This window comes from Hypanus sabinus, chromosome 7, assembly GCF_030144855.1.
Source record: "Hypanus sabinus isolate sHypSab1 chromosome 7, sHypSab1.hap1, whole genome shotgun sequence".
Taxonomy (NCBI): Eukaryota; Metazoa; Chordata; class Chondrichthyes; order Myliobatiformes; family Dasyatidae; genus Hypanus; species Hypanus sabinus.
The window spans coordinates 174,861,357-174,933,445 of NC_082712.1; the positions used below are offsets into that span (position 1 = coordinate 174,861,357).

At 43.2% G+C, this 72,089-nt stretch overlaps 1 long non-coding RNA gene across 1 annotated transcript; it reads left to right on the top strand.

The window, feature by feature from the left end:
• The first annotated feature begins 1,291 nt into the window (after nt 1–1,291).
• On the top strand, nt 1,292–10,585 carry LOC132396453 (uncharacterized). Its single transcript, XR_009512988.1, has 3 exons — nt 1,292–1,394; nt 10,306–10,351; nt 10,566–10,585. It is a non-coding gene; the product is annotated as an uncharacterized LOC132396453 (long non-coding RNA).
• The last annotated feature ends 61,504 nt before the right edge of the window (nt 10,586–72,089 follow it).

Consider the following 72,089-nt stretch of genomic DNA (forward strand, 5'->3'; position numbering starts at 1 on the left):
CTTGATTAGCCAGGGCATCAAAGGGTATAGGGTGCAAACAGGGAAGTGGGGATGACTGGAAGAATTGGATCAGCCCATGATTGAATGGCAGAGCAGACTCAATGGGTCAAACGGCCTTCTTCTGCTCCTATATCTTATGGTCTTGTATTAGCCATTTCTACCCAGGGAACAATCTTTGCCTGTCCACTTGATCTATGCCTCTTATTATCTTGTACACCTCTATCAAATCACTTCCCATTGTCCTTCACTCCCAAGACAAAAGACCTAGTTTGATCAACCTTTCCTAAGAGAGAAAATTAATTGACAATTGGAATTGATTTATTATTGTCAGATGAAAGACATGTTATCCAGGCAGGTCCTTCCTTTTATAAGTTCATTGAGGAAGTACAGAATTATAAAGAACACAGAATACAGAATAGAGTGGAACTGCAACCGAAGGCATATAATGCATAAAGATGAATAAAGATCAAGGGCCACGACAAAGTAGATTGTGAGGTCAGGAGTTCATCTTTATCATGCACAAATTCTGATTATTTGTTTATTACAATGGGACAGAACTATCCTTGAGCCTCTTGGTATGTGTTATCAGGATTTTGTACCTTCTTCCTGATGGGAAAGAGGGAGAAGAGAGAATGTCCGTGGTGGGTGGGGTACTTGACTGGGTTGGTTGCTCTACCCAGGCAGTGAGAAGCACGGGCAGCTCATGGTGGGAGATTGGTTACTGCGATGAGCTGAGCTGTGTCCACAACTCTTAGCCAGCGCAGTTGCTGTACCAAGCTGTGATGAATATGATTAGGATGTTCCTATGGTGCATCTGTGAAAATTGGCAAGAGTCTTTTGGGCTTGCTGAATTTCCCTAGCCATCCGAGGAAACAGAGGGACTTGTGTGCTGTCTTGTTTATAGTGTCCGTCTATCTAGATCAAGTCAAATCGTTGGTAATATTTACACCTCGGAACTTGAAGTTCTAAACCACCTCTGCTATGCTTTGTAACTTCAAAACATTAAACTAATTTGAAGGAAGACACGGGAGTCTGAAATACGGGTCTAACTTTGAGCTTGCTTTAAGCAAGGAGGACACGTATCATGTGTGGCATGTTGATGTGTGCAATTCATGTATTTATACATATAACCCATAATGGGCTATTTGAAACAAAGAAGAATGCTTAATCAACAACATATGTACAAAATTTCTCAAATATTATTTCAATGTTAAGCATACAACAACCTCAAACAAACAGGCTTGTGTTCTGCCCTGATTCCTGAAGTCAATGACCTACTCTTTGACCAGGGGAGAGATTGTTGTCCTGTCACCATGTCAGTAGGCTGTCTCTCTTCCTCCCACTGTCATGAGTCACAACCCACCGCAGTGGGCCATCTGCGAACCTATAAATTGGTAAGTTGTTTCATTACTGTCCTAAGTACCCAGGAGCAGTGTAAAACTTTGTTTTCTGTGCTATTCTTTTATCTCATTTGATTACAAAACTGGATTGAGGTAGGACAAAGGAAAACAATAACAGAATGAGGTATTAGGTGGCATAGTACCGTAGCATTAGCTTAGCATTATTATAATATCAGTAACCCAATTTGAATTCGCTGCTGTCTATAAGGTTTATGTATGCTCTCCCCTTGACCACATGGGATTCCTCAGGGTGCTCCGGTTTCAGCCCACATTCCAAAGACAAGCGGTTCAGCAGGTTAATTGTTCACAAGGTTGTAATTGGGCAGTGCGGGCTCGTTGGGTTGGATGGGTCTGTTGCCGTATCTCAAAATGAAAATAAATAACGCAGAAAGAAGGGTTACAGTTACTGAGAAAGTGCAGTACAAGCAGAAATAAGCTGCAAAGTTACCATGAGGTAGATTGTGAGGCCGAGAGTGCGGAGGACTGTTGATAGGTAACAGTAGGTCAGAGCCTGCCCTTGAGCCTGGTCATACGTTCTTTTCAATGTTTTGTATCTTCTGCCCAATGACCTTTAGCAATGTTCTCCTTGGTAGGCTGCTCCAGAAGACCAGTTCCCATGAAATTGAGGGAGATCTAGTTAGCTGGATTCAAAATGTATTTATTCATTTAGAGATACAGAGCAGAACAGGCCCTTCCAGCTCTTTGAACTGCACCGCCCAACAACACGCCAATTAAACCATTGACCAATTAATCATGGAATAATTTACACTGAGCAGTACTGTGGGAGGAAACCTGGGCACCCGGAGGAAACCCATGCGGTCACAGGGAGAACACACAAAATCCTTACGGGGAGCGGCAGGAATTGAACCCGGGTCGCCTGTACTGCGAAGTGTGTGTTAACTACTATGCTATGGTGCCACCCATGCGAGAACATGAAATGAACAGGACTTCCTTTGAGCAAAGGAAAGTACGTGCCAACCATGCAGAAATGTTTAAAATTACGAGGGGCATATATAGGGTGGATGATGTTTTTTCCCTAGGGCAGGGGAGTACAAAACTAGGGAGCATAGCTTTAGGATGAAAAGGGAAAGGTTTAAAAGGGACCTGAGGAGCAATCTCTCCACACAGAGGGTGATGATTGGATAGAACGAGCTGCTAGAGGGGCTGGTTGAGGCAGGTAGAGTAGGAAACACTTGGACAGGTGCATGGAGGGAAATAGGCGGAGTGCAGGAAATCAGGACTAGCTGGGTGAGCACCATGGTTAGCATTGACTGGATGGGCTGAAAGGTCTGTATACATGATTTGCTGTTCTGTGACTGTAAGTGTGATGACAACTCCTCGAAATGATGTTGATGTTAATAATTAAAATAATCTTAATTCTGTTTAAAACCCTCAAGTTGTTGGTTGGTAATGCAAAATGACATTCAAATATTTCAAAGTACACATGACAAATAAAGTTGAACCTTTGATCTTGAATATTAATTGGTGTGGGAGTGATGAAGTCATGAGTGTGTAGGGAGTACATTCGGGGGTTGATGACACGGCCTGGTGAGGCACCAATATTGAGGATGTCTTTCCAGTTGAACACAAGCTGAAAATGTCAGAACTTAAAGCTGATGTATTAGATCAAAGCATTGAGGTTCTCTGGTACACCTAGACATGGTTTAGCAGGCATATTCTCAGTATTATTTTTATTTTGCACAGTCCATTGCAGAAGCCAGCCTTTCCTCCATTGACTCTGTCTACACGTCCTGCTGTTTCTGGAAAGCAGCCAACACCACCACAGACAAAGGCTGCCCCACCACCGAGCACATTTACGCAGAGCACGGCCGCAAGGAAACAGCATCGAGGCCGTGCTCCCATCTCACTGCTGCATCAGGCAGGAGGTACAGGAGCTTAACCACCACGTTCTAGAATGGCTTTAACCCTACCAACATCAGGCTCCTGATAACTTCACTCACCTCAACTCTGAACTGATTTCACAACCTATGGGCTCACTTTCAAGGTCTCTACAGCCATTGTTCTCAATATTTTGTATTTGTATGGTCAGGGTTGACCATGGAGGTTACGCCTAGCTGACTACATGATAAGCAGGCCAGGGCAGTACAATATGGAGAGCAAGCTGTTGCCCATGCAGCAGGATTCCCACCTTCACACAGCCGATAAATCCAAAGGAACGGCAGAGACCAATACAGTTTGGCACCAACTACATCACAGGAGTTGTCATTCAGTTGTGAACACAACGTAGGACTGCCTTAGGGGATCCAGCTTTGAATTTTTCCCTCGGGGTTTACTTCCGAAGCCTTCCTCATAAGAGAGCATAGCCGCAAGGCAGCGGGGCTTTGAAATCAGAGTTTCCCTTCTCCTTGATGAATTGCCAACCATGGCTGACAAGTTCCATCAGCCTTAAGTGACTGGTTTTAAGGCAGTAACCTGCCTTTGCCCCTTCTTCTGTCAGGAGAAATGGTTCCACTGCACTTGGTAGCTAAGCCACATGTGAAGGCCAGGAGCTGGTCTCGGTTGTCGGGGCTATTTGAAGTGCACGCCATTGGGAGGATTTGATACGTTGTGGGAGCTTATCCTCACTACAACTCCCGGCTATAAAAACCTGAAGGATCCTTTATTGCACAATTTCTCTTCTTCTTTGTCACTCTTTGCTTAGATATGGTTTTTTTAAATTAAATTCAATTGTATTTCTGTAAATTCCTGCAAGAAAATGAATCTCAAGCTGGTATATGGTAACCTAGAGTTAGATTGATAATAAATTTGTTTTGAAATTTGAATTTAGAACTTTGATCGGACATGGCGTGTTTCTGTAGTTCTAAGCACTGCCTGGACCTTTCGTTCTTTCCATATACTTAAATAATTGATTCCTTTAGGGATTGGTTAATGGGAAGTCAATTCAGGTAAATAATAAATAAGTCTGATCCAATGTACGATCTGATGTGTCCCGTGAGGTGTTGAGCTATTTATGTGTGAAGATGTTGCATCAATTCAGAAAAGTAATGGAGGAGACAGAGAGCATTCTCATACAAGGTGCATTTCAGTTGCTAGATATGCTGGCTGCCTCAAATGGTTCAACTCGCATATAAATATCTCAATGTTGACGAACAGTTAATTATTGTTTTGGCAGCTGATTTTGTAACATTGCAGATTAAATATTATTAAATCATGAATTTAGCTTTGCCTATCTTTGAATTTGTCAATACTTTCTCTCTAAACCACTTTAGGGAAAAAGAAGATAGAACATACTGATGAAGTGTTTTGGCCCGAAACATTGTCACTACCTCCTCCCATAGATGCTGTCTGGCCTGCTGAGTTCTGCCAGCATTTTGTGTTTTTATAGAACATACACTCAGTGGCCATTTTATTAGGTACCACCTATATCCGAGTGCATGTCCTTGGACCTCTGCTGCCATATCCTGTTGCTGCATGAATGAAGTCACTGGAGAAAAGTACTGGCAGATGTGAAGCAGCTTCTTTATTTGACGAAACAAGATACAGCAGGCTGTCACATGGAGACGCTTTCGATCAAAAGGTCTGCCTATGCCCAGCACTACTTATTTTATGTGCTAGACCTCAGAGGACAATTCCATATTTACAATGCTTTATTTGAAATTTCACACCTCCTGATTTGCTTCCGCACCACAGACAAATAGATGAATTTTAATCAGCATTGTCCTGGTTTGTGACTCTCGACTTTTAGGAACCTATTGTTCATTTAAATTAAATTTACAATTTACATACAGGTTTGAAGATTGGTGGCTGAGAAGCCATTTGCTAAATGTAAATGTCCTAAACCCAAGAATTGCTCTAACAACACAAGCACTTCAAAATCTGGCGTGTTGTGTGTTCAGAGATGCTCTTCTGCATGCCACTGTGTTTAACTAGCATGCTTGTTTTAGTTGGTGTCGCCTTCCTGTCAGCTTGAACCAGTCTGGCCATTCTCCTTTGACCTCTCTCATTAACAAGGTGTCTTCACCCACAGTACTGCCACTCACTAGATACTTTTTTTGTTTATCATGGACCTAACCATTAAGCAAGGGATCCATGACCCCAGGTTGGAAACCCCTGCGTTAGACGCTGTTGTTCGTGAAATTTCCAGGAGATCAGCAGCTTCTGAGATACTCAAACCACCCTGTCTGGCACCAACAATCATTCCAAGTTGAAAGTTACTTAGATCACATTTCTTCCCCATTCTGACGCTTGCTGTGTACAACATTTGAACCTCTTGACCATATCTGCATGCTTTAATGCATTGAGTGGCTGCCACATGATTGGCTGATTAGATATTTGCATTAACGAACAGGTCCATAGGTGTATCTAACAAAGTAGCCACAGTGTTGAACAGTACAGCACAGTGCAGGCCCTTCAGCCCACAATTTGGTCACATGAGTCCTAGTAAAGGAAGAGGGAATTTCAGATGAGTGAAGTCAGCCCAATAATTTCCAGTTCTGCATTTCAAACATTTAAGCTTTGGCAAGGTAAGCAAGCATAAATGTGGTGGGAGGGTCAGCAAGGAGTGGATTATTCAGGCAAAACTTAGAACATTACAGGATCTTTGTTCACAGTGTTGTCTTGACCTTTTAACCTACTCCAAGATCATTTGAACCCTTCCCTCCCACATAGGCCTCTATTTTTCTCTCATCCATGTGCCTATCTATGTTTCTCCAAATATGTCCCTAACATATCAGAATCAGGTTTAATATTAATGACAGATGTGAAATTTGTTGCAAGGCAGCAGTGCTTTGCAGAGGGGTATATGGCACGTCCAGGGGGGGGGGGCAGCATGTTTGGATAATTGGTGAAGGGTCTTGTTGTGTCCATTCCAGGGTAAATTGTTCATCCTTGGTCCCCACGGGACACTCAGCTCTCACCTGTGGCTCCCAGTAGCTATTTGTGTGTGATAGCAACCATACCCCAACACACCTATTTGAGAGAAGGGGTAAACCAGGTGAGGTTAGCTGGTGACTTCATACCCCGGTGAGATAGGGACATGCCTGTCCTAGCATGTGAGCTCAACTCCAGTGGATTGAGCAAATGGGACCTATTGTAGATCCAACGGCCAAGAAGGCAGTTCTGCAATGCTCCGAGAAGAACGGAGGGCGTGACAGGGCACAGAAGATGACATGGTCATCCTCTACAACTAAGGAAAACACCAGTTTGTGACATACGTTTGTACCACTGGAAACTGAGAGAGTGAAACTGCCCCAGTGCAATGGCTTTTCCACTTTAAAAACTCGACTGCACAATTTTTCCGTCATTGCGGGACACAATGGATAACAACCATCACCACATAATAATAAAAATATAAATTACAGTAAGTATATATAAAAGGGAAAATTAAATTAAATAAGTAGTGTAATAAGAGAGGTGAAATACTGAGGTAGTTAGTGTTCATGGGTTCATTTTCCATTTAGAAGTCTGATGGTAGAGGGAACAGCTGTTCCTGGAACATCTGCCTCTATCACCTCCCTGACAGTGTGTTCCACGTACCCACCTCTGTTTCTGTAAAATCAGAATCAGAATCAGACTTTAATCGCCAAATATCTGTACACATACAAGGAATTTACTTCCGGCAGATGTTGTCTCTCTGCTCATAACAATAATAATGATAAACATAGATGAAAATATAGATTATACATACAAGTAGTGCAATCCAAGTAATAGTTAGCCGACAGTTAACCGGCAGTTAACTGTTCAGCAAAGTGACCGCAGTAGGGAAAAAACTTCTCCAGTGCCTATTAGTCTTAGTCTGGAGGGATCTGAAGCGCCTACCAGACGGAAGCAGTTCAAACAGTCCGTGGGCAGGATGGGAGGAGTCCTTTATGATGTTCCCCGCCCTCTTCTTCAACCTGGAAGAGTACAGGTCCACAATAGAGGGCAGGGAGGCTCCAATGATGCGCTTGGCAGTCCTCACTGTGCGCTGTAGTCTGGTTCTATCCTGCTTGGTGGCGGCTCCAAACCACACAGTGATGGAGGTGCACAGGACAGACTCAATGACTGCAGTGTAGAACTGCAGCAGCAATTCCTGAGGCAGACCATATTTCCTCAAGAGCCGCAGGAAGTACATCCGCTGCTGGGCCTTCTTCAGGATGGAGCTGATGTTTTGCTCCCACTTCAGATCCTAAGAGATGGTGGTTCCCAGGAACCTGAAGTTCTCCACGGTGGACACAGGGCTTCTGAGGACTGTGAGGGGGGACATAACGGGGGGATGTCTCCTGAAATCCACTATCATCTCCTTTGTCTTGAGCGTGTTCAGCTCCAGATTGTTCCGACTGCACCAGAGCGCCAGTTGGTCCACCTGCTGTGGATATGCAGACTCATCACTGTTCTGGATGAGTCCGATGACGGTGGTGTCGTCTGCAAACTTCAAAAGCTTCACATAGGGGTTGGAGGAGGTGCAGTCATTGGTGTAGAGGAGAACAGCAGTGGAGAGAGGACACACCCCTGGGGGGCGCCGGTGTTGGTGAAAACCATACTTCTGACACCTTCCTATACTTTCCACACTTCTCCGTGGATTGTCACCTTGTCGTAGTGGAGAGGGTTGTGTGGTCCTGAGATCCCGAGAGCGATGACGTCTGGAGTTAAGCTCCTGGTAGGGTCACCCATGGCGGTAAGGTCGAGGGTGAGGTCCCTGACAAAGAACAATCCGACCAAGACCTCAACGGTGGAACAGGCGGACGAAGTTACTTCGAACTCAATGGCTGTGAAGGCGGATGAAGGATGCAACAAATCCATCAGCTCCAATCGTCGTGGTTTCCATGCCATTGGAATCAGTTGGCTGATTTGTGAAGTATCGCGTGCTTCTTGGAGTGCAACATCAAGTACACATTAAACAAATACACGCACAGGTGTCTTTGCTCTGTGGGTTTAGATCAATGGAGCAAAGTCTATCATCTTCGACCTCGAGGGACAGCCACGACGACGATACTTTCCACCTATCTGATAACAGTGGGGTAGAAGCAGTCCTTGAGCCTGGTGAAATGTGCTTTCAGGCTTTTGTATCTTTGGCCCAATGGGAGAAAAGAAGAAAGAAAAAAAGATGAGCTTTATTTGTTACATGTACATCAAAACACACAGTGAAATGTGATGTTAACATCCAAAATTCACTGGATAATTTTGTATGTATGGTCAAATTTTGAATTCAGTTCATGAAGTGCGATTTTCACATTTCCTTTATATAGGCCTGGCTGGCCAGAGGAGATTTTAAAGGGAGTGAGAGAGATTATTTATTTAGTTATTTATTTAGCGATAGAGCACAGAACAGGCCCTTCCACCCATTGAGTCGCACCGCCCAGCAACCTACCTATTTAACCCGAGTCTAATCACAGGACAATGACCAATTAACCTACCAATCAGTACATCTTTGGGCTGTGGGAACAAACCTACGTGGTTCACTGCGAGAACAAATAAAACTCCTTACAGGTGACACCAGAATTGAACTCCAAACTCTGGAATGCTCCGAGCTGTAATTACGTGGTTCTAACAGCCATGCCAGAGTGGTAACCTAAGTGTAATGGAAGAGAAGCTTCTGTTGATCTCAAGTCATGGATTTACAGCTTTTGATACCGTGTAATAAGAGCTTGATGGTTTAGACTGTGAAACACGTTGGGGTATGAGGAGAAGACATAGAACACAGAACACAGAACGTAGAATATAGAGCATGGAGTGCAAGAAGAGAACTGTCAGCCCAGGCATTGTGAGAACTATTTAAACACATATATTTATCTTATATTTTAAGCTGTATCTAATATTATAAGATTAGTTTTATTTATGATAAGTACTTTGAAACATCGAAACATACAGTAACGTGTAATTTTGCATTAATGACCAATACAGTCCATTGTGTCACATTGCTTCTGGTGCCAGCACAGTAAGCCAGTAACTCACGAACCCAAACAGTCAGCCTTGTGTATGCCTGAGGAAACCACACACCCTACAGACTGTGGCAGTAATTGAATCCCGATTACTGGCTCTGTAAAGCATTTAATTACGCTAACCACAGTAATTGAAATGCTTCTTGAGGCTGAGGGCTGAGGACGAACCGGTGTACAATTTACTACTCTGCTTTTAACTCACCCCGTTGTTGAACTGACTGCAACTGTGGCCTAAAGCCACTGGGTCCCTGCACCAGCTGCACTTGCCTCAGCTCTGATCTGGCTCCACGGCCGTGGGCTCAGTTTCGGGGTTACTCTGCTTAATGTTCTGTGTGTTATTCATTTACTTTTTTATTGTTTGCATGCTTTGTCCTTTTTTTCACACATTGGGAGTTTGGTGGTCTGCGTTGTGTGTGGGGGGGGGATGGATTCTATAGTGTTTCTTTGTTGTGTGGCTGCCTGAAAGAAGACGAATCTCAAGGTTGTATATAACATGCATACTTTGATAATAAATATACTTTGACTTTTGCACTAACTCTATCATATAATTGATGGACAACATGGTAGCATAGCAGTTAACGTAACAGTTCTGCAGTGCCAATGACCTGAGTTAATTCCCACTCCTGTCAGTAAGGAGTTTATACGTCCTGTCCGTGACTGCGTGGGTTTCCTCTGGGTACTCTGATTTCCTCCCATATTCCAAATATTTATGGGTTAGGGTTTAGTAATTTGTGGGCTTGTTGGGTCTGAAGAACCTGTTACCAAGCTGCATCTCTAAATAACTTCTTTTAAAATACCATTGTATACATCAACATCAGATTTCTGAATGAACAATGAACCTCACTATCTTTGCTCTCTTTTTACGCTACTTATCTATTTTTTTATATATATTTGTTATCATAATTTATAGTATATTTTATGCATTGCACTGTACTGCTGCCACAATTTGCAGAACGTATGTTAAAGTTCAAAAGTTCAAAGTAAATTTATTATCAAACTACATGCATATAATTTATGTTTTGTAGCATCAAAACATTAAGCTAATTCAAAGGAAGGCATGGAGTTAAAAATGTGAGTCCAACTTAGTTTTTACTTTAAGCGCGTGTGCACATATCACACGGTAGTGTGATGATGCATGCAGTTCATGTACTTTTTCATATCACTATAATGAACTATATAAACAACAAACAATCCTTAATCAAAGGATTACACTAATTTGAATGAAATATTAAATGCACAACAATATATGTCACCATATATTACCCTGAGATTCATTTTCTTGCAGGTGTTCACAATGGAACAAAGAAATACGATAGAATTGATGAAGAACTTCATACAAAGATTGACAATCAACCAATGTGCAAAAACAGGCCAACTGTGCAAATACAATAAATAAATAAATAACACCGAGAACATGAGTTGCAGTTTCCTTGAAAGCGAGTGCATAGTTTGTGGGGTCAAGCCCATAGATTTTGGAGCCGTGATAATCAACCTGATTCTGATTTTGATCATTCAATCTGGAATCCATATCATCCCACTCTCTGACCAGGCCCAGTTAGATTAGATTGTTTAATTGTCATTAGCATCTGTTAGTCTCGTGAGACCATGGATTTGCACCTTGGAAGGTTTCCAGGGTGCAGGCCTGGGCATGGTTGTATGGGAGACTGGCAGATGCTCATGCTGCAAGTCTCCCCTCTCCGATGTTGTCCAAGGGAAGGGCAAGGGCCGATAGAGCTCGACACCGGTGTCGTCGCAAAGCAATGTGTGGTTTAGTGCCTTGCTCAAAGACACAACACGCTGCCATAGCTGAGGCTCAAACCAGCGCCCTTCAGATCACTAGACCGATGCCTTAACCACTTGGCCACGCGCCAACACACATTATCTTTAGAATTTAACAATTTATACCTGCTAGGATTTTTTATAATTATGTATATACATGAAATGTTTAGTATGTTTCCTAGTGGTCATAATATGTATATGCAGTTGCTCAGTGTTTCCCCTAGTGGCTACAGTTACTTTTAGCATTCTGGAGAACTCTAGGAGCTTCACTGATATTGTATTATTTGAAAAGGGGCTATCTGATTGGTTGACTCTTATCTACCAATTTGAATGGAATTTCTCTTAACTATAGGTATAAAAAGATGTGACCCCAAGGTTCCTCCAACTTTTTGCTTTCCCTTCTGCTACAAGTTTTTGCTCTTATTACTGTCAGCTTTCAATATTCTTTGTTCTGTTTACGCTTTATAAAATGAAGGGAAAGCAACAACTTTTGTGCCTTTTTTCTGACCTCCAAAAGAAACTTGGATCTAAAACATCAGAATTCACACCATTTTGGGTCATATTCCTGCATCAGGATCTTGGGTGTGGACATGGAGGTCAAGCAGTTTGAGAACTTCACATTCCTAGGTGTGGGCTTCACCAATAGCTTGTCAAGGTACATCCACATAGACACCAAAGCCATCACCTTTCCTTCCTCAGGAGGCCAGAGAAAGGTTATTGGAGGGAAGTACAGATTGGAGGCAAGATTTTAACATGGTGGGTGCTTGCAAAGATCTGTCGGGATGGTGATAGAGCAGATACATTGATAGGCTCATGGATGATAGCATACTGGAGGGCAATGTGGAAGGGAAGGTTCAGAATGATCTTAAAGTAGGTTAAAAGGCTGGCACAAGATGATGGGCTGAAGGGCCTATACTGTGCTGTAAGGTTTTACGTTCCATGTCCAGTAGAATGTCTAATTTTGGAACAGGCATGGAGCAGTTTGTTCCACTGGTGGAACAAAGCTCAGTCAGTGACAGGAGCAGCCTGGGTTTGATTGAGTGTGGAGTTTGCACATGATTATGTGGTTTGAGTTGTCTGTAATGTGAGCTCTTCACCAGGTGATTGACGTATATGGATCTGCCACATCTGACAAATGCATTTCTGTGCCTGCTGAGGGGAAGTATGAACTGTGCAGTGGGAGAGAGTGCAGATCAGCGACCCTGAAACACATAGATAGAGGATGCAGGTATATATATGTACACACACACACACACACACACACACACACACACACACACACACACACACACACACAAACACACACACACACACAGACACACACACACACACACACACACACACACAGACACACACTCACTCACAGACACACACACATACACTCACGGACAAACACATTCAGTGGTGCACACACACACACACACACCTCACACAGACACAGACACACATGCACCCACAACTCACAGACACAGACACACACTCACTCACTCACTCACTCACTCACTCACTCACAAACACACACACTCACAGAAACACATACACTCACACACATACACATACACAGTCACAGACAGACACACACCCTCAAAGACACACACACACACACACACACACACACACACACACACACACACACACACACACACACACACTCACTCACAGACACACAATCACACACAGACACAATCTATCTCACACACACACACACATGCATGCATAGGCACATACATACACACATACAGATACGTGTGTACAGACACACACACATACACATATGAGAATGCATGCACACAGACACACGTACAGTTACATACTCATACACATGTGTGCATAGACACACACACATATACACGTGCTAAAGGTATATTCAAGTTGCATTGGTGTGTCAGTATACCCCTTTTTCCTCTCTTTTTACACTACTATTTTAAAAATTGTTTATATGTATTGCACAGTACTACTGCCACAAAACAAAAAAAATTCATGACATATGTCAATGATTATAAACCTGATTCTGATTCCAAATCTGAGCCAGTCCAGTGTCCATTTCCGTGACTGCGGTGGTGCTGATGTACCCAGTGTGAAGCTTCTTCTCCCTGGATTAGAGAATTCATCTGAAGGTTCAATGGACAACTGTTGTAAACGTGGTAATATTTTGGTAGAAGCATTAAAAGAAGAGAAAATATTGAACATTTATGAGTTTAGCAGCTGGCAGATGGTGTAGAATGGTTACAGAGAGTAGGTTCAATTTTACTTTCAGAAAATTTACTGGATATCAGAGTGGGAGAGATGTTCATTATCGTATCGATTTCAAATGTATCCTGTTGTGCTTAAAGAAGTAAGCACCAAAATAAGTTTTGTTTTCAGTTACACACAGTTCCAATAGAATGAAGCATTCCAGTCACAGTGGCCATTGGCAAACATGAAACAACTGACCAACATGCAGACACAATCAGACATCCCAATCAGCCTTGATGGGCTGGACAGAATCTTCAGAAGATGAAGTGAGGGATCTTGAAGGATCTAATGTACGGTTTGCACACCTCAATCTTGCCTTCAAGTCCAAGAGGCATTGGTGTGCCCCACACTGGAAACTCAAGCAAACATTAAGGCTTGCACTCCGTCCATTTCTGGAGAGTGGCAGTATTGTACCCTGGTGTTATACAGAGACAGACCCATCCCCACCAGTATTGTACCCTGGTGTTATACAGAGACAGACCCATCCCCACCAGTATTGTACCCTGGTGTTATACAGTGACAGACCCATCCCCACCAGTATTGTACCCTGGTGTTATACAGAGACAGGCCCATCCCCACCAGTATTGTACCCTGGTGTTATACAGAGACAGACCCATCCCCACCAGTATTGTACCCTGGTGTTATACAGTGACAGACCCATCCCCACCAGTATTGTACCCTGGTGTTATACAGAGACAGACCCATCCCCACCAGTATTGAACCCCGGTGTTATACAGAGACAGACCCATCCCCACCAGTATTGAACCCCGGTGTTATACAGAGACAGACCCATCCCCACCAGTATTGAACCCCGGTGTTATACAGAGACAGACCCATCCCCACCAGTATTGTACCCCGGTGTTATACAGAGACAGACCCATCCCCACCAGTATTGTACCCTGGTGTTATACAGAGACATACCCATCCCCACCAGTATTGTACCCCGGTGTTATACAGAGACAGACCCATCCCCACCAGTATTGTACCCTGGTGTTATACAGAGACAGACCCATCCCCACCAGTATTGTACCCCGGTGTTATACAGAGACAGACCCATCCCCACCAGTATTGTACCCTGGTGTTATACAGAGACAGGCCCATCCCCACCAGTATTGAACTCTGGTGTTATACAGAGACAGACCCATCCCCACCAGTATTGTACCCTGGTGTTATACAGAGACAGACCCATCCCCACCAGTATTGTACCCTGGTGATATACAGAGACAGACCCATCCCCACCAGTATTGAACCCTGGTGTTATACAGTGACAGACCCATCCCCACCAGTATTGTACCCTGGTGTTATACAGAGACAGACCCATCCCCACCAGTATTGTACCCTGGTGTTATACAGAGACAGACCCATCCCCACCAGTATTGTACCCTGGTGTTATACAGAGACAGACCCATCCCCACCAGTATTGTACCCTGGTGTTATACAGAGACAGACCCATCCCCACCAGTATTGTACCATGGTGTTATACAGTGACAGGCCCATCTCCACCTGTACTGTACCCCTGTACTATTCAGTAAAAGAACTGTGTCAACTGGCACTGTACCCCAGTGTTATGCAGTAATAGATCTGTCACCACCAATACTGTACCCCAGTGTTATACAGTGACAGACCAGTCTCCACTGGTACTGTACCCCAGTGTTAGACAGTAACAGACCAGTCTCCACTGGTACTGTACCCCAGTGTTATACAGTGACAGACCAGTCTCCACTGGTACTGTACTCCCAGTGTTATACAGTGACAGACCAGTCTCCACTGGTACTGTACTCCCAGTGTTATACAGTGACAGACCAGTCTCCACTGGTACAGGGTTATACAGGGTCATACTTATTCCCACCGGTACTGTACCTTAGTATTATACACTAACAGACCTATCCCCACCAGTATTGTTCCTAGTGCTATACAGTAAACGATCTGTCCCCACTGGTACTGTACCCCAGTGTTACACAGTGACAGACCCATCCTCACCAGTACTGTACCCCAGTGCTATACAGTGAAAGACCATTCCTGACTGGTACAGTACCCCAGTGTTGTACAGTGACTGATCTATCACCTCTGATACCGTTCAGTATTACACTGTTCTCGACACTTCCATTATTTTTCTGAGCATCGTGATCGTTCTTTGGTCCAATGTGCTTTCCAATCAGAGGCACAGAGGCTGGCACCAATACCAGTTTGCTCTCTGCTGGGCAATGGTTCATGGTGTTCTGCATCATCCAGTACCTTTCTTAATTCATTTTCAGTTGATTCTATTATAGGGGAAACCATGCAAATGGAGGAATAGATCGCCAATCAATTTGTGGTTGTCTCAGGCAACTCCTACAAACTCCCACCTGTTTTTACCACATACGAGTCCAGTGTGGCTTGTTGGTTGTTCTATTTCACTGTTACAAATGTTATTCCCATAGGAGTTATCTTTTCTCCAGTATAAGTTCTTAATTAGATATCTGCAGGCTTCAGTTCAGAATCTTTGAAATGTCATTCAGCTTTACTGTTCACTTTTGGTATAAACTATATTGCTTGTCTATTATTGGTTTTCACAATGTAAATCTCAAGGCTACCCAGTCCTGTGTTACTCTCATTATTATCAGATTTTTCATCAGCAGCATGCAGATTAGTGCTCTTTTTGAAACTTCAACTTAACTTTTTATCTTTTTCTCTTCCTTGAGCAGTCTATTTATTTTCGTCTGCCTGACATGCTCTTTGTATACATCTTACTTGGTTGCATTTTTCTGCAAGCTTTGCCTTTAAACCTGCATTTGTCTGGTGTATGTAAACCTCTGCCACAGTTTGTTTGACCAGGAAAGTTTCTGTTTAGATTTTGCAGTTTAGTTCATGCTCACTTTCATTCTAACCGCAACTTAATTGCACCTCTGTCTGTGATTTCCATTGATAGAGCTTTTTCAACTACTTTTTTAAATGTATATTGTCCTTCAGTTAGGAGTCATGTTTGAAAACTTTCTTGTAAAATTCCACAAACTAAATAATCTCTTTGTGCACCAATAAGCCAATTATCAATCTGACAAATGACAACCTCTTCAATTCAGCCATATATGCTGAAATGGACTCCCCTTCCTTTAGATTCCACTAATGAAACCTAAAGCATTCTACAATCAATAGTTTTGGTTCTAAATGTTCCTGTGTTACTTTCACAATATCAGCACAGCTCATTTTGGCTGGTTTGGATGAAGCAGTTAAACTTTGAAGCAAACTGCATGCCTTTAAATGCGAGGTACTCAGCAAAACTGGAACTTGTTTCTCATTGGCTAACTCATTAGCATTAAAATATTGCTCGATCTACACCATATATAATATCTGGTTATCTGTTGTGTAATCAAATGCATCAATCTTCCCAATGTAGTCAGCCATTTCCACTCTGATGTTATGATCATAATCACCCGGTACTCATTGTTTATAAACCGGTGAATTTTTCCATTTTCTGCCTCTTTTTAAAAAATTTGACTATTTCTCTTTCCCCCTTGCAAAGGACACATGCAGCACTGCTCTATGTTTAAAACGCAAATGTCTCACTGGGCTTTTATTAAACTCAAACTTCTTGTTGTACTTCAACAGGTAAGAAGTCTTCTTGGGTTTGTTTTAACAATCGTAATGTTTTATAATTCCAAACTATTAGAACATATAGAATAGTACAGCACATTACAGGCCCTTCAGCCCACAATGTTGTGCTAATCCTCAAACCCTGCCTCCCATATAACCCCCCACCTTAAATTCCTCCATATACCTGTCTAGTAGTTTCTTAAACTTCACTAGTGTATCTGCCTCCACCGCTGACTCAGGCAGTGTGTTCCACGCACCGACCACTCTCTGAGTGAAAAACCTTCCTCTAATATCCCCCTTGAACTTCCCTCCCCGTAATAAACAACTTGAAAGCAAAGAAGATGGGAGCCCAGAAAAACTTGTCTTAGTTCATTTTTGCTTTAAGTGAGGTGCATATGTATGATGTGGTGGTGTGATAATGTATACCGTTCATGTGCTTTTACATATAACCTGCAACAAAGTATTTAATTGAACAACAATACTTAATTAAACAAAATATTTACAATCTTACTTAAAAAGTACTGACATATTAAATACACAATAATATGACACAGCTTTAAGTTTAGGACCCAATTTGAAGAGGAAAGGCCAGACCCAGGTTTTAGGCCTAGCCCTGGAAGTAAGCCCCAGCCCCAGGCCATACCTTTAACGTCCCGCTCCAGTTTTAAGGTGCAGCCCTTGTTTTAAAGCCCAGTCCCAGGTGTAAGGCCCAGCCTGAATTATAAGGACCAATCTTGGATGTAAAGCACTTAGTGGTTATTCTCCAAGTGTAAGGCCCAGTCCTTGTTGGAATACCAAGTTCTGCCTGTAAACCGCAGTTCTCCCATGGACAAATTACTGTCCTGGGTATAAAATCCAGTTTAACAGGAAATCCTACATTCACTTTAGATCCATTCTCCCAGGAATTCCTGTGCCTTACCCAGCATGCCAACAATTACCCCAGCCCTTGTGTTAAATCACCGCGGCAGAAGAAGTGGAGCAGTTTGAGAGAATATCTCATCACTACTCTCTCAAGGGTAGTTATAGCCAGGCAATAAAATCTGGCTTTGTCCACATGCAGAACGGGGAAAAAAAAATCACTGTCCCTTCATTTCCTCCTGTAGATACCAATTCCTTTTATTATTTCTAACTCTTCTCACTCGTTCCCTTATTATTTCCAATCTATTCGTCTCCCTTGGCAGTATACCTCAGCATGACATTTTAAATGAGGTAATGTTCCCTTTCGAACTTTCTCCTTCTATTTACAACCTCAATTATTCAGCTCCAGCCTCCCTCTGTTGAGGGAGCGGATGTACTTCGTCTGAATTGGACTGCTCGGACAATGCAATTAGTAGAAGATCTCAGTGTTTTATTGACTTGTATACATTTAGAATCAATCAGTTACAATAAAACTGTGTGACAAACTGCTTCACTTCAGGAGTGAAGATTACTGCAGCTCTGCGCAAGCTGGGTTTAACTCCTTCATTGCTGTGGGCTTGTGTCTTTTTCAGAATCAAAGTCAAAATAAATTTATTATCAAAGTACATATATGTCACATGTACAACCCAGAGATTCGTTTCCTTGCAGGCATTCACAGTAAATACAAAGGAACACAATAGAATCAATGAAAAACCACACAGGACACAGATGGGTGAACAACCGATACACAAATGACAAGAAACTACAAAAATTAAAAAAACAATATAATAATAATAATAAATAAATAAGCAAGCGTGTTGGTGCGTGGCCTAGTGGATAAGGCATCGGTCTAGTGATTTGAAGGTCACTGGTTTGAGCCTCAGCTGAGGCGGCGTGTTGTGTCCTTGAGCAAGGACTTAACCACACATTGCTCTGCAACGACACCGGTGCCAAGCTGCTTGGGTCCTAGTGCCCTTCCCTTGGACAACATCGGTGGTGTGGAGAGGGGAAGGCTTGCAGCTTGGGCAACTGCCGGTCTCCCATACAACCCTGCCCAGGCCCGCGCGCCCTGGAAACCTTCCAAGGCGCAAATCCATGGTCTCATGAGACTAATGGATGCCTATATAAATAAATAAGCAATAAATATCAAGAACATGAGATGAAGTGTCCTTGAAAGTGATTGCATAGGTTGTGATAGCAGTTCAGTGTTGAGGTGAGTGAGGTTGTCCCCTCTGGTTCAGGAGCCCAATGGTTGAGGAGTAATTGAGGTTGGTAAGGAGAAAGGTAGGCTAAATCCACAAAAAAGTTTTGACAAGCACATCACTGTCTCTACTTCCATAAAAGGCTAAAGCGATTCAGCAAGTCCCCAATTAGCCGCTAAAAGAGTGAACTGAAAGGCCAGACGGAGTTGGCATTCAAAATGATGGGCGTTTTATTAAAAACTGGTGTGCACTAGAGGACCAGCCAAAGTTATCTACCTGAGCATGAAGTTGGCACAGCTTTTACATTTTCAGTGGATGCAATTACTGGTTCAATGTCCGAATGGAGGCAAAAGGAACAATTAATTAAGTAAAGACTAGGTACTGATTGCAGAATGATCACAGTAAATCCAATTTTCTATTACAACAATAGATGCACACTCTAACGTCATTAATGACCTTCCTGAAAGTTCGATGTTGTTGCTGCTGCATTCCGTTTCTCTGCTTCTAAGCTTTGTCTGCTGTTCCATGCTTCCACATTAGCACAAGCCATATCACTAGTTACTAGTTATTAGCCTTCAATAATTATTCACTTATTGAGGTACAATGTGGAACAGGCCTTCCCGGACCTTCGAGCCGCACCGCTCAGTAATCCCCCAATTTAATCACGGGCCCAGTTTATAACAACAAATTAACCAGTCAACCGGTATGTCTTTGGACTGTGGGAGAAAACTTGAGCAGCTGGAGGAAACAGACACAGTCACAGGGGTAACGTACAATCTCCTTGGGATTCTTTCCACTAAAACACCCACAGCACGATTTCTGAGGTAAGTATTCTACCCCCATACATCACAGCTTGGTGCGGTAACTGCCTTGCCTCAGACTGATTAAGACATTGTAGAGTTGTAGATTCTGCTCAGCACATCACCATGAAGTTATTGCCTTATTGTTCACCTGCACTGCACTTTGTCTGTCGCTGCTACACCGTGTTATTTTAGCTCAGTATTCTAGCTCAATGTACTGTGTAATGATTTGAAATGAATGACCAATGTGCAAGACATAAACACGGAGATTCTGTAGATGCCAGGGATCCAGGGCAGCACACAAAATGCTGGAGGAATTGAGCTGGTCAGGCAGCATCTATGGTGAGGAATGAACAAAGATTCAGACCAAGACCTCCTTCAGGACTGGAAACGAATGGGGAGAATGCCAGAATTAAGGTGGGAGGAATGGGAAGGAGGACAAGCGAACCTAGAAGGTGATAGATGAAGCCAGGATATTTGATTAGAGTGGACCATAGGAGAAAGGGAACAAGGAGGGGCATGAGGGGGAGGTGAGGGCAACAATTATACCCAGTGCCACGGGCTGCCTTAACGATTATCATCCAGTAGCACTCACATCTGCAGTGATAAAGTGCTTTGAGAGGTTGGTTGTAAGACCATAAAACCATAAGATATAGGAGCAGAAGTAGGCCATTCAGCCCATTGAGTCTGTTCCACCATTCAATCATGGGCTGATCCAATTCTTCCAGTCATCCCCACTCCCCTGCCTTCTCCACATACCCTTTGATGCCCTGGCTAATCAAGACCCTATCTATCTCTGCCTTAAATACACCCAATGACTTGGCCTCCACAGTCGCTCGTGGCAACAAATTCCACAGATTTACCACCTTAAACTAATATATATATATAAAATAGGGATTGCTGCTGCTGCAAAGACAACAAATATCATGACAGTTCTGTGGGTGGAAGTTAGAAACCAGAAAGGGTCAATAGTTCTACTGTGTGTTTTTTATAGACCACCCAATAGAAACAGGGAAATCGAGAAGCAGATAGGGAGACAGATTCTGGAAAGGTGTAATAATAACAGGGTTGTTGTGGTGGGAGATCTTAATTTCCCAAATATTGTTTGGCATTTCCCTAGAGAAATTTCCCCAATTTCCCAAATATTGTTTGGCATTTCCCTAGAGAAATTTCCCCAATTTCCCAAATATTGTTTGGCATTTCCCTAGGTTGTATATGGTGACATATAGGTACTTTGATAATAACTCTTACTTTGAACATTGAACTTTGAGCACATTTTGCTGGCTCTCCCGTACACTAACAGTTGTGCTGACTTGTGCCCCATTTTCAGCAGACGAAGCGAAGGCTGACAGACGTCTATACCTGAACTAAATCAATAAGCAGCGGACCAGGCAGGAAAGGGAACTTTTCATAAATGTTTGTCCAGTATCTTACTGAAAAGTATTGATGTAATGGCAAAATGATTGAATTAAAAATCCAGAGATTTTAGTTCAAATCCCACCAGAGCAGTGGCAGAATCTAATTTCAATTATTGATCTGTTTTTATTCATAAAATGCTCGTCATTAGTAATGATGAAGACACAACTGCAAGGTTGATGTAAAAATGCATGCGTTTCAGTAATGTTCTGCAGGAAGCCATCCCTACACAGTCCGGATAATTGATCCGGAGGTTAAAGTAGAGCTGGCGAGTTGAAATTCATTGGAAAGTATTTAACCAAAGCTTGTCCTCTCAGTCTTGTCCATGGTGAAGAAATGTAATAGCTCTCAGCACCCATTCCCAAGGATGGGAGTTGCTGGCAGTACTACAGCACCAGCAGTCGCTGATCAGAGTTCGACTCTCACTGCTGGCTGTAATATAGAACATAGAACATAGAATAGTACAACACATTACAGGCCCTTCATCCCACAATGTTGTGCCGACCCTCAAACCCTGCCTCCCATATAACCCCCCCACCTTAAATTCCTCCATATACCTGTCTAGTAGTCTCTTAAACTTCACTAGTGTATCTGCCTCCCCTGCTGACTCAGGCAGTGCATTCCACGCACCAACCACTCTTTGAGTGAAAAACCTTACTCTAATATCCCCCTTGAACTTCCCACCCCTTACCTTAAAGCCATGTCCTCTTGTACTGAGCAGTGGTGCCCTGGGGAAGAGGCGCTGGCTGTCCACTCTGTCTATTCCTCTTAATATCTTGTACACCTCTATCATGTCTCCTCTCATCCCCTGTCCCTCCAAAGAGTAAAGCCCTAGCTCCCTTAATCTCTGATCATAATCCATACTCTCTAAACCAGGCAGCATCCTGGTAAATCTCCTCTGTACCCTTTCCAATGCTTCCACATCCTTCCTATAGTGAGGTGACCAGAACTGGACACAGTACTCTAAGTGTGGCCTAACTAGAGTTTTATAGAGCTGCATCATCAATAGTTTGTATGTTCTCCCCATGACTGCAAGAGTTTTCTCCAGGTGCTCCAGTCTCCTCTGCTGTGAATTTAATATTTCAATTATTTTTGAGAAATCTTGTATATATATATAGGTTGATTATGCATTCTTGTTTGTTGAAATAATTAATTACGGGTTATATGTATCAGTACATGGATTGCGTATGTCATCACACTATCATGAGATAGTTGAGGCTCGCTGAAAGTTAAAAAGGCCGAATTGAGGTGGTGGAGTCCTGACCCCAGAGAGTATTGAGATGATTGAACCCGATGTTTGGACATCGGTTTTGACACAGGGCCAGATTGAAAAGGTCAGGGTGTCAGGGCCCAAGTTGGAGGATGGGCCAGTTCAGATCGCTGCTCTGTGACCTGGCTCTGTTGAACTATGCTGAGCTTCGGGAATCTTTGTGGACTTCAGTTCACAACGCTGCTTGCTTGTGTTCTTTTCTCTCTGCACAATGGGTGTTTAACTGTCTTTTTTTATGTGGGTTCTTTTATTTTTTTATGTGTTCTTTTTTTACAGGTGTTATGATGAGTTATTTTTTTGTCTGCACAGTGAGTGTTTCTTCCTTTTTTTTATAGGGGTTCTTTGGGAATCTTCGATTTGTGACTGCCCGTTAGAAGGCGAATCTCAAGGTTTTATAATGTATATATACTTCGATAATAAATGTACTTTGAACTTTTGGACTTTCAAAAGGTGAAGTTACATCTGCATTCCTGGACTTCCAAGTCTTCCTTTGAATTAGTTTAATGACTTGAAGTTACAAAACATGACATCCTCCCACTTTGCAAAGACATCGAGTTAGGGTCGTAAGTTATGGGTGTGCGATGTTGGTGCTGGAACCATGGCCTACCACTATCCTTATGGTCTAACGACCAGCTTTTACTGTGCCTCTATACATAAGACAGTAATAAACCAATACTTAACCAACAAATCACAGGACATATTTTGGAAACAGTTTAGATCATAAAACCAAAGGAGAGCAGGAGCAGAATTAAGCCATTCCGCAGAGCTCTGAGTTAAGATGGCACTGGGGAACCCCAGCGACTTACTGGCAGCAAACAAAATAAAGAATACAACTATATCAAAAAGGCTGCATTCATCCTTGAATACAACCCAGACTGTTTTGAGTTAGTGGTGCAGAGGAGGTCACTAAACAAACTGTTATCCATTAGGGACAATCAGGCACATCCTCTCCATGACCAACTGAATAAGCGCCCTTTCGAACAGACTCATTCAGTTCCACTGTCACAAGGATCATTACAGAAAATCTTTACAGTTACAAAGTGAACAGAAACAGTTCCTCGTGACACTGTAGTTCCACTCATCAGCATCTTAGACAGAGAACTATCCAGCCATACAAACTGAGGTCTATCTGCTGGTAGTTAGTAATCCAGGAGATATTACAACATCATAGCACACCAGCCTCTGTTTTATTATTGCACATTGGTAAATTGTTATTGTGTATATTATTATTAGTTAAATCTGCGCACTGCTAAGTGTGTTTTTAAATGTTGCTGCTGTAACGGAAGAACTTCCCACTTGGGATCAATAAAGTGTTTATTACTATTATTGTTATGAATACTTAATTATTTAGTAACACTTTTTTCTTGTAAAATTTATGGTAAACAATTACCACAATCAACAGAGAGGCGAGGCAGAGTCAAGAGAAGAAGCGTGCCGGTGTGAGAAGAAGTCGAGGCACATTGGAGGCAAAGTCAGGGCAAGTAGAGCGGAGGAAAGGCAGATTCAAGGCCTGTCCACCTAAACTGAGAGCAACGACTGATCAATGTAAGTGCCAGACCAATGTGGTAAGGTTAGGGATGGGCCAACATGTGGTGACGGGGTCCAGGACCAGAGGGTATTGATGCGACAGAGCCCTGGTCCTAGTGTGAGGAATGAGCCAATTTAAATGCCAAGCCAGATGGATTGAAAAGGCATGGTGCCTGGACAAGAGGCAAGGGGAGGGCCAGTTTGGCCTGCTGCTCCACAATATTTACTCGGCTCTGCGCTGAACTGAGGTTGACTCTGCAGCCTGATTTGGTCATATCTGCGGGCTCCACAACATTGACTTGCTTTGTGTTGAACTTTGAGGCTGTCATCTGCTCTGGCTTCTCCAGGCTTTCATGTCTATGGAATAACTTTTGTTCTGACTTTGTTTTATTTATTTTGAGGCTGCCTGAAGGGAAATGGATCTCTAAGTTGTATAATGTATACATACTTTAATATTAAATGTACTTTGAACTTTGCATATTGATCTGCTCCACCATTCCTTCATGGCTGATTTTTTTTCCCATTTAACCTCTTCCCTTGCCTACTCCTTGTAAACTTTGATACCCTGACTAATCAAGAACCTATCAACTTCTGCTTTAAATTGAGGAAAGTCCATTTAAAACAGATGAGGGAAGATTTATTTAGCAAAAAGGTGGCGAATCTGTGGAATTCACTGCCACAGTCCGAGTCATTGAGTATATTTAAGGTGGGGGTTGATAGGTTTTTGATTAGCCAGGGCAATAAAGGTTATGGGAAGAAGGCAGGAAAATGGGACTGAGAGGGATAATAAATCAGCTTAGAACAAATGGCGATGCAGAATTGATGGGCCAAATGGTCTTATGGTCTTGTGAAGTTAAATATACCCTGTGACTTGGCCTCCACAGTCAGTGGTAATGGATTCCACAGATTCACTAACCTCTGGCTAAAGAAATTCCTCCTCATCTCTGTTCTAAGGGGACAGCCTTGTATTCTGAGACTATGCCCTCTGGTCCTAGTCTCTCCCACTATTAGAACAATCCTCTCTATGTCCACTCTGCCTAGGCCTTTCAATATTTGAAAAGATCCCCACCTCATTTTACTAAACTCCAGCGAATGCAGGTCCAGAGCCATCAAACACTCCTTATATGTTAACCCTTCCATTCCTGTGAACCTCCTAAAGCATAAAACTCGATATGTTAATATGCACTTGAGCATTGAGAACACAAGAGATTCTACAGACTGGAAATCCACAACAACACACACAAAACACTGGAGGAACTCAGCAGGTCAGACAGCATCCATGGAAATGAACATACAGTTGATGTTTTGGGTTGAGACCCTTCATCAGGACCCTTCAATGAATACTGGGTGGATTCTGATAATGTAAGGGTGTGGTTGAAATCTGGAACTCGTTGGCTGAGGAGGGGGATGCAAAGTCACAAGGTCTTTGGGATTAACCTGGTATCTGTATACATCATTGTATTTACCCTTGAGTTAGCCAGTGGACCGAGGCGGCAGAGTCCTGGCCCCAGAGCGTATCAAAACAACAGAACACAATGTGTGGACGATGATTTGGGCACCAGACCAGAGCGTCATGGCCAGAGGTGAGGTACAGGTGGGTTCAGCTCGCTGTTCCACTCTACACTGGGGAGTGGTCTGGGGACGGACTCTCTGTAGACCAGCTCAGAACTCTATTTGCTTGCGTTTATTGGTTGCATCATTTTGTTTTCTTTCTCTGCACATTTGATGGTCTTTTTTTTAATGAGTTCTGGGTCTCTTTGTTCCGTGACAGCCTGTTCGACTATTCCCAAGATTATAAGACATACACATACTTTGACAATAAATGTCCTTTGAACTTTGAGCTCTGTGTTAGTTTGGTTCGGAACAAGAAATATGTTAGAGATCTATTAACCATTTGTCCATTTCTTTGTTATTTCTAGTCTTTTACACTTTACTGCTCTATTCAGACTAACATCATTCAAAATCGAAACATGAGATTCTGCAGATGCTGGAAATCTTTAGTAGCATGCACAAAATGCAGGAGGTACTCACTTGTCCAGACAGTATTTATAGGGGAATAAACACTCAATGTTTCGTGCCGAGACCCTTCATCAGGATTGGTTTCAGCCTGCAATGTTGATTATTTATTCCACTCCATAGCTGTGGCCTGACCTGTTGAGTTCCTTCTGTATTTTGTGTGCATTGTTGGTTCAAATTTTGATGTTATAGTTTTTTTAAAATCAATTCATTGGACACAATCTATCTGGAGAACAAATTATTTTGCTGCATGTGTATCATATTGTTGTTGAACGAGTAGGCATTTAAGATGATGACTTTGTAATTAATCAATAAATAATTAGCTAGTTCATTCCTGGCTGTACAATTGGTTATGTCAGATATATAAAGAACAGTTTTATTTAACAAATTGTGTATTTGTCTTAGCCTGATAATCCAGCTGTCCCATCGATACAGGACTATATAATCGGTGCTGATGCTCACTGCGTACTGAGGAGGTTCTGGCATGGCAAGCATGCCATCCATTTACTGAGATTGTGTGGCCGGCCACGGCTGGAGTATTGGTCCAGCTGCAGGTTGATTTGACCAAGAAGAATAACAGGTCGGCAGGACTAGATGGGCTGAAAAGCCATCTGTGTACAGTGCTCAATGACGCTATGACTCTTTCTGGCCGTCTCTTGGACAGTATACAAAATTATGGGTGGTTTAGTTAGTATACAAAATTACGAGGGGCATTGTTCATTCGGTATGTACCGTGTCATATGGCATGGGCGATCGTGGTCTTTCCACGACCATGATTGTTCTTCTCAAATTTTCTTTCAGAAGCGATTTGACATTGCTTTCCTCCGGGCAGTGCCTTTACAAGACGGGTGACCACACCCCAGCCATTACCAATACTCTTCAGAGTTTGTCTGCCTGGTGTCAGTGGACGCATAACCAGGACGTGATTTGCACCAGCTGCTCATATGACCATCCACCACCTGTTCCCATGGGGTCATGTGGTCCAGATTGGGGAGGTGTGAAGCAGGTGCTACACCTTGCCCAAAGGTGACCTGTAGGCTCGTGGAGGGAAGGAGCACCTTACATCTCCTTTGGTAGAGATGTATCTCCACCCCACCATCCACGAGGCTATGCGCAAACAGGCTTTTTCCGCTGAGGTTGAGGGTGAATGGAGAAATGTTTAAGGGGAACATGAGGTGGAGCTTCCTCACTCAGAGGGAGGTAAGTGTGTAGAATGAGCTGCCAGTGGAAGTGGTGAATGTGGGGTCAATTTCAACATTTAAGAGAAATTTGAATAGGTACGTCGGTATGGAGGGATATGGTTGATGGGACAAGGCAGATTAATGGTTGGGCACAGAGTAGATGGGCAGAAGGGCCTGTTTCTGTACCGTGGTGTTGTATGACTCTATGAATCTGGGATGTAGAAAGAGCTTTATTAGAGTGGATCTGGGGAGAGGAGATGGAGCATTACAACACAGTAAAGGCCCTTTGTCCCACAACATTGTGCCAAACTTTTAACCAACTTCCAGATCAAACTAACCCTTCCCTCCCCCTTAGCCCTCCATTTTTCTATCATCCATGTGCCTATAAAAGAGTTCCTTAAATGGCCCTAATGTAATGCCTCTACCACCCACCTCTCTTTTTATAAAAAAACTACCTCTGCATCCAACCTATGCTTTCCTCCAAAATTATGACCACTTTTATTAACCATTTTCACCCCTGGGAAAAGTCTCTGGTTGTCCAATCGATCTATGCCTCAATCATGTCACCTCTCAAGCTGCTTTGCTCTAAAGAGAAAAACCCTAAACCTTTCCTCATAGGACATTCCCTTTTGAAAGGAGAAGAGCAATTGGCAAAGAATACAACATAGAACATAAAATACTACAGCACAGTACAGGCGCATTGGCCCACAAAGTGGTGCTGGCATTTTAACCTACTCCAAGATTAGTCTAACCTTTCCCTCCAATATAACTCTCAATTTTTCTATCATCTATGTGTCTATCTGACAGTCACTTAAATTTCCCTAATGTATCTGCCTCCACCACCACCCCCAGCAGTCAGTAAAACTGTCAAGCACCTCCGCTTCGACTGCCACAACAGACAGAATCTCTTGGTTGCCACCCATTTCAATTCTGCTTCACATTCCCTTTCGGATATGTCCATACATGGCCTACTTTACTGCCATGATGAGGCCAAACTCAGGTTGGAAGAACAACACCTCATATACCGTCTGGGTAGTCTCCAGCCCCTTGGTATGAACATCGAATTCTCCAACTTCCAGTAATTCCCTCCCTCTCCCTTCCCCCATCCCACTTTCACCCTGCCTCCTCTTCTAGCTGCCTATCACCTCTCATGATTCTGCCGCCTTCTACTACCCATAGTGCTTTCCCCTTACATTTTTTCTTCACCTCTCCTGCCTATCCCCTCCCTGCTTCCCCTTCCCTACCCCTTGATCTTTCACTTGGCACCTTCCACCCTCCCCCCACCTTCTTCAGTCCTGACGAAGGGTCTCGGCCCGAAACATTGACTCTCATTTGAACAGATGCTGCCCAACCTGCTGAGTTCATCCAGCTTGTTTGTATATGTTGATTTGACCACAGCATCTGCAGTGTACTTTGTGTTCAATGATTGCTGTTTCTAGTTCTGGGTCCCCTCCTGGCCAAGGAGGAGATACTTCCACCTAACAAAGCATATTAAACTCAGTTATATTAGTTAAAAAGAAAGCAGTCCAGCCTTCAACCTCATTGGATCAAAGTTTAGATTTATTATCGAAGTATGTATGCCATAAACAACCCTGAGATTCAGCTTATTCAACCAAAACTGTATTGTGAGTCAGATTTGCAATCAGGTTTTAATATCACTGACTTATGGCATGAAATTTGTTGTTTGGGGTCAGCAGTGCAAAGCAAAGACGTAAAAATTACTATAAATTTCAAAATAAATAAATAGTTGAGAAAGAAAGAATAACGAGAGAGTGTTCATGGATTAATGGACCATTTAGAAATCCGATGGTGGAGTGGGAGAAACTGTTCCTGAATTGTTGACTGTCTGTCTTCAGGCTCCCATACCCCCTCTCTATTGGTGGTAATGAGAAGAGGGCATGAGACAAGTGGTGAGGGTCCTTAATAATGGATGCCACCTTCTTTAAGGTACCCCTCTGGAGGGGGTTGCTGGGTTTAATTTCTCTGTAATCTCTCAGATTTGAATTTAAGTGTGAACATAGTTTTCTTAATGCTTAATTCTTCAGAGTGTGACTCAAGCCTACCAAATTGAAGACAAAAGTGTTACAGGAACACAAAGTTAAGAAAAAATCTGCTTTCATGAGGGAGGGATTTGCCTGCTGAAACCATTGTAAATGTCCTGAAGTCCAACTAAAGTTCAAAGCTCAAAGTCCATTTATTTTCAAAGTATATGTCACCATACTCTGAGATTCATCTTTTGTGGGCATTCAAAGTAAATACAATGAAATGCAGCAGAATCAATTAAAAACCACACAAGATGGGCAAACACCCAATGTGCAAAAGACAGCAAGTAGTGTAAATACAAAAAGAAAAAAAAACACACACCAGGTTTTCCCACCCAGCTAAGCAAAACTGGCACATTGCCCCTGGAATTTGATGGTGAGTGAATCTGCTTTTCAGGTACGGAGTTTAAGAGGAACGTTAAGGTGAGTCTGAGCATGTTTCTGTAGTCCTGATATAGAGCAACAGTCCAGCAGCAAACAACTAACACAGCTGAAATTCCAAGAGACACAAGAGATTTTGCAGATGCTGGAAATCCAGATCAACACACATAGAACGCAGGAAGAACACAGCAGGTTGGGCAGCATCTATGGAGGGGAATAAACAGTTGGCATTTCAGGCTGAGGTCCTTCAAGATTGTTTAACGTTTAATGTCATTTCCAGTACACAAGTGTAAAGGAGAACAAAATAATTGTTACTTCAGATCTGCTGCAGCACAAAAAAAATACACTAAGATAAAGAACACAATAAAACCTTTGGAATATTGAAAGGCCTAGATAGAGTGGATGCGAAGAGGGTGCTTCCTCTGGTGGGGAAGTTTAGGATGCAGACTCAGGTTAGAGGGATGGCATTTAAGGTGGAGGTTAATACATTCTTGATTAGTCAGGGAATAAAAGATTATGGGGAGAAGACAGGAAAATAGGGTTAAGAGGGAAATGGATCAGCCATGATGAAATGGCAGTGAAGTGTCAATGGGCTAATTCTGCTCCTTTATCATATGGTCTTATGGTCAATAATAAAAAATTCATAATAAATATAAATACACAAGGTAGTTTATATGCATATATTGATTGTATGTCCACAAAGTGATGCTGGGGATAGGAGTGTCTGTACATAAGGTGACTAACAGGAACTGATGAAGTAGTGGTGGTTGGGGGTGTGGAGGGGTGGGTTTGTGGGTGGAGATGTTGATCAGCCTCACTGCTTGGGGAAAATAACTGTTATTGAGTCTGATGGTCCTGGTGTGGATCCTATGTAGCCTCCTCCCTGATGGGAGTGGGACAAATAGTCCTTGAGTAGGGTGGATGGATCATTTGTGACATTATTGACCCTTTTCTGGCATCTTTCTATATGCGGGTAGGCTGGTGCCAGGGATACATTGGGCAGTTTCAACTACCCATTGTAGAGGGGGTCTGGAAATTAGGACTGGAAAGGAAGGGAGACAAATGCAATTGAAATTATACTGTTTTTGCAAAACAATTCACTTGGAAATCAGACAGACTACCTCGAAGAAGCAAGGGAACAAAACGCGGCTCATTAAGTGATGCATTATAAGTCACCGTACAGAATATTAGACGATGTACTTTGTCTCTGATGACTGTTCCTGCTTCTCCTGTGGTTCCTCTGCAGAGAGTAATTCAGGAGAACGGGTCGGTTTTCAAAATAAAGATCTCAAATTAACAAAGGTAATGTTGTAGCTCTATAAAACCCTGGTTATGCCAGACTTGGAATATCTCATTAAGCGAAGGATATGGAGGCTTTAGAGAGGGTGCAGAAGAGATTTACCAGGATGCTTCCTAGACCGAAGAGCATGCCTTTTGAGGAAAAGTAGAGTAAGCTAGGGCTTTTCTCTCTGGAGTGAAGGAGGATGAGGGGCAACTTGATCAAGGTATACACGATGATAAGAGGCATTGATAGAGTGGACAGCCAGAGACTTTTGCCCAGGGCAGGAAAGGCTAATACCAGAGAGAAAAATATTAAGGTGATTGGAGAAAAATATGGGACGGGGTTATCAGAGGTAAGTTTTTCTTACATGGAGAGTGATGGGTGTATGGAACACACTGCCAGGGGTGGTGGTAGGGGCAGTCACATTAGGGACACATAGATAGTAGAAAAATGGATGTGGGATGGAAGGGTTACATTGATCTTAGAGCAGGTGAACAAAGGGACTGTAGATATATTGCTCTATGTTCTAAGTGTAATGCGCCGCAATGTTCCACTGCTAAGGTAATGGTTTCTCTGTAGCAGCAATGTTTGGGTTATGACTAGAGATAATGAGGCCTTAGGAATGGATGCTATCCACTGAGAGGAATGTTGTTTTAAGAATCTGATTGTCTGCTCTACCTATGCCTCCCGTAACTTTATAAACTTTTATCAGATGTCCCAGCAACCTTTCTCACTTCTTTCTTCTTCGGCTGTCCATCGATTTCGATGTTGACTGTGCTGACAGTTTAATCTCTGCAGGCACGTTTATGGACCACAAGACCAGCATTGGATTGGCACTGTCTCCCATGTCGGTTGCATTTGTGATTTGGCTGGTCTAGCACTGAATATCTGCGTTCATGACCTGCTTCATATTTCTTCTGCCTTTTCTCCTTGATAGCTGGGATTGACTTCTTGACAATGCAGAGCCAACTTCTTCTGTCCAAAGCATCTTCCTCCCAGGTGTTGACATTCATGTCAGTGTTCTTCATGCTTTGTAGCGCAGCTTCTGACCACCATGCTTTTCTTTCCTTCATGTAGCTCGCCATAGAAACCAGCTTTGGGTAAACGATCATCGCTCATTCTGAGAAGCTGTGATGAGCGATTCTGCGCTGACTGTCACAGCACATTGGAGCACCTTCACATCTGGTACCCTCTCCTGCCACTTGATGTGTAATATTTGGTGTAATATACCCGAGTTGCGTCTTGGTCAATTTCTTGATGTGCTCCTGATACAATGTCATCGTTTTGGTTGAATAAAGCAGAGATGGTAAAGCAGCTGTGTTATACACTTTGACCTTGGTTGCAATTTTAATGTCGTGGCGAGACCAAAGTTGCTTCTGCAAAGCACCAAAGACTTTTGTAGCTGATTGTATTCTCCTCTCAACTTCCAGATCTGATGAGTTGGTGGTCACAGCGCTTCCTAAGTATGAGAAAGAGGCCTCTCTCACTACAGAGAAAACAGCACAAGTTTGTAGCACGTGCTCCTAATCCAGGCAGCATTCTGGTAAAGCTCTTTTACAATTATCATCTTGAGTTAGTTTATTTCTTACTGATGATTTCGCTGCGGAGAGATTTCCATGTCCAATGGTCATCAGCACTGACCACTGAAAGGAAACAGAGTTAATAGCTGGTGTAGTTGGTTGCTTTTCCAAAACACTGCTAATCAGGACAGACATCCATCCCCACTTTCCATTACAATATTCTGGCATTGAGTGCCTTGTTAGTTCTTAAATTATAATGGGATTTCTGCTCAGATGAAGAATTTTTACTGAAAACTCACTTTGGCTTTTTATTCTCTCTCTCTCTCCTCATCTCTTGCTCTTTCCTCTATCCTTTCTCTCTTCTCTCACTTTCTCTCACTCTTGCTACTCTTTCTCCTTTCTGTCTTTCCACTCTCCTCTCTTGTTTTCTCTCACCCTCTCTCTCCTCTCTCTCTCTTCTTTGTCTTTTTCTGTCTATCTCATTCCATCTCTCCCTCTCTCTGTTTCTCCCTCCTTATCTCTGTGTCTTTCTGTCTGGCTGTCTCTTCCTCTCTTTCTCTCCCCCTTCCTGTCTCTCTACAAGCCTCTTTCTCTCTGACTCTCTCCATCAGCTTCTCATTCCATCTGTCTATCTTTTTCTATCTTTCCTTCCCCCAAATCTTTGTTTAGACCATAAGACATAGGAGTTGAATTAGGTCATCTGCTCATCGAGTTTGAAATGTTTCAATGAGATCCCCCTCATCCTTTTGAATTCCAATCAGCACAGACCCAGAGCCATCAAACGTTCCTCATGTGATAACCCTAGTTAGGGGCTATCATTCGGTGCCTTAGGGCTCAGAGGACATTCCCAAGAGGCTGTGATAACCTCATTTGGCCTCTTTGAGTTTCTACACATGCACCACAGACTTTCCAATGGCTGCTGGAGTCTTACATAGAACATAGAACAGTACAGCACTTTACAGGCCCTTTAGCCGACAATGTCGTGCTGACCCTCAAACCCTGCCTCACATATAGCCCCCCACCTTAAATTCCTCCATATACGTGACTAGTAGTCTCTTAAACTTCACTAGTGTATCTGCCTCCCCCGCTGACTCAGGCAGTGCATTCCACGCACCAACCACTCTTTGAGTGAAAAACCTTACTCTAATATCCCCCTTGAACTTCCCACCCCTTACCTTAAAGCCATGTCCTCTTGTACTGAGCAGTGGTGCCCTGGGGAAGAGGCGCTGGCGGTCCACTCTGTCTATTCCTCTTAATATCTTGTACACCTCTATCATGTCTCCTCTCATCCTCCTTCTCTCCAAAACGTAAAGCCCTAGCTCCCTTAATCTCTGATCATAATGCATACTCTCTAAACCAGGCAGCATCCTGGTAAATCTCCTCTGTACCCTTTCCAATGCTTCCACATCCTTCCTATAGTGAGGCGACCAGAACTGGACACAGTACTCCAAGTGTGGCCTAACTAGAGTTTTATAGAGCTGCATCATTACATCGCATCTCTTAAACTCTATCCCTTGACTTATGAAAGCTAACACCCCATAAGCTTTCTTAACTACCCTATCTACCTTTCAGGGATCTGTGGACATGTACCCCCAGATCCCTCTGCTCCTCCACACTACCAAGTATCCTGGCCATTTACTTTGTACTCTGCCTTGGAGTTTGTCCTCCCAAAGTGTACCACCTCACATTTCTCCAGGTTGAACTCCATCTGCCACTGCTCAGCCCACTTCTGCATCCTATCAATGTCTCTCTGCAATCTTCGACAATCCTCTACACTATCTACAACACCACCAACCTTTGTGTCATCTGCAAACTTGCCAACCCACCCTTCTACCCCCACATCCAGGTTGTTAATAAAAATCACAAAAAGTAGAGGTCCCAGAACAGATCCTTGTGGGACACCACTAGTCACAACCCTCCAATCAGAATGTACTCCCTCCACCACAACCCTCTGCCTTCTGCAGGCAAGTCAATTCTGAATCCACCTGGCCAAACTTCCCTGGATCCCATGCCTTCTGACTTTCTGAATAAGCCTACCATGTGGAACCTTGTCAAATGCCTTATTAAAATCCATGTAGATCACATCCACTCCACTACCCTCATCTATATGCCTGGTCACCTCCTCAAAGAACTCTATCAGGCTTGTTAGGCACGGTCTGCCCTTCACAAAGCCATGCTGACTGTCCCTGATCAGACCATGATTCTCTAAATGTCCATAGATCCTATCTCTAAGAATCTTTTCCAACAGCTTTCCCACCACAGATGTAAGGCTCTCTGGTCTATAATTACCTGGACTCTCCCTACTACCTTTTTTGAACAAGCGGACAACATTCACCTCCCTCCAATCCTCTGGTACCATTCTTGTGGACAACGAGGACATAAAGATCCTAGCCAGAGGCTCAGCAATCTCTTCCCTTGCCTCGTGGAGCAGCCTGGGGAATATTCCGTCAGGCCCTGGGGATTTATCCATCCTAATGTATATTAACAACTCTAACACCTCCTCTCCCTTAATATCAACATGCTCCAGAACATCAACCTCACTCATATTGGCCTCACTGTCATCAAGTTCCCTCTCACTGGTGAACACCGAAGAGAAGTATTCCTTGGGGACCTCGCTCACTTCCACAGCCGCCAGGCACATCTTTCCACTTTTATCTCTAATCGATCCTACCTTTACTCCTGTCATCCTTTTGTTCTTCACATAATTGAAGAATGCCTTGGAAATTTCCTTTACCCTACTCGCCAAGGCCTTCTCATGACCCCTTCTTGCTCTTCTCAGCCCCTTCTTAAGCTCCTTTCTTGCTACCCTATATTCCTCAATAGACCCATCTGATCCTTGCTTCCTAAACCTCATGTATGCAGCCTTCTTCCACCTGACTAGATTTTCCACTTCACTTGTCACCCATGGTTCCTTCAGCCTACCATTCTTTATCTTCCTCACCAGGACAAATATATCTCTCACATCCTGCAAGAGATCTCTAGACATTGACCACATGTCCATAGTACATTTCCCTGCAAAAACATCATCCCAATTCACACCCACAAGTTCTAGCCTTATAGCCTCATAATTTGCCCTTCCCCAATTAAAAATTTTCCTGTCCTCTCTGATTCTATCCTTTTCCATGATAATGCTAAAGGCCAGGGAGCGGTGATCACTGTCCCCCAGATGCTCACCCACTGAGAGATCTGTGACCTGACCCGGTTCATTACCTAATACTAGATCTAGTATGGCATTCCCCCTACTCAGCCGTCAACATACTGTGACAGGAATCCATCCTGGACACACTTAACAAACTCTGCCCCATCTAAACCCTTGGAACTGATCAAGTCTTAAAAGATGGAGTATTAAAAGACTTGGATTGTCTTTTTGTTTACTTGGACGACAGACTATACTTGTCGCCAGTGTGTCCAAATCTGAACGCGTCTCATCTCCACACACTTTCAGGCACCTAAGCCAAGATGGATTGATTATTAACCTTGCTAAATGCCAGTTTGGGTTGGACTTTCCGGTCCATCACATCTTTACAGAAGGTGCAAAATCCCTTCCATCCACACTACTAAAAACCAACAGCATTTCTATTACCACTTTATTCCATGAGCTGGTGAGTTTATGCTTGCACTGTATGAGGTACTGAAAAGCAGTGGTCCTAATTGTGTGCTGGCCTAGTCAGCAGACATGACCAGGACATTTGATGATACCAAACCAGTTCTTCCCAACGTGACACTACTGGTGCACCCACTGCCCAACGCGCCCATAGCCATTACTACCGACGCTTCAGACTATGCTGTGCTCAAACCGTTGGTTGGAGGTGTGTGACAGTCGTTCACCTCCTTTAGCCGGCATCTCCAACCTCGAAAGGAAGTACAACGCATTTGACTGAGCTTCTCGGTCTTACCTTATCCTGCTGTCTGTCATTTTCATCTTCACTTTCTTCTAGAGGGTCGCCATTTCATAGTGTTTGTTAACCACAAACCCCTCCTGCACATGATAGCTAAAATATCAGACCTTTGCTCTGCACGGCAGCAACATCACCTGGGCTACGTAGCCGAGTTCACAACGGATATACAACACATCGAGGGGAAAATTAATGCCTTACTGGTTGCCTGTCATGGCCAGCTGGTGAGCCACACACATAGGGGTAGACTATGCCGCAGGGCAGCTGACCAAGCTGCTGAACCAGACGTCCAATATTACTGAATTGCAGTCACGAGCCTGCAGGTGGCTGACTTTCAAATCAGGAAAGCTGGGATTTCTCTCCTGTGCGATGTCTCGAACGGTTACCCTTGCCCCATAGTGCCGGCAAACCGGAGGCCGACTGTTTCTAATTCCACACGTGGCCTCTCACGTCCAGGCCGGATGCCTCACAGACTCACTGAAGTTTGTGGGGTACGCCTGCAGCCTGTGGGGAGTGCTAGTAGGCAAAATTTAACCACCATGTTCAGGTACCATCGGCACCTTTTGGGGTCCCCGGGCAATGATTTGGCCATGTCAATGTGGACTTTGTTGGTCCTCTTCACGTAGCTCCTTACCATGGTGGACCATCCCTCTACCATCAACAAAAGCCAGAGGCGTGGCTCAGCCGTTCAGCCATACCGGAGATGCTCGGTTCGACACCCCACCTGTTACTTCCGCTGACCACCATCCCCAATTCATTTCAGAGCACTGGGCAGCGATGGCCCAGAATCTCGGCATTAGGCTACATCACACCTGGTGTATCACCCGCATTCCAATGGCTCATGCAAATAGCTTCACTGCTCCTTAAAGGCTGCTCTTAAAGGCTTCTCTGACTGATGAGCGGTGGTATGATCATCTCCTATGGGTCTGGTGGGGTTCAGAACAGTCCTAAAAGGGAACCTGCAGTCAAACGTGGCTGAGATGGTATATGGACAGCCATCACGAGTGCCAGGCGATTTAATTCCTAATGTCACAAACACCTGGTTGGCCTCTCAATAAAGTCCTACCCTCCTCGGTAAACTCAATTCCTTTTCACCTACTCTTGCCTCCCATCTTGGCGTACAGCACTCTTGGGTTCCTGTTGACCTGCATTCTACCTTGCTAGTTTTCGTCTGCCATGATGCATATCAACATCCCCTTAGGCTCCCTTACAATTGACCGCTCCGTGTTTTGGAATGGGGAGAAAAGACCTTTATCAAGGATAAGAGAGGTAAACCGGAACATATTTCAGTAGATCACCTTAAACTGGCCCACCAGGATTTGGAGGATTCCATTACCCTGCCTCTGCTGTCATGACATGATCATGAGTGTGTCAACACACCTATGGACGAGCCAGAGTCTCCTGCTGTCCCTGCGCCTATGGAGCACAGGAGCCAAGCTGAACCGCTCGTCTGAGCTCCAGACACACCCACAGTGCTGGTTATGGTGAATTCTGGGAGACCTGTGGAGGGTTTTATAATTGGGAGGAATATACATGATTCTCACATGGGGTTTCACTTTAATAGGCTTTTTGATGTGATGATGTTAGTATGTAAAGAAAGTGTTTTGAGTGTGTTTTTATGTTCAGGTTTTGGAGTTCAATAAAGTGTGTTACAGATTTTCTTAAACATAAAACACCTCACTTCATTTTATTTGTGAAAACCTATATTGGTGACCCTGATGCTCTAGGATGATTCTGGAGTTATTCAGCATGTTGGCCAACGCAGTTGATTTGAAACTGCTGGAGTTTTAGGAGCAAAATCCCGTTGCTTAGTTTGCACAACCTGAGACCCAATTTGCTCTGTGAGAAATCACCGCTGAAGTGATTCCATGATCCTACATTATCTACCTTTACGGCACATTCTGTCATTGTTTTAGCTTATATACCTCAATTCTTGGGTGGCAGGGTGGAGATATGCCTCTACCAAAGGAAGGCTCAGGTTACCCTTGGGAAAGGAGTAGCACCTGCTTATTCCCCACCACCCCCACCCCGATAAGGGCCATGTGAAGCCATGGGAGCAGGTGGTGGATGGTCGTATGAGCAGCCGGATATCACAAATCCCGGTTATGCAATCACTGATGCCAGGCAGACAATCTCTGAAAAGTACTGATAATGGCTGGGGTCACCCATCTTGTAAAGACACTGTGATGAAGAAGGCAATGACAAACCACTTGTGTCAAAAAATTTGCCAAGAACAATCATGGTGATGGTGATGATATGCCCACGTCATACAACACAGAACATAACAAGTGAACAAGTCTCAGTTCAGTGTCGTGATATAATAATCTGTACGGACATATGCAAAACAAATTTTTCACTGTGCCTCGGTACTAGTGACAATAACAAACCAATTTACCAACAACTTCTCTATGACTCAATACAGGTGAAAGTATATCAGGTGCAGATGAAAATATGATATTGAGGATAGAAGCAGATTACCCATGACCTCACTGAGCTAGCTTGAAGAACTGAGCAGCCTACTCCTGTGTTCCTGGGCATAGTGATTAGCATCACACTTTACAACGACACCAATCAGATGATCAAGCTTCAATTTCTACCGCTGTCTGGAAGGAGGTTAAATGTTCTCCCCATCACTGTATGGACTTCCTCCATTCCTCCAGGAGTATTCATTCATGACATGTGTGTGTGTGGTGTGTATCTGCATGTTTGTGTGTGCATGCACGTGAACATGTGTGCAGTTGCTTGTGTGTGTTCAACAGAGCCAGGTTTCATTATCACAATGAGATTTTACTAAGACCTCACTCTGATAAACCAGCATGAGGCTGGTGTGCAATGACTCTCCCAGGGAACTTCACTTCCGTGTATATATATACACACGGACGGACGGACACACACACACCCTCCTCTCCTGCTGTGACTGTGCTTCACTGGAATCTACAGAATCAGAATACTGGTATCACTGAACATCCGTTTCCTTGATGGCAAGTTCACTCAACACAAAAGCACTGCTCACTTTCGGCTGCAGTACAAGATTAGGACCTGCTAGGTGGAGCCAATATGCAGATTTGACAGACCATATGGGATTGTGTGAATGATTCAGTGGTGAACAGTCTGTAACTCTGCCTTTGATAGCCACATATATAAAGTTCTGAAGTAAAATACATACTGAACATTTCATTTTGTCTCATCTTGTCAAGATCTATCAATGGGAAACTTCTCTTTTCTCCTCTGAAGGCTCCTTAAAATTTGCCTCTTTGATATCAGAACCAAATTTAATATCACTGACGATTGTCATAATACTTGTTGTTTTGTGGCAGCAGTATAGTATGATGCATAAATCACAATAAGTGTATTGGAGCAGAATTAGGCCATTTGGCCCATTGAATCAGCTCTGCAATTTCATCTTGGCTGATCCCATTTTCCTCTCAGGCCCAATCTCCTACCTTCTCCCCTTCAGCCCAAAACTAATCCAGAATCCATCAACCTCTGTCTTAGAAATATCCAATAACTCGGCTCCACAGCTAATTGTGGCAACCAGTTCCACAGATTCACCACGCTCTGGCTAAAGAAATGCCTCCTTATCACCATACTCTATCAAGGCCTTTGGCCATTCAATAGATTTTAATGAGATATCCCCCTCATTCTTCTGAATTCCAGTGAGTGGAGAGCAGAGTGAGTGAGTGTGTGTAATTTCAATAAGTAGGTCAAAAGAAAGCAGAAATAGTGAGATAGTGTACATGGGTTGGTTCACTGTCCATTCAGGAATCTGGTGGCAGAGGGGAAACTTATCTACAAGGGAATTATTTATTCACTTAACACGAGCTACTTAAAAACTTTTACATTCTAGGGATGGTAAACTGGATTTTTCAGCCTTTCAGGATTTTGGACATTTGTAGTGGTAATTGGTGTATTTCTTTCATATCTCCTGAGAGAGGGTGAAGAGTTTTGTTCTGCATTCCAGCCAGATCATTAACTACAGTGAGGGAGTGCAAATAGAAAATATATGGAGAATAAGCAATAACTTTGCAGTTACAATTCAGAGCACGGCAACAAATAAGGTGTAAGGGCCTTGATGAAATAGATTTTTGTACAGATCAATTCATTACAATAGTATACTTAGGGCCTAGAATTAAAACAATAACAGAACGCAGAATTAAGTGTTCTTAAGAATGTTCTTAAGAATTAAGAATGCAGAGCAAGTGAAGTACAAGCAGATAATATGATGCAAGATCCTAACCAAGTACTGTAGATTGTGAGTTCAAGAGTCCATCTTATCACTACAAGACCATTCTATAGTCTAATAAAGGTGGGATAGAAGCTGTCCTAGAGGCTGGTGGAACGTGCTTTCGGGCTTTTGTATCTAGTGCCCAATGGGAGAGTCCAGGGTGGGTAGGGACTTTTATAATGTTGGCTACTTTACTGAGGCAGCAAGAAGTGTCGAGAGAATCCGTGGAGGGGAGGCTGGTTCCTGTCACGTGCTGAGCTGTGTCTACAACTCGCTGCAGTTTCTTGTGGTCATGCGTAGAGCAGTGGCTGTACCAAGCCTTGGTGCATCGATAAAAATTGATGAGAGTTAATGGAGACATGCCAAATTTCTTTAGCCTCCTGATGAAGTAAAGGCATTCGTAAGATGGTCGGACGAGGACAGGATTTTGGTAGGACTGCAAAGGGTCTCGGCCCAAAACGTCAACTGTGCTCTTTTCCATAGATGCTGCCTGGCTTGCTGAGTTCCTCCAGCATTTTGTGTGTGGAGTAAAGAAACATATACACTCGAAAAATAGAATTTATTTCTGGAAGACCCTGACTGACAATGTCGAGCAATCCATGGTACAGACTCCCAGCAGCTCTCTATCAGAGAGCCAAGGTGCACAAGTGCTCCTCCCTCCCTATCATCCTGTACATGGGAGCCCCACAGGGCTGCATGCAGAGCCCGTTGTCGTACATTCTGCTCACAAATGACTGCATGGCCAAACAACCGAGTAATCACATTGTCAAGTTTGCTGATGACACGACACGATAGTGATGGGGCTCATCACCAACAGCAATGAGACAGCCTATAGAGAGGTGGTGGAATAGTTCAAGGCCTGGTGTCAGGCAAATAATCTCTTGATCAATGTTCTTTTTATGACATCTGGGGACCTTTCCTAAATTACTTTTCCAATTTATAAAGCATAACAGTGCACAGACTTTTATGTATATTTCTATCATCTCTTCCTAAGCGAATATGTTTTTTTTTCTAATTATCCATTATCATCCATCAGTTTTTTTCTTTGGTAGTTGGTAGGGGGTTGACTTTTTTTTATATAAAAAATTTCTTTTATGATGTTTGGCCTATCTTTAAATTTTTGATTACAGAGTGGTATACCTTCATGTGATGTGCTGTAACATTTTGATCAATTTTATTACAATATATGAATGTACACACTTTATGTTCAGATGTATATATGAGTTGCACTCTGAAAATCTTGTTTTTTTCCTTCTGAACAAGACAAAGGAGATGGCTATCAACTTCAGGATAGCTTGAACCACTTACATCGGCAGCAAAGCAGTGGAAACTGCTAGCAGTTCCAAGCTCATGGGAGTGCACATCTCACGGCCCCAGAACATATCCTATACAATTAGGAAAGCTCACGAGTACCTTTACTTTCTGAGAGGAGGCTAACGAGAGCTGGACTATGTGCATCTATGCTCACATCCTTCTACAGATGCACAGTAGAGAGCAGCTTAACTTGCATCAGTGCATGGTATGGGCACTGCACTGCAGTGAATAAGGCGGCTTTTCAATGGGTAGTCAAACGACCCAATGCATCCCTGGCACCAGTCTACCTGCTATCAAGGACATCCGTACAGAAAGATGTCAGAAAAGGGCCAGTAACATCATGGATCCCTCCCACCCACCATGCTCACGGACTGTTCTTCCCACTTCCATCAAGGAAGAGGTGACATAGTATCCACAACAGGACCACCAGACTCAAAAACAGTCACTTACCCCAAGCAATAAGGCTGATCAACACCTCCACCCACTAACCCACCCCTCTACACCCCCAACCACCATTATTTTATCATTTCTTGTCAGTCACCTTAGTACAGCCACTCCTGTGCCTAGAGTCACTTTATGGACATACAATTAAGCTATTTTACATATTTATATTTATTGTGATTTTTTAATTATTATGTTCCTTATGTAATGGTGTTTTTGCATTGTAACAATGATTTTGTTGTCCTTTATATTTGTGTCCAGGAAATGACATTTGAATCTTGGATCTCCTTCCCGTACTCTGACTTGAGATGCAGCCCACTACAGTGGCAGATGTCCCACCCTGCAAAAGCTCAGTTCAGGGAGGTAGCACCACCATCCCCCTCCCTGCGCTTAGCCTCCCTAATACGTTGTGGTCCCTAAATAAAATACAAGCATAAGGTGTATCCTTATTATATTGTCTTATGTAGAAAATGTGACATTAAAATATGTACTTATATTATATCATATTATATTATCATGGAGTCGATTTTTATTCTATTACTACTTTAAGCAAGTCTACCGGGAGTTTGGCCTCATCACGTAGGACATCAATAGAGTAGCTCCTTAGCAGCTAGCCAGCTAGTTTAAATAACGTTAGCTATGCTAATGAATGAATGACACCTGTTAAACTCACCTCAACAGTCATTTAACCCACCACGGGCAATAGAAAAGTCACTGTTGTAAACAGTGCAGTGAGCAACACTGTCATTATTTTTGACCCCTATTAAACAGGGGTACACTTTAGTGTAGTCTGGGGTGAAGCACATTCTATATTTTCTTTTTTTGGACCACTCTGCCATGGCTCTGCAGGACAATAAACTGCACTGATGGACAAATATAGAGAGAGACAGATCGACTGTAAAGCCCGTCCACAGAGAAAACTGATACGTCTAATTAGCACAAAAAGAGACCAATCGGAATGCTCTCTGTCACTCTTTCTCTCGCTCTCAAAAAAATTGAATTCCAAGATATTGTATATAATTTGCGGACATTAGGGAGCCGTTATCAATATGCAGGAGACTCCTGGAACTTCTGGGAGAGGTGGAATGTCTGCAGACTTGGTGATGGAGTTAGATGGGACACGTGGCCTAATCCTGCCTCTAATTTCTTGTTCTCTTGTGTCTTTATTTCTCACGAGTCACTGCCAAGTTATTGTTTCCACGCCCCCCCCCCCTTCACTTTACCAACTGAAAATGTAAAATACTGTGCAAAAGCCTCAGAAACATTACTCTGCATTGGTGTTTTACCTTGCTCTTCCTCAATGCACTGTGTATTGAATTGATTTGAGTGTGAACGGTGTGCAAGACAAACTTTTCACTGTAACCCAGTGCATGTGACAATAATAGACCAATTAAATCCTGATAAATGTGGTCGATGCAAGTAGGCACAGACCAGATGAGCTGAAGAACCTGTTTCTGTGCTCTAATGCTCTGAATGAATTTAAATCCGAAAATTGTGGGAGCATCTTCACCAAGAGCATTCACAAGGATGTTGTCAGAACTACTATCAGTCTATTGAATGGTTCCCAAGTATGATAGATTGGATTCTTGACCTCATTATCTACTTCATTATGATCTTGTACCTTATTGTTTACCCGCACCACACTTTTTCAGTTGACGTTACACCTTATTCTGCATTGTTATTGTTTTACCTTCTTCTCCCTCAATGTTGAGTGTATGGGATGTCCAGTGTGGGTTAGCGCCTTGTTGTGTCTATGCTGGGGCAGCTCATTCACGTTTGGTTCCTTCTAGTCACTCAGCTCTCACTTGTAGCTCTAAGTATCTGTTTGCATGTGACACCGGCCACACCCCGATACATCACTTCACCAGGCAGGCTAAACCAGTTGAGGGAAGCTGGTGGCCTCATACTCCAGTGAGAGAGGGATACACCTGTCCTAGCATGTGAAGTCAGCTCTGGTGAGCTGGTCTACAGATCTACAGTGAGACCCAATGGCCAGGAAGATGGTTCTGCAGTTCTCCATGGAGAGTGAAAGGCATGACGAGCACAGAAGATGTCATGGTCATCCACTGCAACCAAGGACGACCCCAGTCTGTGATGCTTGTTTATAGCCCTGGATCTGAGGTTGAGAGAGTGGAACTGTCCAACTGCAACACCTTTCCAGTTCAAAAGCTCTCCCATGCTGATTTCCTGTCATCGTTGAATGTGATGGACAACCGGCACCTCAAGGCACTGTGTAATGATCTAATCTGTATGAACAGTATGCAAGACAAGCTTTTCACTGTAACTCAGTACGTGATAAAAATAAACCAATTCCAATACCTCCGCCCCATGAACCCTTCAACTGCGTTAATTACCACATTCAGAACAGAAGAATAAAGTCATATTCTACGCAACCTCTCTTTGTAACTCAGCACCTCAATTCCAGACATCATCCTGCTAAAATGTTTCTGCACTTTTTTAGTTTAATAATATCTTTCCCAAAGCACGGCGACCAAAACTGTACACAATAGTTCAAGTAACACACACAGAATGCTGGGAAGAACTCAGGATCTGTGAAGGGGAATAAAGAGTCGATGCTTCAGGCTGAAACCCTTCATCATGATTGGAAAGGAAGGGGGCTGAAGCCAGAATAGGGAAAGTGGGGGGAGTGGAAGGAGGACTAGCTGGCAGGTGATTGGTGAGACCAAGTGAGGGGGAAGGTGAGTGACTACAATAAATTTTTCTTTTTCTTCAATCGCTTCACTGCTTCTATATGCTCTCCGTGATACGGAGAGAGGAATTGTGCACAGAACTCCAAGTGTGGTCTAACCAAAGCATATGGAGACCAGAGATGAGAATCAAAACCAAAATCAGAACCAGGTTTATTATCACTGACATATGTTGTGAAGTTTGCTGTTTTGTGGCAGTAGTCCAATGTAAAACATAATATACACTATATTGACAGGATGGAGATAAGTCTCTACCAAAGACGGTGTAAGGCACTCCTTCCCTCTGCTAGACTGCAGGTCACCCTTGGACAAAATGTGATACCTGCTTACCACCCCCCACCCCCGATCAGCGTCATGTGAAGCCATGGGAGCTAGTGGTGGATGGTTGTATGAGTGCTGGTACACATCACAAATCCTGGTTATGTGACCATTGATGCCAGGCCGACAAACTGAAGAGTATAGATAATGGCTGGGATCACTTGATTTGAAAAGACACTGCCCAGGAGGCAGCAATGGCAAAACCACTTCTGTAGAAAAAATTGCCAAGAACAATCAAGGTCATGGAAAGACCATGATCACCCTCATCATTCACACAGTGCAGAATGATGATGATACGATAAATTACAATAAGAAATATATGAAAATAATAAATAAGTTTTGCAAAAGAATGCAAAAAATACTGAGCTAGTGCTCACAGGTTTGTTGTCCATTCAGTAATCTTATGGTGGATGGGAGGAAACTGCTTAAGCATGTGCCTTCAGACTCCTGTACCTCCTCCCTGATGATAGTTGTGAGAAGAGGACAAGTCCTGGATGGTGAAATTCTTTAATGATGGATGCCAACCTTTGAAGGAATTGCCTTTCTGCCACAGCCTGTAAGGAGTTTGTATGTTTTCCCCTTCACAATGTGGGTTTCCTCCAGGTGCTCCAGTTTCCTCCCACAGTTCAAAGGTGTACTAGTTGATAGGTTAATTGGTCATTGTAAATTGACTTGTGCTCACCAGACCTGGAATATCTAGCAGTAAAGTAGTGTCTTTTTTACCTACCATGAGAATTCTCTGGGGTCATTTTGGTAGAAGTTTACTTTCCACCTCAGGCCAATGTCAAGCAGACTTTAGATGATCTGAGCAATGGGATCAACATGCACGAAACAGTGCTCCCTAACACCTTCACGATCGTTTGGGAGATTTTAACCAGGCCAGTCTGAAAAAAAAAATCACTAAGCAACTACCATCAACAGATCACTTGCAATACCAGGGGAAACAACACACTGGACCATTGTTACATCACCATCAAGAATGCCTACTGTGCTATTCCACGCTCTCACTTCGGGAAGTCTGATCACCTGGCTGTACTTCTACCCCCTGAGTATAGGCAGAGACTGAAGACTGAAGCACTAGTAGTGAAGACCAAGAAGGTATGGACAAGGGAAGCACAGGAGCGCCAACAGGACTGCTTTGAGTCAGTGGACTGGACTGTATTCAGGGATTCATCTTTGAACCTGGATGAGTTTGCTGCAGTTGTTACTGACTTCATTAAAACCTGTGTGGATGAGTGTGTGCCAATAAAGACTTACTGTACATTCCCAAACCAAAAGCTATGGATGAACCAGGAGGTACGTCATCTGCTGAAGACTAGATCTGTGGCGTTCAAGTCTGGCAATCCAGGCCTGTACCAGAAAGCCAGGTATAATTTGCGGAGGGTTATTTCAAGGGCAAAGAGACAATTTCAAATGAGGTTGGAGGCTATATAGTACACATGGCAACTCTGGCAGGGTCTGCAAGACATTACTTCCTACAAAGTGAAACCCAATAGCATGAATGGAAGCGATGCTTCAATGCCAGATGAACTCAACACCTTCTATACATGCTTTAAAAGGGAGAATACAACTACAGCTGTGAAGATCCCTGGGGCACCTGATGACCCTGTGATCTCTGGCTCAGAGAGTGATGTTAGACTGTCTTTAAAGAGAGTGAACCCTCACAAGGCAGAAGGTCCTATTGCAGTACCTGGAAAGGCTCTGAAAACCTGTGCCAACCAACTGGTGGGAGTATTTTCAACCTCTCACTGCAACAGGCAGAGGTTCCCACTTGCTTCAAAAAGGTAACAAATATACCAGTGCCGAAGAAGAATGATGTGGGTTGCCTTAATAACTATTACCCGGTAGCACTCACATTGACAGTGATGAAATGCTTTGAGAGGTTGGTAATGACGAGACTGAACTCCTGCCTCAGCAAGGACCTGGACCCATTGCAATTTGCCTATCGCCACAATTGATAACAGTAGGCGCAATCTCAATGGATCTCCACATGGCTTTAGACCACCCGGACAACACAACACCTACGCCAGGATGCTGTTCGTTGACTACAGCTCAGCATTTAATACTATCATTCCCACAAATCTGATTGAGAAGTTGCAGAAGCTGGCCTCTATACCTCCCTCTGCAATTGGATCCTCAACTTCTTAACCAGAAGCTCCTCCTGAAGCCTATAATCTGCTTCTTGGCTTTGCTGATATTGAGTGAGAAGTTGTTGTTATGGCATCACTCAACCAGATTTTCAATCTCCCTCCTATATGCTGATTTGTCACCACCTTTGATTTGGCCAGCGATAATGGTGTCATCAGCAAGCTTCATAAGGGAATCAGAGCTGTGCTTAATCTATCTCTTCTGATTTTTCTATACCCATCCTCCAGAAATAAGCCCAAGCGCCTGGCCTGCTATTTTGGTTACATTAACCTGCGTCACTGATTTTAGTGAGATGTGTGCTTGCTCTCCAGATCCTGCTGCTTCTCTCATTATCCAAGCTAAATGAAGTCTCCTCATTCTGCCTACCAGTACAGGATCACTTGCGCTTATTGATGTTGCAATTCAAATGGAAATTAAAACCCCACTCTGCAGGTTTAGAAATGTTTTGAGTTTTTCCTGCAGTATTGTTTCATTCCTAATTGTGCCTCTGCACTGACCTCTTATTGGCTGCAACAACATTTTCAAAGTTCAAAGTAAATTTATTATCAAAGTATGCATATAATTATGTTGGTTCCTTAAGGTTGTCATAGCTGAGGAGTGCAAGCAGTAGGGACATCATCCAACATCCTATTAAATGTTCCCAGTGGTGTCTCAAATAGTCTCTGACAACCAAGACCAGCTCCTGTAAACACAAAGTGTATTGCAGATGCTGCGGTCAAATCAACACAGACAAACAAGCTGGATGAACTCAGCAGGTCGGGCAACATCCTGGCCTGACGTGTGATTCAGCTACTTAACCCATGTCCACCACCCTCAACAACAGGCATATCATTTTGGAGACTGTCAGATGGAGATGACCTACAGTGGAAAGTCAGTGGTCAGATCTTTGGCTCTGAGTCTGCCTCTGACTCAGAAGCGAAAGACGGAGAAGAGGCATGCTGTGGTGACAAGGGATTCACTAGCGTAACAGAAAGGAGGTTCAGCGGGCGAGAACAAGATTCCCAAATAGTATGTTGCCTCTCGGGTACCAGGGTCTGGGATACCTCATCAAGTCCTTTTCGGGCTTCGGTGAGTTAAGTGGACTTCATTTATTCCTTGCATTTTGAGGAATGAAGAGCATGTCTGTAGGGTTAGTACTTTGCTTTGGCTGTCGGATGTGGGAATCCTGGGAATCATCTGGTCTCCCAGATGGCCATATCTGCACCAGGTGCACCAAGATGCAGCTTCTGGGAGACCATCTTCTCCCAGGGACCTGCAGCTGTGGCTTGATGACCTACAGCTTATTAGGGAAAGTGAGCAGGAGATGGATAGGAGCTATAGGGAGTTAATCACCCTGAAAGCTCAGATAGGAGAGAGCACCCCTGTGACCATTCCCTTCAGTAATTGTTAACTCGTTTTGGATGCTGTTGGGGGGCGGGGGTGACCTGACAGAGGACATCCATGGTGATCAGGTCTCTGGCTCTGAGCCTGGCTCCATGGTGCAGAAGAGAAAGAATGCAGTAGTCGTAGGGGATTCCATAGACCCTGCATGTTGTGCTGCCTCATAGGTGCCAGGGTACGGTACGGGATGTCTTGGATCAAGTGCAAAATATTATGAAGGGAGAGGGTAAACAGCCAGACATCTCGGTACACATTAATACCAATAACATAGGTAGAAAAAGGGAGGAGGTCCTGAAGAGAGAATTCAGGGAGTTGGGTAGGAAACTGAAAAGCAAGACCTCCAGGGTAATAATCTCAGGATTGCTACCTGTGCCACGTGCTAACGAGTGCAAGAATAGCATGATCAGACCGAGAGACTGGAGTAGGGGGCAGGGCTTCAGTTCTGGTTCATTGGGGCCTCTTTTGGGCAGTACAACCTGTATAAAAAGGGCAGGTTACACCTGAACCCAAAGGGGTCCAATATCCTAGCAAGTTTAATACAGCTGTTAGGGAGGATTTAAACTAATTTGGTGGGGGGGGATGGGAATCAGAGTGATAGAGCTGAGGAAGTAGAAAACAGAAATAAATCAAAGTTAGTGTGTAACAGAGAAGATAGAAAGGACAGGCAGGAGATGAGGCATAATCACAGCCAGTGGGATGAGTTACAGGGCAATAGAGGTGTAGTGCAGTTAAAACAGAAAGCAACAAACACTGGACTGAAAGTGTTATATTTGAATGCACGCAGCATCAGAAATAAAATGGACGATCTTAAAACTCAGCTACAGATTGGCAAATATGACATTGTGGCCATCTCTGAAATTTGGCTAAAGGATGGCTGCCATTGGGAGCTGAATGTCCAAGGATATGGTGTATCAGAAAGATAGGTCAGCAGACAGAGGATGGTGTGGCCCTGTGCGTAAGAAATCATTAGAAAGGAATGACATAGGATCAGAAGGTGTAGAGTCTCTATGGGTTGAGTTAAGAAACAGCAAGGGTAAAAGGACCCTAATGGTAGTTGTATACAGGCCTCCATACAGCAACCAGGATGTGGTTACAGCAGGAGATAGAAAAGCACATAAGGACAATGTCATGATAATCGTTGGGGATTTTAAATGAAAGTAGATTAGAAAAGCCAAGACAGTACTGGACCTCGAGAGAGAATTCGTAGAATGTCTAAGGGAGTGCTTTTTAGAACAGCTTGTTGTTGAGCCCACTAGGGGATCGGCTGTGCTGCATTGGGTGTTGTGCAATGATCCAGAGGTGGTAAGAGAACTCAAGGTTAAGGAACCCATAGGTACCAGTTTTCACAATATGATCCAGTTCACTTTGAAATTTGAGAAGTTAAGTTCCAATGTGTCAGTGTTTCAGTGGAATAAAGGATATTACAATGGCGTGAGAGGGGAAATGACTGAAATTGAATGGAACGGGACACCAGCAGGAAGGACAGCAGAGCAGCGATGGCTGGAGTTTCTGTGAAAAATGAGGGAAGTGCAAGACAGATATCTTCCAAATAAGCACACTACCATGGCTGACAAGTGAAGCTAGAGGCATAGTAAAAGCAAAAGAGGGAATACAGAAAAGCCAAAGCTATTGGGAAGATATAGGATTGGGAAGTTTAAAAACTTGCAGAAGGAAACTAAGAAGGTCATTAAGATAGATAAGAATTATGAAAGGCTCTTGGGTTGTATTCCCTTGTCATAAGGTGGGTGCTAGGAGCAGACCCAAATGCAAAACACAGACACTGAAGTACTAGGAACTGGACTGGACACAGACTAGGAGCTGGGACAGGAACACAGACCTGGGCTAGGACTTTGGCTAGGAAAGCAGGACCAGGACAAGGAACTGGGAACTAGGAGCCTGGGCTTGGACTCCAGGCCAGAGACTGGGCAAGGATCTAGAACCTGGGTCTTGACTCAGGCTCGGACCCCAGAACTAGGCAAGGACACAACATGGCTAGGGTTCTTCAAGGCTTGGCTGCAGGACAAGACATGGAACTCCTGCACAGGACAAGGCACATGGACAAGACAGGAACACTGAGCCTCAGCCTCAAGGGAGACAGGGACACAAACCAGGACCCCTCCTTAGGAACAGGACTTGGGGCCAGGGCTCTACACAGTCAGGACCCCTCCTAGAGCAGGACATAGGACCAGGACTTGTACACAGAACACAGAGATGGTTCCCAACACAAGTTAGCAGCAAACAGCTAGACCTACCTAGCAAAGGCATGCACACAGAGACAGTTCTTTATCTAGACACAGCAAAGCTCCAGTCTTGTTCCAGCAGTAGAACTTGCCAGCAATACAGACAAAGCTTCAGTGGAAAGGGAACAGTCCAGCAAATGAAGCAGAACCCAAGAGCTATTTATGTAGCCAGCCCAAAATGAGAACCAGATGCCTCAATTAGAGCACCTAACAGAACAAGGGAAAACCGGAAAACCTGGAATAAGGAACAATGGACCAGACTGTGAACTGGAATGCAGAAATCATGGACTGGACTATGACATCCCTGGAGTTCAGGAGAATGAGAGGGGATCTCATAGAAGCATTCTAAGTGTTAAAAAAGGCCTGAACAGATTATATATTGCAAAGTTATTCCCCTGGGAGGGGAGTCCAGGACAAGAGGGCATGATTTCAGGATTGAAGGGCGTCCATTTAGAGGTGCGGAGAAATTACTTTAGTCAGAGGGTGGTACATCTGTGGAATTTGTTGCCATGACCCGCTTTGGAGGCCAAGTCATTGGGTGTATTTAAGGCAGAAATCAATAAGTTCTTGATTAGCCAGGGCATCAAAGAGTACGGGGAGAAGGCAGGGGAGTGGGGATGATTGAATGGTGGAGCAGACTCGATGAGCTGAATGGTCTACTTCTGCTCCTGTATCTTATGGTCTTATTATACAGTTTAATATGTGTAGGAGGGAGGGCATAAGATATTTGGATCATTGAGCACTGTTCCAGGCAAGATGGGAGCTGTACAGAAGGGACAGGTTGAGCCTCAATTGGAAGGGATTAATGTCCCAACTGGAAGGTTTGCTAATAGTGTACGGTGGGGTTTAAACTAGATTTGCTAGATGATGGGAACCAGAGTGCCAGAACAGTTAGTGGAGTTGTTGTAGAGCCAGATGTAGGTAAGACCTCAGACAAAGTTAGGAATCAAAAAATTGCGTATGGTGCAACTAATATCCTGAACTGCATGTATTTCAATGCAAGAAGTATTGTAGGAAAGACAGATAATAGTGCTGAAGATGAGGTCGCTGGTTTACAAACAGAGGCAATGTGTAGTGAGGAGAGGCTGTTGATAGGGCAAAATTTCAGTCAACAAGATAAGTTGCAATGTAAAAGGTGGACAAAACCAAAAAGAGTAAATACAGGACTGAATATGTTGTATTTGAATGCATGCACTATACAGAATAAGGCAGGTGAACTTACAGCACAATTACAGATTGGCAAGTATGACATTGTAGGCATTACTGAATCAAGCTAAAAGATTATATCTGGGAGCTTAATGTCCAAGGAAACACATCGAAAGGATTGGCAGGGATGCAGAGGGGGTTTGTGTTGCTCTGTTGGTATAAGAATGGAATCAAATCATTCAAAAGATTTCATAGGTATTGAATCATTGTGCATAAAGCTAAGGAACTGCAAGGGTAAAAAGACCCTGATGGGAGTTGTATACAGACCCCCAACCAGGAGTAAGGACGAGATAGGAAAAGCATGCCAAAGGACAATGTTACAATAGTCATCGGGGACTTCAAGATGCAGGGAGATTGGGAAAATCAGATTGCTGTTGGATTACAGGAGGGAAATTTTGAGACTGCCTATGATAAATAGGCCATAGTCAGCATGGTTTCCTCAAGGGAAAATCTTGCCTGACAGATCTGCTGGAATTCTTTGAAGAAACAATGAGCAGGATAGACAATGGAGAATTGGTTGATATTGATGTTTGACAAGGTGCCACACATCAGGGTACTTAACAAGCTATGAGCCCATGGTATTATAGGATAGATTTCAGCATGGATAAAACAGTGGCTGATTGGCAGGAGGCAAAGATTAGGAATAAAGGGAGACTTTTCTGGCTGGCTGCCAGTGACTAGTGGTGTTCAACAATGGTCTCTGTTAGGATCAATTCTTTTTACATTATGTCAATGATTTGGATGATGGAATTGATGGCTTTCTTGCAAAGTTTGCAGATGATATGCAGATAGGTGGAGATGTAGGTAGTTTTAAGGAAGTAGAGTGTCTATAGAAGGAAGAGAGATTAGGAGAATGAGCAAAGAAGTGGCAGATGGAATACAGTACAGGAAGGGTATGGTCATGCACTTTGGTAGAAGAACTAAACAGACAGACAGACAGACAGACATTCTTTATTGATCTCAAGGGAAATTGGGTTTTGTTACAGTGGCACCAACCAAGAATAGTGTAGAAATATAGCAATATAAAACCATAAATAATTAAATGATATTAAGTAAATTATGCCAAGTGGAAATAAGTCCAGGACCAGCTTATTGGCTCAGGGTGTCTGACACTCTGAGGGAGGAGCTGTAAAATTTGATGGCCACAGGCAGGAATGACTTCCTATGACGCTCAGTGTTACAACTCGGTGGAATGAGTCTCTGGCTGAATGTACTCCTGTGCCTAACCAGTACATTATGGAGTGGATGGGAGACATTGTCCAAGATGGCATGCAACTTGGACAGCATCCTCTTTTCAGATACCACTGTCAGAGAGTCCGGTTCCACCCCCACAACATCACTGGCCTTACGAATGAGTTTGTTGATTCTGTTGGTGTCTGCTACCCTCAACCTGCTGCCCCAGCACACAACAGCAAACATGATAGCACTGGCCACCACAGACTCGTAGAACATCCTCAGCATCGTCCGGCAGAGTTAAAGGACCTCAGTCTCCTCAGGAAGTAGAGACAGCTCTGACCCTTCTTGTAGACAGCCTCAGTGTTCTTTGACCAGTCCAGTTTATTGTCAATTGCCAATTGTCAAAAGGGTTGACTTTGTTCTAAATGGAGAGAAAATAAAAAAAAAAGACTGGAATGCAAAGGGAATTGGGAAACCTGTGCAGGTTGAGTCTGTGGTGAGGAAAGCAAATGTGATGTTAGCATTCATTTCAAGAGGTCTAGAATACAAAAGCAAGGATGTAATGTTGAGACTTCATAAAGCACTGGTGAGGCCTCACTTGGAGTATTGTGAGCAAGTTTGTGCCCTTTATCTTAAAAAGGATGTGTTGAAACTGGAGAGGGTTCAAAGGAAAATGATTCCAGGATTGAATGGCTTGTCATATGAAGAGTGTCTGAATGCTTTGGGCCTTTATTCACCAGAATTCAGAAGAATGAGGGGTGACCTCATTGAAACATATCGAATGGTGAAAAGCCTTAATAGAGTGGATGTGGAGAGGAAGTTTCCTATGGTGGGATAGTCTAAGACTTGAGGACACAGCCTCAGAATAGAGGAGCGTCCTTTTAGAATACAGATGAGGAGGAGTTTCTTTAGCCAGAGAGTGGTGAATCTATGGAATTCATTGCCTCAGGCAGCTGTGGAGGGCAAGTCTTTTTACAGTGCCTGCAAAAAATATTCACTGCCCTTGGAAGTTTTCATGTTTTATTGTTTTACAACGTTGAATTACATTGGATTTAATTTGGCTTTCTTTGACACTGATCAACAGAAAACTTCTCCTTCATGTCAAAGTGAAAACAGATCTCTACAAAGTGATCTAAATTAATTACAAATCAAAACAATTGAATGTATAAGTATTCACCCCCTTTAATATGACACACCAAGTTGTCACTGGTGCAGTCAATTGGTTTGAGACTTCACATACTTAGTTAAATGGAGATCACTGTGTACAGTCCAGGTGTTTCAATTGACTGTAATAAAAATACATCATTATCTAGAAGGTACAACTGCTGGTGAGTCAGTTTTCTGGCAAAAACTACACCATGAGTCAAAAGAACACTGCAAGCAACTCTGCAAAAACGTTATTGAAAAGCACAGGTCAGGAGATGGATGCAAGAAAATTTCCAAGTCATTGAATATCCCTTGGAGTACAGTTAAGTCAATCATCAAGAAATGGAAAGAATATGGCTCAGTTGTAAATCTGCCTACAGCAGTCTGTCCTCAAAAACCAAGTGACTGTGCAAGAAGGGGACTAGTGAGCGAGGCCACCCAGAGACCTATGACAACTCTGTTGGAGTTACAAACTTCAGTGGCTGAGATTGGAGAGAATTGACACATACAAATGTTATCTGGTTGCTTCACCAGTTGCAGCTTTCTGGGAGAGTGGCAAAGGAAAAGCCAGTGTTGAAAACAATTTACACAAAATCTCAGCTTAAGTTTGTCAGGAGGCATGTGGGAGACTCTGAAGTCAGCTGGAAGAAGGTTCTATGGTCTGTTGAAACCAAAGCTGTGCTTCTTGGCCATCCGAGTAAATGCTATGTTTGGCATTAGCCAAACACAGCACATCATCAAAAACACACCATCCTTACCGTGAAGCATGGCGGTGTCTGCATCATGCTGTGGGGATGCTTCGCTGCAGCAGGCCCTGGAAGGCTTGTGAAGGTAGAGGGTAAAATGGATGCAGCAAAATACAGGGAAATCCTGGAGGAAAACCTGATGCAGTCTGCAAGAGAACTGTGACTTGGGAGATTGTTTTCCAGCAAGTATAAAGCTAAAGCTACACAGGAAAGGCTTAAAAACAATAAGGTTAATGCCCTGGAGTGGCCAAATCAGAGTTCAGACCTCAATCCAATTGAAAATGTGTGGCTGGACTTGAAAAGGTCTATTCGCTCACAATCCCCATGCAATGTGACAGAGCTTGAGCAGGTTTGTAAAGAAGAGTGGGGAAAAAAATTGTAGTGTCCGGATGTGCAAGAGCAATAGAGACCTATCTACACAGACTCAAGGCTGTAATTGCTGCCAAAGGTGCATCTACTAAATACTGACTTGAAGGGAGTGAGTAATTATGCAATCAATTATTTTGTGTGTCATAATTGCAGTAAGTTTAGACTAATTTGTAGAAATTTGTTTTCACTTTGACACAAAATAATCTTTTCTGTTGATCAATGTCAGAAAAAAACAAATTATTGAGAGATTAGGAGTTCATCTGCACTGTCTGTCCATTCAAGACTCTGATAACAGCAGAATAGAAGACGTTCTTGAGCCTGGTGGTAGGTGATTTCAGGATTTTGTATCTTTTTTGCCTGCAAGGAGAATGGAGAGAAGGACCGGGGTGGGCTGGGTCCTTTATGCCGCCTGCTTTCCTGAGGCAGCAAGAAGTGTAGATAACGAGCGGCAGGCTTGTTTCAGACTCAGAATCAGATTCTGCTTTAACATCTCTGACATGTATTGTTAAATTTGTCGTTGTGTGGCAGCAGTCCCTTGTAATACATAATAATTACACTAAGAAGCACATATACAAAAAGTTAAATTAAATAAGTAGTTCAAAAAAAGCAGTGAGGTAGTGTTCATGGTTTCAATGTCCATTCAGAAATCTGACGGACAGACAGACAGACAGACATACTTTATTGATCCCAAGGGAAATTGGGTTTCATTACAGCCACATCAACCAAGAATAGTGAAGAAATATAGCAATATAAAACCATAAATAATTAAATAATAATAACTTAATCATGCCAAGTGGAAATAAGACCAGGACCAGCCTATTGGCTCAGGGTGTCTGACACTCTGAGGGAGGAATTGTAAAGTTTGATGGCCACAGGCAGGAATGACTTCCTATGACGCTCAGTGTTACAACTTGGTGGAATGAGTCTCTGGCTGAATGTACTCCTGTGCCTAACCAGTACATTATGGAGTGGATGGGAGACATTGTCCAAGATGGCATGCAACTTGGACAGCATCCTCTTTTCAGACACCACCGTCAGAGAGTCCAGTTCCACCCCCACAATATCACTGGCCTTACGAATGAGTTTGTTGATTCTGTTGGTGTCTGCTATCCTCAGCCTGCTGACCCAGCACGCAACAGCAAACATGATAGCACTGGCCACTACAGACTTGTAGAACATCCTCAGCATCGTCCGGCAGATGTTAAAGGACCTCAGTCTCCTCAGGAAGTAGAGACGGCTCTGACCCTTCTTGTTCTTTGACCATTCCAGTTTATTGTCCATTCGTATCCCCAGGTATTTATAATCCTCCACTATGTCCACACTGCCCCCTATGGAGATATGGCAGAGGGGAAGAAGCTGTTCCTGAATCATTGAGTGCATATCTTCAAGTTCCTGTGCCTTGTCCCCAATGGAAGCAATGAGAAGAGGGCATGTCCTGGGTGATGGGGATCCTTAATGATGGATGCCGCCTTTTTGAGGCATCGCTCATTGAAGATATCTTGAAGGATAATGCCCATGATGGAGCTGAATAAGTTTACAACTTTCTGCAGATTTCTTCGATTCTGTGCAGTGCCTTTTAATGCCCCCTCCCCCCATACCAGGCGGTGATGTAGCCAGTTAGAAAGCTCTTCACTGTACATCTGTAGAAATTTGAGAGTGTCTTTGGTGACATTCCAAATCTCCTCAAACTCTTAATGAAATTTAGCTGTGTGACGGTTTGCGTGACGGACTGGGCTGTGTCCACAACTCTTTGGTGTATCAGATGCATCCAACTATCTGGATCTGTAAAAGTGAATTCCTTTCAATTTCTTTTTATAGTCATGGCACGTCCTGATACTAGAACCTCCAAATTATATTCTCACCCTTGCCCTTTAGTGTTCTGTCTCTGGTCTTCTCTTTTCCTGGATACCAGGAATGAAAGGGTTAATGCATGAGGCAGGTTTGTTGGCTCTGGGCCTGTAACAACTGGAGATTGCAAGAACTGGGGGGAAGGGGGATCTCATCGGAACCTATTGAATATTAAAAGGCCAAGATAGAGTGGATATGGAGAGGATATTTTCTATAGTGGGGGAATTGAGGACCAGAGGCCCAGTCTCAGAATGGAGTGGTGACCCCTGAAAAGAGAAATGAGGAGGAATTTCTTCAGCCAGGGTGGCCATAGATGGCTGTGGAGGCAAAGTAATTGAGTATATTTAAAGCAGAGATTGATAGGTTCTTGGTTAGCAAGGGCATCTGAGGTACAGGGTGAAGACAGGAGAATAGATTGAGAGGGATAATAAATAATCCATGATGGGATGGTGGAACAGACTCGATGAGCAAAAGGCCTAATTCTGCTCCTGTCTTAGTCTTATACCTGCATCCAATTGGTTTAGCCTCAAGGTCTTCTCCTCTGAAACACTCCACTAATCTCCTCAAGCATCTCCTTGCAGAGGGCTTGAAAATCTCATCTTGACCAGCCTCCCTTGCTTCCAGTTTTGGTGCGTTTGTGTTCACCAGGTGTGGTACAGTGGGTCAACTCTCAAAGCCAATGACCTGGGTTTAATCCTGATCTCGGATGCTGACTGTGTGGAGTTCAAAATCAGAATCAGGTTTATTATCACTGACATGTGTTGTGAAATTTGTTGTTTTGCAGCAGAATTATACAGCAATACATAAATATTATTTTATATTACAATAAGAGATATAGAAAAATAAGTAGTGCAAAAAGAGAGGGGAAAGAGGTGTTCGTTGGTTCATTGTCCTTTCAGAAATCTGATAGCGGAGGGGAAGAAGTTGTTCCTAAAATGAGTGTGTGTCTTTAGGCTCTTGTACCACCTCGCTGATGATGGCAATGAGAAAAGGGCATGTCCTGGTTGCTGGGGACCCTTAATGATGGACGTCACCTTTTTGAGCATCGCCTTTTGAAGGTGTCTTCAATGCTGTTGAGCCTAGTGTCCATGATGGAGCTGGCTGAGTTTACAACCCACTGCAGTTTCTTACAATTTTGTGCAGTGGCCCTTCCACACCAGATGGTAAAGCATCCAGTCAGAATAATCTCCACGTTTGTACAAATTTGTGAGAGTCATGGCCTTGTTGCAAGTGCATGAATATATTGGGCACAGAATAGAGATCACATTTGCCCCGTGACTGTATGGGTTTTCTACAGGCTCTCATGCTTACTTTTGCATTCTGAAAAGCTGTGGGATGGTGGACTAACTGGCAGCAGTAACTTGCCCTTTGTGTGTCGGTGGGTGCTAAATCTGGGATGAATTGGTAACCATGTATGAACAATAAAATATTGGAATCATCATTGGACAGGAGTGAGTGAGTGATAGATGGTCAACAAAGACTCAGTGGGGTGGGACCCATCTCCATGTTTTATCTCCCTATGATTCATTCTATGTCTAAGGGGTAGAGGACCATGTAGCAAATATAATTATAATGTAGGTTTGTCCACTCCCATAAACTTGGCTTGGACAAACTATGGTCCCATTTCCTGTCACAATATCATAACATGCCCCGCCCATTGCATGATTATCTAACAATTGATCAGAGTTTTTCAAATCAATAGTTTGTCTAGGAGATAACAGAAAATTGATAGAAATCAATCCCTTTTCTGAACATCGGGTGCAAATTAGAGATGCTTGTTCATTTGTTATGTCATGTCATATGATGCTGTCAATAATGATCAGGATTTTTCTTGGCAAATTTTTCTCTTGAAGTGGTCTGCCATTGCCTTCTTCTGGGTAGTGTCTTTACAAAATGAGTGACCCCAGATATTATCAGTACTCTTCAGAGATTGTCTGCCTGGCATCAGTGATCGTATAACCAGGATTTGTGACATGTACCATCCACCATCTGCTCCTGCAACTTCACTTCATAGAGCTTGTTTGGGGGGCAGGCGAAGGGTGGAGCAGGTGCTACACCTTGTCCAAGGGTGACCTTCAGGCTAGTAGAGGGAAGGAACAACTTACACCTCCTTTGGTAGAGATGCATCTTCACTCCACCACCCTAAGTTCAAGATGACATCCGCTGAATCCTTCTTGCTTGGCTCAATGAGGTCAGGTAGCATCTATGGAGGACTGAGACCTTTCATCAGGGGTTTATTTCCCTCCCTAGATGTTGCCTGGCTTGTTGGGTTCCTTAGGCATTTTGTGTATGTTGCTCAAGATTTCCAGCATCTTCAGAATCTCTTGCATTTACCACAGCCAAGGTTCAAAATAGCATCACCATCATCTTTTAGAACAATTGTTGGAAGTAAAGTTTCCATTTTCAAATTGCTTGTCAAGTATTAAATTATTAAGTTGCATTGTTATCTAGATCTTGCACTGATATTTGGTTTTTGTTTTTGTTAATAATATACTTCCATTAAAAATGAAAAAAATAAAGTACTATGTGTCCAACTGCTAATAAGAACAAAGCGTCTTATATGAAGCCGGTAATCTAATTAACAGTAATACACAAAATACTGAGAGGAGCGCAGCAGATCAGGCAATATCTATGGAGAGGAATAAGCAGATGTTTGGGGCTGAGGCCCTTCATCAGGACTGCAAAAGAAGGTAGAAAAAGCCAGAATAAGTAGGTTGGGGTGAGGAGAGGATGATATATGAGACCAGGCGAGGGGGAAGGTGGGTGGGTGGGGAAGAGGGGTGAAGTGAGAAGGTGGGAGGTAATTGGCTGAAGAAGGAAGAACCTGATAGGAGAGGACAGTGGACCATGGGAGAAAGGGAAGGACGAGGGGGCCCAGAAGGTGCTGATTGGCAAGTGAGGATAAGAGAAAGGGTGCGAGGAGATCCAGAAGAGGGAATGGAAAGAGGAAGGGGGGAGAGAAGTTCATGCCATTAGGTGTTTATGATGTAATACTTTATGATAAATACCTGCCCAAGGAGTTTCATCTTGTTGAACTTGAAGAGGTTTGTGAGTTCCTGAAATCGCAGGACTGATGCTATCCGGTTTAGCTCCTGAGAGTGTCACTCATGGCGGTAAAGTCAAGGAAAGTTTTCCAACCAAAACCTCAGTAGTGGAATTGGCGGAAGATGGTGACTCATCACAATGGCGGTGAAGACGGAGGAAGACTGACGTAATGAAGGGTCCCCAGTCATCTTACGCTCCATGCCAATGGACCCCCAATCTTGTTCTTTTTTGTAACTCCAAAACACAAAACTAATTGAACGAAAAACAAGGCGTCTGGGATGCATGTGCTTAGTTTTGTTTTACTTTTAGTGAAACACGCACATACGATATGGCAGCATAATAACATATGCCATTCAAGTTCTTTTACATATAATCCATAATGAATTATGTAAATAAAGAATGCTTAATCAAACAATATATCAACAGTATTACTCAAATATTATTGAAAAATTAAGTGCACAGCAAATCTGTTAAGGACTGTGTGGTGGCTACCAATGCATCATCCTCCCCACATTAACCAAAGTCATACACAGACATTCTCCATTAAGGGAATAAACTCTTGGGAAAACATCATAATCGACTCGAGTGATTGCACTACTATGATGTAATAAATGGGGTCTGTATAATTCAAGACACAGTGTGTTTTAGAGATGATGATCTTTCTGTTGCTGTTAGCTTGATTGGTGTGCAGCTCGTGAGAGAGTCTGTCTGTCCGTGGAGAGAAAGCCACAGTAAGGCGTGCTGAATTAAATGACGGAGATTATTCATGAATAAAGTATCTTCGTTGCTTTAAACTACTGGCTAAGCTCCAACATTGAGCGATTGAAAAGAGATAAACATTGCCCCTCTACAACCTCCCTGGTATCTTTCACAGGCAAAGCCCTTCTCACCATTGAGCATATTTAGAAGGAGTACTATTGCATGAAGACAGAATCCAACATCAAGGACCCCCCCACCTTCACATGTTCCCTTTTCACTGCTGCCAACAGGTAGAAGGTGCTCACCCAATCACTGAACTGCTCCCACAACCAATGGACTCACTTTTAAGGACTCTGATATTTATTGCTTATTTATTATTATTTTTTTGTTCTTTTTGTATTTGCAGTTTGTTGTCTTTTGCACATGGTTATTTAAACTTTGAACAACAGTTTCAAACAGTCCATCCATCAGCCAATTTACAGTGATGGCTACTGCCCTACCTGACAAAGGTGACTTTGGAGTGCTCTGCGCTTAAAAAAGAACAATATTACACTAACTTACATGTTTTTTCTAAGTAGACTCAGTGGAATGAATGGATTATTTTGTGGATCTATATGTGGAGGATACAGGGGCCTAAAGATTCACACTCAATGTTTTCTAGGTCCCAGAGATACCAGAAACAGCTTTGTCCCTCTTACTGTCTGAATCCTGAACCCATGAGTGCTATCTCACTATTTCTCTGTTTTGTGTAACTTGTTATAATTTTTATATCTTGCACTGTACTGCTGCCACAAAACAACAAATTTCATGACATATATCAGTGACAATAAACCTGACTCTGATTTGAAAAATGACGGACACAGTCCAGTCCATCACAGTTAAAGCCCTCCATACCATTGAACGCATCTACAAGCAGCATCAAGGATCACCACAGTCTGGGCTATACCCACATCTCGCTGCTGCCATCAGGAAGGAGGTGCAGAAGCTTTAGATCCCACTCCACCAAGGTCAAAAACAGTTATTACCCTAGAACCATCAGGATCCAGAACCAGTGTGGATAACTTCACTCACCTCAACACTGAACTGATTCAACAAACTACAGACCCACTTTCAAGGTTTTACAACTCATGTTCTCAGTATTATTTACTTACTCTTTTTTAAAATTTCCATGGTTTGACTTCCTTTGCACATTGGCTGTTATCAGTCTTTGTCTGTGTGTTGTTTTTTGTTGATGCTGTTGAATTTCCTTGAACTACTGTGAGTACCTGCAAGAAAAAGAATTAAGGTTGTATATGGTGACATATACTCAAAGACCACTTTATTAGGTACCTCCTCTACCTAATAAAATGGCCACTGGGTGGATGTCCATGGTCTTCTGCTGTGATAGCCCATGCACTTCAAGATTCAATGTGTCTTGCATTTGAGTTGCTTTTCTGCACACCACTGCTGTAACATGTGGTTATCTGAGTTTCTGTCATCTTATACTAGTCTGGTCATTCTCCTCTGACCTCTCTCATTATCAACGCGTTTTCACCTACAGAACTACCATTCCCTGGATGTTTTTTTTTAACACACTACTTTCTTTAAACTCCAGAAACTGTTGTGCACAAAAATCCTAGAAGATCAGCAGTTTTTGAGATACTCAAACCTCCCCGTCTGGCACCAACAATCACTCCACAGTCAAAGTCACTTAGATGACATTCCTTTCTTCCCCATTCTGATGTTTGGTCCAGACAACAACTGAACTGCTTGACCACATCCGCATGCATTGAGTTACTGCCATGCAGTATGGTTATCTGATTAGTTATTGCCTTAATGAGCTGGTAGTCTTAATAAAGTGACCACTGAGTGTATCCATACTTCAATAGTAAATTGTTTGAACTTCAGCTAATGGGACTGCTCTTAGTAGCTAGAGAGGCGATGCTCTCCCTGCAGTACATACCAATTGCAGTCATCAACGAGAGCTCATGGACCATTGACTGATTTCCTACACCACTGATGACCCTGCCTTCAGCTATGGACAATAAGGCTGATAATTCTTTCTTTGTCCCAAGTACCAAGATATAGTGAAAAGCATCCAAACAGATAATTCCACACATAAGTACATCAAAGTGTTACAAAAACAGTTTTAACAGTTTTGGATTCCTTATCTAAGAAAGGATGTGCTAGCAATGAAGAGGGTCTAGGGTCCAGAAAATGATCTCAGGAACAAAAGGCATTTAAATGCTCTTGGCCTGTATTCACTGCAGTTTGGAAAGATGAATGGGGATCTCACTGAAACCTATCGAATATTGAAAAGCCCAGATAAACTGGATGTGGAGAGGATATCTTCTATAGTGGAAGAGTCTAGGAGCAGAGGGCACAGCCTTGGAATACAAGGATGTCCCTTTAGAACAGCAATGAGGAGGAATTTCTATAGCTAGAGTGTGGTAAATCCATGTAATTCATTGCCACAGACGGCAGTGGAAGGCAAGTCATTGGGTGTAATTAAAGCAGAGCTTGATAGGTATCTGTTTAGTAAGGCTACTGAGAGAAAGCAAGAGAAAGTTCAAAGTAAATTTATTGTCATAGTACAAGCATGTCACCACATACAGCCTTGAGATTTGCTTTCTTGCTGGCATAGTGAACAAATCCAATAACCATAATGAAATCAGTGAAAGAGCAAACCCAACCCAAAATGGTAAATATATGAAAAAAGTTGGGGGATGTTTTGTCAAACACCTCCGCTCCATCTACAAAAAGTAGAACTTTCTGGTTGTGAACATTTTAATTCTGATTACTCAGATAACTGGAAATTTAGGACCAGCTGGGTGGCGCACCGTGGCCAGCATGGATTTGTTGTGCTGAAAGGCCTATGTCTCTGCTGTATTGCTTGGTGACTGCATAATCAGGATTGGGCAATAAATGGTGGCCTAGGCGACCTCCCATGAACAAATAAAAGACATTTTGTGAGATGTTGCCGTCCTCATAACTAAACACAAACATGTTGCCAATTCTATTTCTGTCATACAACCACTATCATCTTGACGCTTCATTAAAAATTCATGCCTGCTTTGTTCACACCGTAATGAGTATATAAATATTTATTCAAATGCACTAAAGTGGAAATACATAACTCAGTAAAACCTTTTATGTAAAAAGTGATTCCTCTGGAATCATTTCAAATTTATTCTGCTCATCTCATACCTGCCGAGCTGATGGTGATGAGGTAACTATTTCTTTCTCGTCCTCCTTTCCTTCTGTCTATCTCTTCCAAATCTTCCTGAAGATCACTGTTCCCACTTCTGTTATACACTCTTTCCTGTTTCTGCTGCTCTCACTGCCACTAAGGCCTCTGCCTCTCTCTACCCCATCTCCCTCTGCCCCTCTCTGCCCCATCACCCTCTGCACCCCCGCTCCAACCCTCTCTATCCCTCTCTGCCCCACCACATTCTACATAATTAGAATGAATTCCACAAATTCACCACCCTCTAGCTAAATAAATTCCTCCTCATCTCTGTTCGAAATGGGTGTCCTTCGATTCTGAGGCTGTCTCCTTTGGTCCTAGACTCCCCCACTATAGAATCAACCATTCTATCCAGGCCTTTCGATATTCAATTGATTTCAATGAGATTCCCCCCCCCCCCCATCCTTCTGTGTGATTTATTCGATCTTAAGATCATAAGTCTTAAGAACAGAATTAGGCCATTTAGCCCATTGAGTTTGCTCTACTGTTCCATCATGACTGACTTATTATCCCTCTCAACCCCGTTCTTCTGCCTTCTCCCTGTAACCATTGACTGCTTGACTATTCAGTATGACTTAGCGTATCCTTGCATCCTTCCTAGAATAGTGCCCCATTGTTGGGATACAGTTCACTTCTCGGGAACAAGCGTTTCTTTTAGCTAGAGTATTGTCACTTAGGAGCAGACATTTATTTGAAAAATCTCATGAAACGTTGCCATAGAAAAGCAGCATCCATCATTAGAGATCTTCACCACCCAGGCCATGCTCTCTTCTCACTGCTGCCATTGGGTAGAATGTAACAAGAGCCTCAGGACTCACACCACCAGGTTCAAGAACATTTACTACCCCTCAACTGTCAGGCTCTAGAACAAAAGGGGATAACTACACTCATTCTATTTCTGGTATTCTCACAACTGATGGTCTCACTTTAAGGACTCTTTATCTCGTTATGTCATGCTCACATTATTCATTTATATTTGCATTTGCACAGCTTGTTGTCCATTGATCCTGTTAGCAGTTACCGTTCTACTGATTTGCTAGGTGTGCCCGCAGGACAAGAATCCCAAGGTTGTACGTGATGACATGTATGTACTCTGATAATAAGTTTTATTTTGAACTTCGGACAGCATGACTTTTCAGGAGGAGCCATGTGCCACATTTGATTCCAGTATTTGATGGCATCTGACAGGAGGTACAGAAGTCTCACATCACCAATTTCAGGAACAGATACTCATTTTTCAACCAACAGGCACGACCATAATCATGAGGCCCACCACTGGTTGAGGTAGACCATGGATTTGGCATCCCAGCTGTCACTTACGCAAGCCAGGGCAGTTCAGTACGGAGAACAAGCTGTTGCCCATGTAGCAGCTTCCTCCTCTCCACGCAGATGAGGAATCCAAAGGAATGGCAGAGACCGATATAGTTTGGCTCCAGTGGCATTGCAAGGGTTGGGACTTCAGCTCCAGATTTTTCATTAGGCTTTACTCCAGAAACCTTCCCCATGAGTGGGTATACAAGGGAAGCCTAATATAGCAAGCCTAATCACTACCTATTTATAGTGAAACTATGACCAATTTGTACTACAATGAGCCTGTTTTTGTTCTGACGTATTTTTTAGAATATGTCATTTATGTTTACCACGAGACTTACTTACTTACTGGGCTTCACACCTTATGGCATTTAGGGCTGCAATGAAGGTCCTCCGTCTCTGTCTGTTCTTTGCCATCCAGATGCAGAAAGATTTTTCATTGCTTTTTCCGTAACGGTTTTGTTTGACTGGTCCCCTGAAACGGGAGGACTGGTGAACCATTCTTAGTCTGACCTCCACCTTTTGACCTGTTGAGCAATGGGTGACCCTTCCAAGACCCAAAGCAGAAAGCCTTGACTCTCTGGATTATTGAGACTCGACAAAGTTAACACAAGAGTTTATTTTTAATTTGGTTTCCATGTGAAAGCTGCTTGTTTGATGCTGATGCAGACAAGGTTTTCATTGTATGTGTGCATGCATGGACTTGTGCAGATTACAACAAAGTTGTCTTTGACATGAGCTACTTAATGGTTGTAAGGAAGTATTGAAGTTATGTTTATTGTTATATGTGTTAGTATGGTGAAGTACAAATACAATGAAAATCTTCTATTATAAGCGCATGAATTCAAAGTTCAAAGTAAATTTGTTATCAAAGTATGTATATGTCCCCATAGTGTCAAAATGGTTGTTGTGATGTGTCTAGTGTGGTAGTGCTTGTCGCTCTCACTTTCAGCTTCCACCACTGGCTAGCAGTCTTGAGAAAAGGATGTGTATGTCTCCCCCGGCGTACATAGCCTCTCCGACCGCAAGCCTCACGTCGTGCCTCCTCGCTGGCAACACTTGGAAACTGAACTCATTTCAGACTCATGCCGCACCGCAGAGGATGGGTAGGGTGTCTGGTCCCTGCACATGTAGCAGGCAGCCCCACTGACCTGTGGGCAGCCTCGGGAGAGACAAAAGCTACGGGAGTAAACCCAGAGTGGAGCCTCGAAGGTGGTTGGATGTCATTGAAGATCTTTCCGGCAGCTCCTGCAGCCAAGCTGGTGCCAAACTAATTTGCTTCATAAACTTTCCTTTGGATTACACTGAGAGGGGGATTGTAACGACTGGGCATCTCAGGATCTCCATAGCTTCCGCCCAGGCTTGTGATGCTGATGATCATCATCACCCATTGTCCTTCGAGACAGACGGATGCCAACCACAATACTGCCCTGAGATTCATTTACTTGAGGACATCCACAGTAGAACAAACAAAATTGACAAACAATCAATGTGCAAAAGAAGACGAACTGTGCCAATACAGAATAAAAATAAATAAATAATGCGGAGAGCTTGAGTTGTAGAGTGCATGAAAGCGAGTTCATAGGTTGTGGAATCAGTTCTGTGTCGAGGTAAGACCACAAGACATAGGTGCAGAATTAGGCCATTCAGCCCACTGAGTCTGCACCACCATTTTATCACAGCTGATCCCGGATCCCATTCAACCCCATACACCTGCCCTCTCAAACCATATCCCTTCATACCCCAACCAATCAGGAATCTATCAACTTCTGCTTTGAATATACCCAGGGACTTGGTCTCCACCGCAGTCTGCAGCAGAGTATTCCACAGATTCACTACTCTTTGGCTAAAAAATTCCTCCTTACGTCTATTCTAGAAGTCGCCCCTCAATTTTGAGGCTGTGCCTTTTAGTTCTGGACACCCCCACCAGACAAACTATCCTCTCCACATCCACCTCATCTAGTCCTTTCAACATTTGGTAGGTTTCACTGAGATCCTCACCCGTTCTTCTAAATACTGGTGAATACAGGCCCAAAGCTGCCAAACACTCCTCATATGTTAAACCATTCATTTCCAGAATCATCCTCATGCACCTCCTCTGGACTCTCTCCAATGAGATATGGGGCCCAAAACTGTTGACAATATTCCAAGTGTGGCCTGACTAGTGTCTTATAAAGCTTCAGCATTATCTCCTTATTTTTATATTCTACTCCCTTTGAAATAAATGCCAACATTGGATTTGCCTTCTTTTCCACAGACTTAACCTAGGAAGTAATCTTCTGGGAATTTGTTTCAGGAGTCTGATGTTCCTGAACAAAGTTCCCTATAATTTATTTCACAGCTGTGTGGACCAATTATTGCTCTGAGTCGGACATTTTCTCATGGCCTAAAAACTGCGTGGCCCATTTTTTGTAATATGCATACTACAAATATTTTTAATGAAAAACTGAAAAATCACATACTTTCGATTGTATTTATTGATTGAACAGTAAAATGAAATGTCATACAACAAAAAAATTACATTTCATAAACTTTTTCTGTCTTTCTTTATTAGAAATCCATTGTCTGTAACCATTGTCCAGATTAATTTCACAATCAGATGAAAGATACATCTTAATCTTCATCAGCTCATCCAAATGTTTCACTTCTACTCTGTTTCTCGATTTACATTTGATTGAATTCACCACACTGATTCCACGTTTGCAGCCATCACGAGAAGTTTGAAATGTTCCAACGATGTCAACGGGATTTGACAGTTCTTCAAATTCCTTGTTTCTAAGCACATTCTTCAACCTATCAGTGAATGTCTTAATTGAACTTGTCTTAGGTTACTCAGAACCAACAAATTTGAAATCACAGTATCGTTGAGATATTTGCGAGGTGACTCTTTTGTTGTATATGAAAGAAAACGCTAGCTGCATTGCAACAAAGGCTATGTGCGTGGGAGCATTTCAGTTATTGCAAGGTCGCTTCAGGAAGATAGTGTTCCTGGACCTGATGGTGTGGGACTTCAGGCTCCTGTACTTCTTTCCCTAACTGATCAGGACTTAAAGTGCCAAGCTGAGCTTAGAGAAGCATTTTTAATTTGCTTCAAGTTCCTTAAGGATCTTCTAGCCTCGTGGATGGTTCTGTAGAAGTGCACATTCTCTTTTCCTTCTCTTTAAAGTTGTTATTCCTTTCCACATCTTGTGACGTATCAGGCGGCAAAGCTTGCCTTTTTTTTAAGCATGTTTGTCTGTTTTGTGAGGCTGAGTTGCTAGCTCCAAGCTCAACTCAGCACAGCTGGAAAGCGTGCAAGGAGCCAGCCGGTTTCCAAACCGGGACAATTCGCCTCAAAGATGCACTACACTACCAGCTGACGCTCCTTTCAGTGAACAAAACCTTTTCTTTCCTTACAAAGCATCAAGCAGATGTGTGCCATGATTGTGACTGAATTCCCTGCAGGCTGGAAGGGAATCAAATTTATTGTGAGATTCAGGGGAACCGCAGGTGTGATATTATGTTATAAGTTATATTGACTTTACCGAATAAAAGATGTTCAACGAGGAACACTGACTTGTGAAAAAGAAATTAGAAGTTAATACAAAGCTCATAAGCTATCAATATCAAGGCTTGGATATATATCACCAGTTTTTGCTTATTGCTGGTTCTAAATCCTGGAACTCCCTCCTCAACAGCTCAGTGGAGTAGCTTCACCAGTAAACAGGTGATGGGCAATCTAACCTGGACCTACAACTCCTCCAGGAAAGCACAGAATCTGAGGAGATTGAGGGGTACAGGGCTCCCTGCTGTACTCTAACAAGTTTCTACAGGAGCACCATCAAGAGCGTCCTGTCTGGCCGCATCATTGTGTATAAGGAAGCTGCAAGATCCTACAGGGGTTCGTAAAAACTGGTGAGAAGATCACCGGGCCCTCCCTCCCCCCATTCATGACATTTACTGGGAGTTTAGTAGATGAAGGGACCAAAGCTTTGCTGAGTATTGCTACCACCCACCGCTCAATCTCTTTGACCCACTACCATCAGATGGTGAGAACGAGGAACGGCCCATGGCTTGGCCGATTTAAGTGCTGAGCCAGATTGAAAAGGTTAAAGTGTGAGGGCCGGAGCCAGGGGATAAGCCAGTTCAGCTCGTTTCTCCTCAAGGTTGAACTGAGGCTGTGGCCTGCAACTAACCGACGATAGGATGGGCTGCAGTGAACCTGGCTTCGTGGTGTGGGCTCACTTCCGTGAACTTCACTTACTTCCTTGCTGTTGTTGTGTGCACGTTTTGTTTTTTCTGCACATTGGGTGTTCTTTTGGGTTTCTTTGCTCTGTGGCTGTCTGTAAGAAGATGAACATCAAGGTTGTTATATCGTATGTATACTTTGATATAAATGTACTTTGAAGGGGAACACTTCACACTACCGCCAAAGTCTCATCACTAGGACAGCGGTCTGTTTTCTGTTCACTGCTTACCTGTTGTGAGGTGCCGATGCTCCTGGAGCACTATGTCCAGTTTTGGTTCCCCCTGGGTAAAACGAAGACGTGGTTAAACTGGATAAAGCTGTGTCTGCCCACATTCCAGAGATGTACAGGCTAAGGTTGTAGGCATCCTATGTTGGTGCTGGAAGCATGGCGATACTACGGGGATGCCCCCGGCACATTCTCAGTTTGCGTTAGTCATTGATGCAAATGCCACATTTCACTGGATGTTTCAATATCTCAATATACAGGTGAGAAATAAAACTAACCTATTAACAGAACTACCTGGTGCCAGAATTCACCATAGAGACCTTTGAACCTGATCTGTCGTTCATAACTGACACTGAACATTAATCCCAATATTCAGCCCTGCTGTCATATTCTTTGACTGCCAACATTCAAAAGCTATATCTGATGTGAATATAATTACTAACTGAACATTCACAACTATCTTGGGCAGAGAGTTCAATGGAATAACAGGTACAAGATATTTTGCAGGTGCAAAAAATCTTGAGCAACATACACAATCTGCTGGAGAAACTTAGCAAGTCTTGGCCTTAAAACATCAACTGTTTACTTCCCTCCATAGCTGCACCCTGAATTGCTGAGTTTCTCCAGTATCTTGTGTGTTTTCCACAGAATGTCAAGTGCTGAGTGAAGATAAGTTCCATCTCCAAATAGTTAACTCTTAACTCAGAGCATTCATCCTTGTCTAACCTGAGTAGTGCCCTTGAACACTCTACCAGGATGATATCCCTTCGCCACAGAATTCACTTCTCTCTCCTGTCAACTCCATGAGACTATTGGCTCAATCAGCTGAATTGCTTTTCACCAAGGGAAATGAATGAGTCGGTACACCTTAAAACACAGGAGTAGAATTCAGCTCATTGAGTGTAATACACCATTATTTTCCGTGTCATTCTCCTGCCTTCTCCCCCTAACCTTTGATGTCCGGACCAGTCAGGAACCTATCAACCTTCACTTCAAATATGCCGAATGACTTGGCCTCCACAGTTGCCTACGGCAATGAATTCCACAGATTCACTACCCTCTGGCTGAAGAATGGTCAAAGTTAGAAGTAAGGTTATTATCAAAGTACATATATGTCGCCATATGCTACCTTGGGAGTTACTTTCTTACAGGCCTTAACAGGGAAATAAAGAAACAGATTGGAACGTATGAAAATCTATAAATAAGAAAGACTGACCAATGTGAGAAGGAAGACAATTTGTGTAAGTATTAACAAAATGTAAATAAATAAATAATACAGAGTTGTATAGTACTTGAAAGTGAGTCCATAGGTAGTGAAGTCATTTCAGAGTTGAGGTGAGTGAAGTTATCCAAGCCTGTTCAGAGGCCTACTCTCTCCCAGTGTAGAGTGCCCTCCTGCTTCAAATTATCCACTATTGTCCCTGAATCAAAAAAGACCAAGGTAACTTGCCTGAACGACTGGCGTCCTATCGCATTCACCTCAATAATAAACAAATACTTCGAGAGGCTGGTCAAGAATTGTGTCTGCAGCACGCTATCATCCAAACTGGACCCCCTACAATTCGCCCACTGACACAACTGATCAACAGATGACCAATAGCCACTGCTCGACATACTGTCCTTACACATCTGGAGAAGAAGGATGCTTATGTGAGAATGCTGTTCTTGGACTACAGTTCAGCATTCAACACCATAATTCCATCCAGGCTCAACAGGAAGCTTGGAGACCTTGGCCTTGACCCTGCCTTGTGCAGCTGGATCCTGGACTTCCTGTTACATCGCCAACAGGTGGTAA